A 72089-nucleotide genomic window follows, 5' to 3' on the forward strand; every position below is an offset into this window, starting at 1 on the left:
ACTATCTAGGAAGATGCTCTCCAAAGTGGGAAGATATGATCTTCGGGAGGGGGTCCTGTATAGAAAATCCTTCCTTGGACCATTACTACGCTGCTAGTCCCGGAAAGAGGGGCATCGAATTCTAAATGATATCCACTATGGTGACGCGGGGAATCATAGCGGCATGAGATCACTGGCTGACAAGGCAAAAACGCAAGGATATTACTGGCCGACCATGATACAAGATGCTGCGAGGATGTCCCGACGATGTGAAGAATGTCAGCGCTTCGCGAAAAAAATCCACGCGCCGGCAACAAGGTTAAACTCTATCGATAGCCCGTGGCCATTTGCAAAATGGGGCGTAGACATCGTCGGGCCTTTCATCGAAGGATCAGGGAAGAGACGATTTTTGATAGTAGCCACAGACTACTTCAGTAAATGGGTGGAGGCTAAGGCCTTGGCCAGGATCAGAGACGCGGATGTGTTCACTTTCATATTCCAGAACATCATTTGCAGATTTGGTATACCTGCGGAAATTGTATCTGATAACGGAAAGCAATTACAGGGAAAAAATATAGACATGCTCTTCGACACCTTCAAAATAAGAAAGAACAAGTCCACCCCCTTATACCCTCAAAGCAACGGACAAGCGGAAGCTACCAACAAGACCCTCGCCCTTATACTCAAAAAACAATTAGACGAGCATAAGGGAAGATGGTGCGAACAACTGCACAATGTCTTATGGGCATACAGGACAACACGAAGATCCGCTACCGGGGAATCCCCGTTTCTTCTAACTTATGGAGCTGAAGCAGTCATACCTACGGAAATCCTCATGCCAACCACGAAGACCAAAGCTTGGGAGAAAAACCTCACAACAGATATGATGTTAGAAAGGTTGGACGACTTGGAAGGAAGAAGGGAAGTAGCATTGCAAAAGATGGAAAATTATCAACGAAGACTAGCAAGGGAGTACAACAAAAAGGTAAACCTACGGAATTTTGTAGAGGGACAGTATGTGTTGAGAACAATCCCACGGTATCAGCAAGAAAAGAAATGGGGAAAGTTAGCACCTACATGGGGAGGACCTTTTATGATCCACGACATTGCGGGTAACGGTTCCTACTACCTTCGTAATCTAAAAGGCGAGGTCCTCCGGCATCCTTGGAATGCTAAATGGCTCAAACCATACTTCCCATAGAAGCAACGCAGATTTGAATCTGCTTGGAGTGTACCAGAAGAAGAAGGGAGCCTGACCGCTCCACATGTTTCTATCTCTGGAAGAGGAATTGCAGACCTCAACTTATCAATCAAACAAGCTTTCAAGTTATCAAGTCAGTGGAATCTACCTACAATATTGGGGAAAGTAGTTAATCTACAATCTCTCAGGGCTCCCCCATCAGTGTCCATAAGTGTAGGACCAGGGGGAAGGCACCCAGCAGAAAGAGATACCCAACCAATCTTAAGGCAACGGGTCGACGGAATGGGTGCGTAAATATTTTAATCCCATATCTTAGAACGTTTCCCCGGCCCCCACCGTCTGGGAATCCTCTGGCCCAGGATTCGCCAGCGGGGTGACAGGTCTCAAGACGATCACGAAGGTACCTTCCTTCAGTATCGCACTCAAAAACACTTGAAAACTTTTGTTTTGATTTTTCACAAATACTTAAAATAAAAACAAAACAACATTGTAGGTATATCAGGAAGAGGATTCATTTCATAAAGCGTGATTACAAGAAGTGAAAGGCCAAAGTCAAGGATACACAATCAAAAAATATTCCTTTTACAGGATCATCAGCAAAAAATATCCTTGTTACATGATTACAAAAAGTATAATGATGCCGCGGATCCTACAAAACGCTGCGATCTCTACCTAAGTGGCGGCCCCATCGGCAGGATTATTCCGAAGACTTGACGGGACGCTCCCACCAGAAGAAGGGCCCGAGGAGCTGGGCAAGGCAGAAGGAACGGGACGACGAGGATAGTTCTTCACGAGACCATGTTCATTCCTTAGGCCAAGTTCTATCCTCTCCAGCATCTTGTTCGTCTCCTCAGCCAATTGACAACGAGCCTTGTGTTTAATAACTGTTGTCCGCTGGTGGGCTTGGGATAATAACGAAGATAGCCGATTCACTTCTCCAGAAGCAGCACCAACGGCCTCCTCGCGGGTTGCTGCTAAATTCTTGAAGTGATTGGTATGTTCTTCCTGCTGCGCTAAGGACGATTGAGCCTTTTCAAGTTTTTCATTTGTGACGCGAAGGCGTCCCTCGAGCTCTGAAAAAGATAACACCACGGAGTTAGCGTAGAAAAAAGACAAGGTCACACTCGATGAAATGGGATTATACCTTCGACACAAGCCGAAGCCTCTTCATACTCATTAACAACCGCATCTCGCGCTTCATCAAGATGATCATATTCCGCGGATAATTTCTTATAGTCTAGTTGAAGGTTGGTGAGAGTAAATTGACAGGCATCTAATTCTACCTGCTTCATCGAGTCCATATGACGAAGGTGGTCGACCTCTTTATTTATCTCTGAGACCCCTTTGCTGAGTCTGTACATGCACACTTCGAGATTCCTCTCAGACTCAGCATGACGAGCTACGTCGGAACGAGACGCGGAAAGAGCATTGCTGAGAGCGTAGACTTCAGCACGAGCATCATCCCTTTCTCTGGCAAGACAGAGCATACTATCCTGGACCCCTAAAAGAGGAATGGATCGAGCCATCTGAAATTCTTCTTCCAACCGCTGAATCCTAGACTCCAACAAGGAAGTACGCTCACGGGCTTCCCGCAGACTATCACGGGTCCAAAGCAGTGTGCCATTAAATAAAGCACGATCATGGTTGCACAGATTTTGCATGTCGACCATCTGAACATGCCGCGTGCGCCATACCTCAGCCCGAGCATCCCATTTCTTAGCTTCACTCTTAATTTTCTCAACCAAATCTCTAATACGAGATTTTTGCCGAACTCTTTCATTTCGAAGCCATATCAGCTCGGGGACGCCACCCACTGGAGATAGGGTGGGGAGACTCAGACAGAACAACTAAGAAATAAAAGAATGACGACATACGACGAGGGAAAAGAACCAAACCTGTGAAAGTGGAAACTTGGCTACGAGTTTGCTCTAACTCCGCGCGCACTGCAACAAGTTCTGACCGAAGATCAGCCTCTGCTTCACCCAGCTTTTCTTTCTCCTGAAGGCTTTTCTTTAGCTCTTCAATTTCCACTTCAGCCGCAGATAATTCCTTTTCCCGATGACGAAGCTTAGCCTCGAGCTTCAGAGATTTCGCTTTAAAGAACTGATACAGCACGTGGTTACAATGCTCGCTCCTCATCATCTACACATCAAGATGACAAACATTATTTCACCGAAGCGTATGATCGTCACGTACAAGTGTGTACAAAAATTTACCTCAAGAACACGCTGCTGCGGAAAGCCATATTGATACCCGTCGGCGATAGCCATCATATCGGCAACGGAAGTAGGAGGCTCCGGCACGAGAGTAGCTTCGGGAGCAGTCAACCTTTTTCCCCAGGCTTCAGACACCTGCACCTTTGAAGACATCTCCATCATGCGACGGGTATACGCGGTGGATTCCTTTTCCCCAGCGACCACGGGAGCGGGATGAAAGACAAACAGAAGATTCTTTTCCTTGAACCAATCCATGATGGCGTCCTCACCCTCCGACGTCGGCGACTGAGGAATACTATCGGCGGGCGCGTCAACGACAGATTTTCCTTTCTCTGACTCGACCCCCTCAGCATGCTCCTCCGCGCCTATATGCACAGCAGGCTCCTCCGCACCAACGTCTTCTACAGTAGCATCCCCATTACCATCACCACCAAGAACATCCCAATCATCATTGGGGGAAAGTAAAGAGAAGTCCTCGGGAAAATCGAGGGCTTCGTCAAAGAACTCCCCCGTGGAATACATCCGATCAAAAGAAAATTCTTGAGAAGTGGGAAGGGTATCCGCGACATCACCCGCAGGGACGGAAACATCCCCGATGACAACGTCATCGGCCATCACAACTTTATTCCTTCCTTCATCACCAGCGTGACCAGCGAAGACCTCTTCTCCGACATTGATAAGGGAGGTACCAGTACGTTCCTCCCATCTGTAATCTCGTCTTCAGCAAACTCTTCGTTCACTGGACTAGTAACCTCTTCTTGGGCCTCAACCTCGCCCATCACCGTAGTAGAAGACTGCTTCGGCCTAATCTTTTTCTTCTTCAATACCTGAAACCAACACCACAAAAAGAATTATTTTTCCCGTCTGATGGAAGTTCTAAAAAAGAAGCGCAACTAGAATCTGCGTACCTGAGCAGCTGAGATATTCTTCGGTGGGAGTATAGCACCGGAACCATCCTCCTCGTCTCCCTCTACGACGTCCAGGGCATAAGGAAAATTCATGCCCGCGAAGTTCAGACGCCAGGGGCAGAAATCTCCATAGCGAACAGGAGGAGATTCGCGCGGCTTACTATTCTCGGTAGGCCGCCAACCGCGGGGACCGGGAATCCAACCGTAAGCCCACGGACCCACTATCTCGATAACGGTGGCGTGCCACTCGTAATCATGATCGCGCTTGATACTCTCTCGCGCGGGGAAGAGTTTCCGACGACTGGACGCCTCCGTGCCAGGAACATACTTCAGCTTGGCATCGCTGACCTCATTTAACAGACGAATCTCGCCTCGAGGAGCAGGGAGATTCCGAAGGCTGACACTCCACGGCTTGCGATTCCTACTATTGACGTAATCCCCAAAGGAGTTATTGAAATTCTCAGGAGTATACCATTCCTTCTCCATGGGATTAGGAACGTAACAAGTCATCGACGTTTCCCCCTTACTCCGCAGATAGCATTCCTTCAGGGCGCGGAGATAATTCCCCGATAGTTGGGATACGGAACGGCTATGAGTATTGGTGGAAGAACCCTCACGACTAGCGAGCACGTCGTAGTAGAAGGAATCACCGGATTTGTACAACGGCAGCATCAGACCAGCCTCGAATGCCCCAACCGTCGTTAACAAATGAAACTCATCGAATTCGTACTTGGAGATAAGCTCATACGTAATATCATCCTCAGGGGCATAAAAACGAACCCCGAAGGCTTGAAGCTCATGCTTTTCCTTGAATATTTCAAGATCGATATGCTTGAAGGTTACTTTTTTCCTGCTAACAGAGACACTGCGTATCAAGGGAGCAGCCTCATCCTCCTCGGCGGGGCCGGATGAACTAACGAACGCTTCCGAAGCTTTTCTCTTCACGGGGGGATTCTTTGAAGATTCAACCCTAGGAGCTACGCTCTTCGTATTCTTCCCTTTAAAAGTTGGAGAAGACCGTAGATGATGCTCGGGCACTAACGAACGTAGAGGAGGAATGTCAAAAGCAACAGCGCGGGGCGGAGCCTGCGTACTCCTAGTATCATCACGAGGACAAGCAACTGAGCGATCAAAGACTCTTCGAGAACCAGACGGATTTATCGGGGGAATATCTTCCCTAGAGGACGAGGCTTTCGCTCCAGAAGAAACTCGACTCCGACGAACATCATCTTGAGAATCTCGACGCGGAGGAGATCTCGATAACCCAGAATCAGGAGTCTGATAAGTAGGCCGCGGACGGTCAGACATGACTGCGGAAAGAATAAAATCAAGAACAAGTTATCACCAAAATCAAAAAACACATCCATAGCAATACAACCACGATAACGTAGCAACCCTAAAAGTAGTATACATGCTCAATATTTCACCCTCGAAGTAATGGCTTCCTTAATTTAAGACGAAGAACATGGGAAAACTAGTATGCAAGCATCAGAAGAAGTTCTTCATCACAAACAAGGAACAACAGTAGCAGAAAATTCACAAGTCAACACAGCATAAAACGGTGGAAATAAAGAAAAGGAAAACTTACCGGCAAAAACAGCAGTAGAAGAAACAAACAGGAGAAGCGGGCGTGGTTAATGCTAAGGTGGAGAGAATTTAAGATCACAGGTGCAATGAAGACTGACAAAAAATTCAAAATCACAAGTGCAATGAAGACTGACAGAGAATTTAAGGTCACAGGTTCAATGAAGACAGACAGAAAACTTAAAGGAAGAATGAAAACTGAGAGAGTGTTTAGGAAGAATGAAATTAAATTCTCTTTCTATCCTTAAAATACCCGAAAGAAAGAGAAGGAAATTAAGAGAGGAATGGGAAAACGTGCCCGTTACATAAGCAGTTAATGCACGAATAAAAGACGTGCCCAAATATCTAGGAGAAGTTATTAGGAGTGAGAAGAATATGCGACGATAGTTTTTCTTCAAGGCACCCATTAGTCATTCAATCCCGAAGAAAAGGGGCAAATTGTGTACACATATATCTCACTATCAGACACGTGTATATAAAGAGGTACGTGGAAAGCATGCAGGCCAAAAACATCAAAACATGATGGGTCACGAAACACCAAATAAAGTCCGAGGAGTTACTTTATCTCATCCCCAAAAGAGAAGCCAAGATCAACGGTGGAGAGAAAGTTAGCTGACACGGGCTGACAGGGGCAGAAGACACTTGTCTGACACGAGCAGACCCCTCAACTACCCACATTAAACACTCCGAGCAGTGTACGTGTCGACCAACCTGTGGAACGAGCGAGGATGCCTCTGCGGGATCAAGGGGGAAACGCAGACCTCCGCGCGATGGACGCAAGGACACAAGAAGATAAGGTTCCAACGGTCTTCAGAGATGGGTCCCACGTTCTAACCTTATAAATACCCGATCTCCACCAAGAGGAAGGGGGATCGAAAACATCAGGAAGGAAAGGGGAGAGAGAGAGAGAAATAGCAAAGGTAAGTTAATCCCTGAGAGGAGAGAAACATGTAAACCCCAAAAATCATTCAACTATTCGTGTAACCGTGAAGAACATAGTAGAACAACAAATCCCGTGGATGTAGGCCTTAGTGCTGAACCACGTAAACCATGGTCTTATTTACATTTCAGCACTTTACATTCATTTAGCTCCGCACGTGTTTGCTTATATGTTTTGTTTTCCTTAATACTTATACCCCATGCACAAACGCCACGCCTGGAGTGGTTGGATGAGGCCATGATAAACCCAAAGGTTTTGAGCCAATGAATCAACACCAGGGTACCGTCATCATAATCTCCCTAGATGTTAAAGATTGATTGTGAGCTTTCGGACACGCGCGCGGTTCGTGTGCTCACAAGCTCAAAAACAGATTGTACTTCATCATCATCGTCATCACCACTAACACAATTAGGGTCACATAAGAAAACATCAGGAAGAAAGAAGTTCAAGGAAACTAGACATCCAATTTACAGAGGAGTAAGAGCAAGGAAAAATGATAAATGGGTTTGTGAAGTTAGAGAACCCAATAGCAAATCTAGAATTTGGCTTGGTACACATTCTAGTGCTGAAATTGCAGCTAGAGCTTATGATGTTGCTGCAATAGCTCTGCGAGGAAAATCAGCTCCCTTAAATTTCGAAGATTCATTGTGGTTGTTGCCTCGTGCTAAGTCATCATCTGCTAACGATATTCAATTGGCTGCTGCCGAAGCCGTTCGTGCATTTCCATTCACTAATTCTAAGAAATCTTCATCCGTTGCAAAGAAATCATTTAAATCCGTTACATCTAAATCAGCCAAACAGACGGTTAAAATAGCGGAAGAAGTTTCAGCGACGTTTTTCGATGAAGAGGCGTTGTATTACATGCCAGCTCTGATTGCCAGCATGGCGGAAGGGATGTTGCTTGATCCACCACAAGAGGGTTACTATTACGACGACGAAGTGGAGAGCAACGTGGACAGCAGTTTATGGAGCGACTACTAATCCGCTTAGCCATTTCTTGTGGATGGGATTAAATGGAATTTTGTTTGATATTTAGTCCTTCTACCAATTATTTTTCTTATTTTTTTTTTATTCATTTTTGATTCTTTTGACCATGGAGAAAGATATGTTGTTAAATAATCTCCATAGTGATTTGTTCATCAATCATTATCAGGAAATTAGAATTTGGGAGATATTTTTTTGTTTATAGTATCTACTCATAGTGTTTTCTTTGTTTAATATTCCTTTGCCTAAATTGGCCAATCAATACAATTACCTTATTTCCAAATTTGTTATGCACATTCTGAAGTTCCAGCAAAAGAACAAAGAGGCACAATACTGTGGATCTTTAGCTGTTATTCAAGTTGGAATTGTTTGTTTCCGTGGAAGGATTCTTTGCACAATTTCATTAAGTAAATATCTAGTTTTGGGATAAATTAAAATATGTTATTAAATATGCCGTCTTTTAATTGCCAGCATGGCAGAAGGATGCTTCGTGAAACACTATCAAAAGTTCCTTTTATCTGATAGTGATGTTTTGGACGAAAAGTCTTATTTAATATATCAGTCAATTGTTGCCGGCTGGCGGAAAGGATGCTACTTGATCCACTAGAACCAGGTTTCTTCATGGACGACAGGAATTAGTGGAGGCTTTATTGGATGGTAACTATTATTTTAGTCCTATTCTTATTATCCACAAAAACATAAATCTCCAGATCAATCATTGTCGTCATAATTGGTCATGTTTATAGATATTTTTGCTCGCATCTGTTTTTTATATCCGAATATTCCCTTTTTCTTATGAGTTGACTGAAGTTTTACATTTTTTGTTTCTTTCTAGTCTGTGTTCATTAGATATTATTTGAGTGAGGATCCCAGCTCCAGCTCCAGGCTTCCCATACATTATTATTATTGACTTGCGGTCTCTAATTGTTACCGAGGTTAAATCTTTTGACGTTGATGTTGCTTTTCCATTTGAGGCAAACAATGTGGACATGCACAACCACGTGGCCTCAATCGAAAACAGAAAAATAAATGTCAAAATAAAGTCCAAAAACAATATCAAGAAAATAAAATGGCCGATGTCAATGTAACATGATGATAAAGTTATTGGATGATGATATCAGTGATCTAGTTCGAAACTCCAATCATCAACATATGCTCCATCGATGTTTTATGTTGGTTTTGGACTTTCAAAACTACTTGTTTAGTTATGTATAATGAGATATCCGTGATCTGCCAAGTGTTCACGTGGTGAATAAAAACCTTCTTCCATCGTCATAACCAGATGGCGATTTTTCAGCCATCAGTTGTCACTCTATTTCCAAACATCTCGGTATAGCCTTGAAGGTTTGTTTAGTGAACGTGAGCTACTTCTCAAGGCTCAAAATGTATCAAACGTCACTTAATAGTGAAAGAGAAATTCACCAAAAACATAATATCAGTGTCTCTTTCACCTTGTGCTTGTGGGTACCCTTTCCTCGTACGTACACTTATGTGTCCGCCATTCTCAGTATTTTCATTTGGCTTTTTTTGTTTTGTTTCATTAGTCTTTTGCTTTTAACCCAATCAATATGTTTTCCAATATAATTAGTTTTGAATAGACAAAAGAACCTGTCGTTTTTAGGGGCCATCCCAAAGGATTTAGGGGCCATCAATTTATACCCAGCCAAAGACTCTAGTTAAGGGGTACCCTATATGATATTGAAGTTACATAAATACCCTTATGGTAAAATTGTATAAAAACCAAATCAAAAACAATTCTACTCATTTCAACTCTTCTTCTTCCAGTTTCCTATTATCTTCCGATTGTGGAAGAAAAAAAAAAATTCCGCTCCAAAGTCAAATGGCCCCAATTAGGTAAGAATCTATCATTTTTGGGGTTTATTTCGCTTTAATTCGACGAATCGAGAAAAAATAATTCTAGGGTTTTCGGTTATTTATCCAGATTCGGGCGATATTCATGCTCCTTTACTTCCGAATGTAGTCGTGTTCTTCATTTCTCAAGAACATCGACAGTATTCGGGAGAAATATTTGATGGTTATCGGCCGAATATTGTTGGTCATATCTTCCTGGATACAAACTGGTATTAATCGGTAGTTTAATGAATTTTTTGGCTTTCGAATATATTTAAGTAGATACACAGTATTCGGAAGTACACTCATTACCGAATATATATATATATATATATATATTGAAAAAATCTCAAAATTTCTGATATAGGAAAAATCCCATTTTGGGGCCAGTATTTATTCGGAAGACGATATAATGTTATATACTTCCGATTATTTCAATTTCAAAATTTGAAAAGTATAAGTTTTTCCCAAATTCCGATTTTTGGGCCATCGTACATTCGGTACTTTACAAAACAATTATCCTCCGAATATAGCAAGTTCAAAAAAAACCACGCCTTGGCTCTAGGTGGTTCCAAGGGCCAATCTAGAATGTTAGACAGCCCATATTCGGAAGTTTGGGTAACTAATTATACTTCCGATTATTTCAATTTCAAAATTTGAAAAGTATAAGTTTTTCCCAAATTCCGATTTTTGGGCCATCGTACATTCGGGACTTTACAAAACAATTATCCTCCGAATATAGCAAGTTCAAAACAAACCACGCCTTGGCTCTAGGTGGTTCCAAGGGCCAATATAGAATGTTAGACAACCCATATTCGGAAGTTTGGGTAACTAATTATACTTCCGATTATTTCAATTTCAAAATGTGAAAAGTATAAGTTTTTCCCAAATTCCGATTTTTGGGCCATCGTACATTCGGGACTTTACAAAACAATTATCCTCCGAATAATATAGTCTTGTTTAGAAATACCAACTTAATCGGTAGATAAGAATTTAAGTTTTCCACCGAATGTCTTATTCGGAGGGAATACGTGTATCGTTAACAACCGATTGTAGTGCACCAATGATACGAAACCTCAACGGCCATATTTTCAGAAACCTCAACGGCCATATTTTCAAAAATTAGATCCGTTGGAACTCTAATCTATATAAGGAGGGTAACCCCTCTCAGTTATTATTGAGTAACAAATCTGAATGAAAAACCTTTTCAATGGCAAGTCCATCATCAATCGACAACATACTTCGAAGATGCAAGCGAACAACTACATCAATTGCAGCAAGGGAAGAAGAAATACAAAAAAGGAACAAACAACCCAAAAAAATTAAACCATCGTTAGTGGCAACGGAGGAGGAGGAAGAGGAAATCAAGGCTAAGAAGCGAGGTCAAGAACAATTCCATCATAGAGAAAGATTAAAACAAGTTGAGGAAGAGACCGAATGGATAAAAAATTATTACATTGTGAAAGATCTACCCAAAGAACAGCAGGATGATCATATATTTTGGATTAACGTTTCATTGGGTCCTTTTTCTTGGTAGGTACAAGAAGCCACGCCACAATTATGAACCATCCCATGTTTCTTCAAGGTGCACCATGTTATAAAATTGTGCACCGAGTACAATCGTATTCTTGCTAGGCACAGAGACGACAGGTTTGCGGCACAAGATGCTTATTCCAAGTGGAGAGGAGAGTCGTTTCTACATTTCGAAGCCGCGTTGATTGTTGCATCTCGGACTGGGAAAAAAGAATAACATGTGATGTTTGAGTGCTGTAAATTCAAATTTTTAATATTAATCGGCGGTTTGATAAAATATGGAATTCCCAAATATGATTAATCGTATTGAAGTGTTATAATACTGTTGTTCCGATTACATAGTTTCAAAAAAAATTATAATCATGCCTCGAAAAAAAAACGATCAGACATCGTCATCATCCGAGGGGATCAATTCGAGTAACTCAGCGGGAAAGTTGTTGTCCATAACATGATCCCAATCAACCATGTTGGACTCATATTGTTTCACCCAATCCTTGCAATGGTTCATCGGGAAGTAATCGTGCCACTTACTCAACGGAGGTAACGGACAATCTTTCTTTACTCTTAAACCGATAAAATGCATTTCATTCACAAATGCCATTACGATTCTTCTATCTTTAACCGACTCGTCGTAAGCCGTTCTTGTGGGTGCAAACGTCATACTAAGTCCATACATAGGAGGAACGAAGAAATGTACCACGCAATTCAAAACGTCCGCTAGGAGATATCCAAATTTAGTCATTGTCATCCAATACTTGGATCCGATTGTCTTCAATCCCTTTCGACACTTCAGACGCGCAACTAAGTCTTTAAACTCTTGTTCTTTGTCGTATCTATCTCCCCGCCTCATCATCTCCATATAAAAACCCTTGTCCTTCACTAGTTGTACCGCCATTTTATTTCTTAAATATTGGCATTGGGTGACATCTTCGATATCCGCCTCTCTAAAGTAACCCATTTGTTCCGTAGCAACGTGAAACCCACAATTTCCATCCCCATCAACCTCGTCGGTCGACAAAACAAATGGAATGATAAGTGGAGGGAGTTGTTCCAAATACTCTTTGTATATTGTATATGTGGATCGATTTGGTCTTCCATTAAGATCTCTAGGGCAACGAAGAGTACCTTTGTCCTCTTTTATAGTAAGAATTTCCATTGGTTGTTTTGTTGCGAGGCTTCATTCATTATGCTCCAACACTTATTCGACAACATGGGTTGACCTACTTGAGAAGGCTCTGTAGAGATCTTTGGCCTTACTTGTCGGGTGGTTGGTCCACTTTGATCATTTCTTGGACGACCTCTTTTCTTAGGTTCCGGCTCATCTTCAAATTCGGCTTCCGAACACTCGTGCCTAGACAATATTCTTTTATTAGACAAATACTCCTTCAACTCTTTTCTTTGGATGGTCCTCGACACTTCGGTGTTCGGCCTACCGGTGTTCTTTTGCTTAATAGGTTCATCAACCTCCCTTAAACAAGGGTGAAGGGCTTCCTCCAAATTATGCATCAATATTTGCTTTTTGGTGCCGTTTGATGTAGCGTAACGCTCGGCTATTCGTGCATACAATTCCGACTCGAAGAAAGACGGACCATCAACTACCGGGGTGTTCGGAGTGAAATTTAATTGCTTCCAAAATGGGTGAATATCATCGATGTCAATCACTTCAACATACCTACCCAACTTATGACGACATGGGAGTCCAATACCTATCATATCCTTGCAAACACAAACCGTATTCTCGTCATCATAAGTTTTATATAACTTCAATTGTTTCATCATGCGATTTATTGCCCATCTTGAAACTTTATGAACAACTCCCCTTAGAAGCAATTTTTCCTTAATATGTTCCATCGGGAATTGGTGTACACTAAATTGCATACATTTCCTAATCTTTACGAGATCACGATTGGTGAATTCATGGATTGCTTCTTGGATCGACACAACTCCATTTTGACTACCAATTAGTATTTTCTTTAGTCGACCATGAGACCCCTCCGCAATGCTTGTCGCCTCGTTCTTGAAGTTACGATATTCATATGTCCATGCAAACACAAACCTCTCCTTAATCGTTAACCATTGTGTTTTACAATACTCAACCGGTTTTGGGTAGTCCGTGCTTCATCCTCAAATTTCTTTAAGTTACATTCGTAATTTCCTCGGTCATCGACCAAACGATTTTGTCCCATGCTTTCATGAACATTTTCCAAATTATTCCATCCTCCTTCCACTTTTCTTCAAATAGCCTATCCTCTTCCTTACGTTCTTCCAAGGTTAATTTACTAATGCGCTCATCCTCTTCCTTTGACCTCTTGGTACCCTTCCTTGGTCTTTTAGCTTGGAAATGATGATGGCAATTGGTTTTGAGATTGCATTGAATGTGCCACGTACATTGCAAGTTTTGGGCTTCCGGAAACACTACCGTTATTGCATGCATTAAGGCTTGATCCTTATCCGTTACAATAACCCTTGGAAAATTATCACCGTTATAAATGGACCTCAACGTCTCCAACATCCAAATGAAACTCACATTGTTCTCATGATCCATTAAACCCCATGCAATCGTAAACGTGTTTTTGTCCTAAGTATGGCAAGCAATGTTCAACAACGGCATGTTATACTTGTTTGTATTATAAGTAGCATCTATCAACAAAATTTGATGAAAGCATTGAGCCAATTGGATCATTTCGGGATGTGCCAAGAAAATACGAACCACTATACCATCCTTTTCTTCCCTTCTCAAGGTGTAGCCATGTAACTCCGCTAACCACTCCGATTGTTGCATGACCGTTCTACCATCCCAATCAGTCCTTTTGATCGTAGCTAGGGCCGACTTAATTGTAGACAAAGAAGACAAGTTGTCGGGATCGTCCGCCTTTATTTTACTTAAGATCACACTCGCTTTTTGGATCCGCATAGACCTCACCGTCTGCGTTTGATGTGGTTTTAACTTGGCAACCATTACATGTCCAATTAAATCCAACGGATCATCATGGTTGTGACAACCGTTATCAACTTTATACATTTTATACTCTTTACCTTTAATACCATCGGGCTTATAGAAGACAATCTTAAATGGGCATCCTATCTTCTTGGTATTGCTTCGGTATTTCCTATTCGTCTTCTGTATGTACTTACTATTCTTTCCCTCGTGAATCTTTCGCGTCCCACCTCGCTCACAAATCATTTCAAATCGAGTGTCACTAACATGATTATTTTGAACTACCACGCACATGTTATCTTTTTCCTTGTTCATAAGCCATTCCTTTGCCTCCTTCTTACTTCCAAATGTCTAAACGTGCATAAAACAAAACAAACCTAATAAGCATAACCATTTAACATATAAATTTTGAAAAAAAGAAAAAAGTAGTAATGAGTATACCAAATCGTTTGCATAGTATAGGGAAGTGTCGGGCCTCAAATAGAAGTCATCAACAAACTCTTCAACGGCCTGCATATGAAAGCAACAAATTATTATACAATAATCAGAGGTTATTAAATAAGTCAAACTTCCGAATATTCTATATTCGGAATCCTATCGGTTACCCAAAACACCCGATCTATGCAAATGAATGTACACAGTTTACTGAGTGAAAAAAATGATATAATCGGAGGTAATTAAATAAGTTAAACTTCCGAATACTTTATATTCGGAATCCTATCGGTTACCCAAAACACCCGATTTATGCAAATGAATGTACACAGTTTACTGAGTGCAAAATATGATATAATCGGAAGCTAAAATATATAGTAAACCAGCCGAATATAAATAACCTGTAGATAACTTTAATCGATAAACATCCTATTTTCAAGTTTTCGGAAATTTTATTTTGAGGCCACTGTTATATTCGGCAGTCAAATAATGTTAAACTATTACCGATTGTAAAGGATAAGAATACTGAGTTTTGAAATTTTCTGAGGAATTCGTTTTTGGGGCCATTCGGAGGTAAATAACTCTACATAACTACCGAATGTAGATATTTTTGGAAAACCAGTTTGGGGTTTTTCTCATATTCGGCGGTAAACTAGTATCTTGTAACTACCGAATACACATATTTGGTACTCAGTGTGTTATATTCGTAAGTTTAATCTAGAAATTATCTACCGAATCTGGGTAGTTCATGGCATTCAATGCATGCAATAATCGGTTTTTCTTGTTTACAAAAGCACACAAACGCATGCAAATCGAGTATTTTAGTTTCTTAACACAATACCTGTGTTTTACATGCATCGTTAGCTTCAATATCATGCGATTCTCCATTTTCTTCCATGAAAGGGTCGTCTATGTTTTCCTCTCCACAAAAGTTTGGATCATTCAACATATACCCCAAATTGTCTTCTCTAAACGGTCGTGAACCCTCAACATTTTGTTCTTCGTCATGATTCTCACCTTCTTCTTCGTATCCATCCATTTTTGTAGTGATAAAATGTGTTTTCTATTTTTTTCCTTCACCTTCTTCTCTATAACTCTAACAACTCAAAAATGAAAAAGAAATGGAAAAAATGAAACACAAATCATTCTAATACTGCACCGACTACAATCAGAAGTATGGGAAATATTTTGGCTTCCGATTTCATTCGGAGGGTAACAATGTTATCATATCCTCCGAATATATAAGGGTAATTTCGCCATTACGAATTACGCGAGATAAGGGCTGGCTACATTTTCCCTTTGGGTGACCTTTTTTGTTTTATTGTTGGCCCCTAAACCCTTTTGAGTGGCCCCTAAAAACGCCAGGCAAAAGAAGTCGTCATCAGTTTGTAAGATATTTTCTGCTTTTTAGTTAGAGACTAGATTTTGTGCCCTTGCTATGCACCCGGCATATTCTTTTCATTTTCAGTTGGTGTGCTCGGGGTTCTTGGTACGAGTGGGGTTTCTCCTTGCCCGTGACAATGCGCTTTTTGTTTGGTGTGCGCAGGGCTTGCCAGCCCGACGATGTATTTTTGATTAAGTGTGGTTGGGAAAATACGTTAAATAAGTGAAGAACATGTGAAATTTTGTTTTTAACTTGGTGTGTGCGGGGGAAAATGTAAATGCATTTTTTATTCGGTGTGCACGGGGCTTCATCCGCCCCGTGGCAATGCATTTTCGATTGATGTGCGCGGGGGTTTGTCCCGTCCCGTGATGATATATTTTTGATTTGATGTGTTGGAACAATTGTCGATTTCACACCTGCAAAACAAAGATTAAGACACAAAACAAAGTGACGGATGAGTCACGATCATGTCGCTCTCTTTAGGACGTTTCGTGGCTCTGCCTTGAATTTTGTGCAAGCAGTTCTTTTCCGTCACAACGCCCCCAGGATAAAACAGCCGAGAAAAACTCTTTTTCGATCTCTCAAGCACACAATGAGAAATCGATCACTTTTACTCTCTCTATTCTTGCTCAGTATTTTTGGTCTCTTGATTCTCAGAAAAACAATAGTGTAAAAACTTGTTATTTTCTTTCTGTTCTCAAAACTGTTTTTATAACCAGGCAGTCAATGTAGATCAATGCAGAATAAATTGGATTAATTGCTGCAATTAAAATTCCATTCGAAACAGTCAAAAAACGGGAAAATAAATCATGCCATAATTAGCGCAATTAAAACATAACTAAGTGCAGTAAAAAAACGGTTTGAAAAAATCTTTTAAAAACAGCAAAAATACTTTCCAAATTCAAGAGACCTCCCAAGGCCCCTCAAGGCCCCGCTCCCAGACTAATGTTATATATATATAATAATATATATGCACAATAAGTAGGGGGAGGGATTCGATCCTGATACCTAACCCTCCAGGCCCAAAATGCTTAACCACTGGGCCAAGCTCGAATTGTTGATATAAATGTATAAAAGAATTATTTTAAAACATATATCCCAAGCCGTTCAAGTTTGAAGGACTTCACTTCAGAAGATGGAAACTAAAGTTGTTTTTCTACCTCAAACTAATGAAGTTGCACATGATGGTGACCTCCATCAAACCAGCTGATCCACAAGATGCAGAAGCTGCAGAAAAAGCATCTCCAGCCGCAACAAGTGCAACTCCTCAACCAACTGAAGAACCTGTTGTGACCCAAACTGCTGAAGAAAAACAAAAATCCTATGAAAAATGGATTGATAATGACTTTGATTGTAAAAACTATATTCTGAATGATTTTTCTGACGATCTATATGAATATTACTCCACATTTGATACTGCTAAAGATGTGTGGGATTCCTTACAGAAGAAATATGATACTGAAGAAGACGGATCGAAGAAATATGTTGTAAGCCGCTACCTGAGATATCAAATGGTGGATGAAAAATCAGTCGTTGCTCAGGCTCATGAACTTCAGAAAATAGCTCATGAAATTATGACGGAAGGTATGAAAACTGATGAACAATTTTAAGTATCTGTATTGATTGATAAATTGCCCCCATCTTGGAAAGGTTTTCGTAATGCTTTGCGTCATAAAATTAAGGAATTTTCTCTTGAAAGTTTGATTGTTAAGCTCAGGGTTGAAGAGGAAGCACGGAAACAAGACAGAAAGGAAGAGATTCTCATCGTTTCCAATAATAAGAATCAGACTCAACCGAGTTTGAAACCTAAAAAAAACCGATGAAACCTGACCAGAACCAAAGGAAAGGAAAACCTAATCAAAACAAGAACCCACACCCATCAAGGAAATTTCTCTGATTCTGAGTTCCTTTGTTATACTTGCGGTAAACCAAACCACATGGGTAGGGATTGCAGGAATAACAAAGGAAAGAATAACTCACAAGCTAATGCTGTTGAAAGCGTTATAATTGCCATGGTTTCTGATCCAGAGATTCACATGGTTGGTGGAACCGATGGGTGGTGGATATACAGTGGTGCTTCGCGCCATTGTTGTTTTGATAGGTCCCTATTTAAGAGCTATGCAGAAATCAAGGATAAGAAAGTGTTGTTGGGAGACTCCCATACCACTATTGTGAAAGGTTCTGGTACGGTAGAACTGAAGTTTACCTATGGGAAGACAATTATGCTTAAAGATGTCCTCCACACTCCAGAAATGAGAAAGAATCTTGTTTCCGGCTATCTTCTCAACAAGGCTGGGCTGTATCAAACTATTGGATCTGATGTTTACACAATTACTAAAAACAGAGTGTTTATAGGAAAAGGTTATGCTGTTGATGGAATGTTTAAGCTTAATGTTGAAATGAATAAAATTGCATCTTCTTCTTATATGGTGTGTACTTTTAATGTTTGGCATGCTAGACTTTGTCATGTGAACAGTAGATCAGTAGATACCATGAGAAAGCAAGGTCTTATTCCAAAACTATCCATGCATGATTTTGAAAAATGTGAATCTTGCAGTCAAGCTAAGATAACGAAGAGTTCCCATAAATCTGTTATTAGAAAATCTGAACCATTGGAGTTAGTGCATTCTGATTTGTGTGAATATGAAGGTATATTAACTAGAAATGGAAAGATATATGTTATGAATTTTATTGATGATTATTCTAATTATACCTATGTTTACTTGCTAAGTCATAAGAATGAAGCTATTGAAAAATTTAAGGTTTTTATTGTTGAAGTTGAAAATCAATTTGGTAGGAAAATTAAGAGATTTCGTGGTGATGGAGGAACTGAATATGATTCTAAACCATTCACTGAAATTTATGAATCTTCTGGAATTATACATGAAAAAACTGCTCCGTATAACCATGAAATGAATGGAAAGCTGAAAGAAAGAATCGTACATTTACTACTCTTGTGACTGCATGTTTGCTGAGTTCTGGTGCTGCCCCTCATTGGTGGGGAGAAATTTTGCTAACTGTTTGCTATGTTTTGAATCGTGTGACAAATTCAAAAACTAAAATTTCACCCTATGAACTTTGGAAAAACAGAAAACCAAATGTATCTTATTTTAAAGTATGGGGTTGTTTGGCTTATGTTCGTATTCCTGATCCTAAAAGATCAAAGCTAGCTAGTAAAGCTTATGAATGTGTTTTTGTTGGGTATGCTCAAAACAGTAAAGCTTATAGATTTTTTGATCTAAATAATAAAGTTATTATTGAATCTATTGATGCTGATTTCTTTAAAGATAAATTTCCTTTTAAATCTAGAAATAGTGGGGGTTCTCTACCTAGTACAAGTTCTGATCTTAGAATAGAAGAACCTAGAACTGCAGAGACTAAAGACGCTGAAATTGAACCCAGACGTAGTAAAAGGGCTAGGATTGCGACAGACTATGGTTCTGATTTTGAAGTTTATACCCTAGAGGAAGACCCTTCTAGTCTTAAAGAGGCACTTAATTCTCCTGAATCCGGTTTTTGGCAAGAAGCCATAGATAATGAAATTGACTCCCATAATCTTAATGGAACTTGGCACCTAGCAGATTTACCCCCTGGTTGCAAAGCAATAGGTTATAAATGGGTACTTAAGGAGGTTGAACCCTGATGGTTCAGTAGACAAACACAAAGCTAGGTTGGTAAGGATTTAGACAAAGAGAAGATGTAGATTTCTTTGATACTTATTCTCCCGTTACAAGATTGACTTCTATTCGTGTTTTGATTGTTGTTGCTGATGTGCATAATCTTGTTGTTCATCAAATGGATGTTAAAACAACTTTTTAAATGGTGAATTAGAAGAAGAAATTTACATGGAACAACCTGAAGGTTTTGTTGTTCCTGGTCAAGAACATAAAGTGTATAAGTTAGATAAGTCATTGTATGGTTTGAAACAAGCTCCTAAGAAATGGCATGAAAAATTTGATAATTTGATGATTTCACATGGTTTCAGAATTAATGAAAGTGACAAATGCATATACTATAAGTTTGAAAACAATACATGCATCATGATTTGTTTATATGTGGATGATTTGCTTATTTTTGGTTCAAACTTGTCTGTGGTTGAAGAAACTAAGAATATGCTTAAGTCTAACTTTGAAATGAAAGATTTGGGTGAAGCTAGTGTAATTCTGGGAATTAAGATTACTAGAACTAATGATGGTATTTATTTGGATCAGTCTCATTATATTGAAAAGATTTTAAAGAAGTACAACTATTTTGATTGTAAACCTGTGAGTACTCCTTTTGATGCTAGTGTTAAACTGTTTAAAAATACTGGTGATAGCATTAGACAATCTGAACATGCTAGTATAATTAGTAGTCTTCGTTATGCAACTGATTGTACCAGACCAGACATTGCATATGCAGTGGGGGTTTTTATGCAGGTTTACCAATTGCCCTGGTTTGGAACACTGGAATGCAGTTGAGAGGGTTATGCGGTATCTTAAAAAGACCGTTAACCTAGGATTACACTATAAGAGATTTCCTGCAGTCCTTGAAGGATACTGCGATTCTGATTGGAACTCTCTTTCAGATGACTCCAAGGCCACTGGTGGATATTTGTTTAATATTGCTGGTGGCGCTGTGTCTTGGAAGTCAAAGAAACAGACAATTATGGCTCAATCTACGATGGAGTTTGAATCGATAGCACTAGCAGCAACTAGTGAAGAAGCAGGATGGTTTAGAAACTTGCTTTCTCAAATTCCTGTATGGGATAGACCGATATCAGCTATTATGATCCATTGTGATAGTACCGCGACTATTGCAAAAGTACAGAACTGTTTTTATAACGGTAAGAATCGACAAATGCGTCGAAAGCACATCACAGTTAGAGAGTTTCTCACAACTAGTGTTGTACATGTGGATCATGTTAGGTCGGAAGAGAACTTAGCTGATTCTTTGACGAAAGGATTAGCTAGGGAAAATGTATTATATACCTCTAAAGGCATGGGACTTTTTCCCATTAGAAGTTGAGTCATTTTGTGATGGATACCCACCTAGAAATAGGTTCAAAGGGAATAACGATTCACAAATGATATGGAGATAGAATCATGCACCTCTCCCATGGCATGATATCCTGAAGCGGGTTAAGGTTGAGTTTTTTTTTTTAACTCTTAATGAAGTCTATAGGTCTGTATAGAGTGGGGTACCAAGCTACATGAGTACCTTTGATAGACTCACCTATGTGAATGAGAAAGTGTGGCTGCTTTCTATGAGAACATGGGCAGTTCTCTAAAACATTCATTGAAACTGGAATAAGCACAGGGCCATAATGTGATGGCATTTAAGACTTTACTCTTAGTATAGTTGTGTGTGTGTTAAGTAATTTGTTCCCTCCATAGAGTTCAAAGACATGTGTTCACTCTGTGACAGAGTTCAGAGAATTTAATACTATGTAAAGGTTCAAAATCGAAAGATACCTTTGCTTATGCACATAACTATACGAATCTTGCTCAATGATTTTAAAAATATAAGTGGGAGATTGTTGGGATATATGTTTTAAAATAATTCTTTTATACATTTATATCAACAATTCGATCTTGTCCCAGTGGTTAACCATTTTGGGCCTGGAGGGTTAGGTCTCAGGATCGAATCCCTCCCCCTACTGATTGTGCATATATATTATTATATATATAACATTAATCCGGGAGCGGGGTCTTGGGGCCTTGGGAGGTCTCTTGAATTTGGAAAGTATTTTTGTTGTTTTTAAAAGATTTTTTCAAAACGTTTTTTACTGCACTTAATTATGTTTTAATTGCGCTAATTATGGCATGGTTTATTTGCCCGTTTTTTTTTACTGTTTCGAATGGAATTTTAATTGCAACAATTAATCCAATTTATTCTCCATTGATCTGCATTGACCGCCTGGTTATAAAACAGTTTTGAGAACAGAAAGAAAATAACAAGTTTTTACACTATTGTTTTTCTGAGAATCAAGAGACCAAAAATACTGAGCAAGAATAGAGAGAGTAAAAGTGATCGATTTCTCATTGTGTGTTTGAGAGATCGAAAGAGAGTTTTTCTCGGCTGTTTTATCCTGGGGGCATTGTGACGGAAAAGAACTGCTTGCACAAAATTCAAGGCAGAGCCACGAAACATCCTAAAAAAAGCGACCTGGTCGTGACTCAGCCGTCACTTTGTTTTGTGTCTTAATCTTTGTTTTGCAGGTGTGAAATCGACAATTGTTCCAACATGATGTGCATGGGGTTTCACCAACCCACCCCCAAACTATGGTTAGTCCATGTTCTCGGGTTTTGAGTTATAAGTTAGCCAGGGCTTACCGCCCATGGTTTTATAGTTAGTCGGGTTATATCGGCCATTAGGAAACTGTTAAAGAACTACACAATTAAAAGATTGTACGAACTACACAATTAAACAATTGAACGAATTTCGAAAGGAAATCTAGTTATTTTAGTGCCGGACAAAATTACTGATTTAATATGTTAGCTTTATATTCAGTTGATGTTAATTAGCCTTTGTTCCAGGATTTGGAAACCAACATATAACATACTGTCCGCCAGATGAGAAAAATAAAATATTTTGGGCTGCAAGCCGATTCCAATTTGGGTAGAAGGAAATTGCATAGGGTGCATATGTACGTAGTTAATAACAACTGGGGTTCCGAGTTCCCACACTGGAAAAAATTTATGATCACTTAACGTAACAAATATCCCCAAATGCTGATAGTTTTGAGTAATACGCCGGAGTACATATCCACCCCACTATTCCATCTTATCATTCATTCCAGTTAGTAAATATTCTATTTGTGATCGTCAGGATTTTGTTTATCCACATATGGTAATTTGAGATCACCCAACCGTTCCTTCAAAAATTATTAAGTCTTCAAGATACGTAATATCTTTGTAAGTAATTGGTGCAGAATCTAATTCATCATCTGCAACACCAACGGTATATCTTCATGGTTTTCTGTTGACGCATGTCTATGAAATTACTAATGATGCAGCAAATCCATGTCCTTCTAATCAAATATTCGTCCAAATTCTGACTCCCTCTATCAATCAAGACATCAAGGTCATCATCATATTATATCTGCCAACTGCATTAAGTACAAATTTTTTCTTACAGATACATGGACACTGACAGCCTCGGATAATAAAGATACACTCTACTATGCACTTCAATAATATTAGCTTCTGCAACTGTTCAACAACCAAGCTCAAAGGGAACTACCAATTTTGTGCCTCTTTTAACCTTTTAAATTCCTTGTGTAAAAAGTTGTGTATTGCATCAACGCATATTGTTCTGAACACCAACAATAACAACTAACTTTTATGTTTGAATGTTGTATCATCCTAACAAAATTTGTTGTTAAGACAACTTCACTAAAAATTTCATTATAAAATCTAAGCATGTTTTGCATTTATGTCTGAGCGTGAAGGCTAAGAAAATCACTTCTCTGGCACTAATATTAGCACTAACACGTCTTAACCGAAAAACACAATTTATATTATTCTGTCTTTAACCATTTTCAAAATTATAAACTTTTACTTCCATTGCCAGTAAAGAGAGGATCAACCGTTTATTATTTAATCTTAAAAGAAAAATTAAAAACAAATTTTTTTTGATTATTTGAAAGAAACGTACAGTTTATCAAACTTATAGAGGAAACGTACCACCCTTCGAGTTTTTCGTTGAAACTCTCTGCAACCATGTACAGTTGATGTTCTTTTTAAGTGCTGTTGGTGTGATCTCCATTTGTTGAACCTGTGGCTTGCACATTTTCTCCTACACAATGATGTTGCAATTGTTATTAGTGTTCTTCCCGGAGCTGTAAGGGTAAAATATGTCACACATAGTTATCATGCGAAGTGGTATCATTATAAAGGAGCGAACTAATTTCGCACGTAGCATATCCAAGATGATGGAACCAATGACGTCATGAATTCACGAGTAAAGTGTGAGGTCTGTGCGAAGTTCAAAGAGCATGTGCGAGAAGATCCAATATAAGCGTGCGAGGACGTCGCACGCCAGATCTGAAAATAGGGGTTTTATTAGTTGTCCTCCACTATGTAAAACTCCTATATATAGTACCAACTACCACTATGTTGAGAGAGAGATCTTTTTGGAGAGTTGAGATAGAACTTTAGAAGAGAGAAAATTATTTGCTCCCCAAGTTAGGGTTTATATTCTTTCTTCGTATTGATTTCTAAACTTAATAAAATTCTTCTAAGTGTTCTTCATAATGGTTTCATAGTTTGTTCTATAGATTATCTAAGGGGTGTGATTGTAGGATTTCCTGCAACTTCATTTTGGCGCTAGAATACAGCTCGGAGAAGGGATTACACCTGCTTGTAATAGTCTTAAACTGATTTTTCGAAAAATTCTTATTATTCTTGTTTTTGTGAAAGATTTTGATTGCTTTCGCTGAGTTTCAATCTTTAGGTTCACTGAAAACGCAGTTTTCATTTAGGAAAAGCTTGTGAAAGGTTTTAATTTATAAAACGAATAGGTTGGTTAATTTTTTTTTCGAATTTATAGAGTCATCCTAAAGATCAAGCTCTCTTTAGAAAAGTAAACTTTGCAGATCTGAAAGAAGATTATCCTAGAGATATTTGGAAAAATTATTCATATTTCAGGAACAAACTAATCGAGGCTGTCTGTAGATAAAAGGGGAACAAATTGATGCGAAAAGCAAAGCAAACAAACATGTGTACGCAACATGAAACGAACAAATCCACAAAAGTGATAAAGACCATCGGAGCGAAGAAAGGAACATGCGTCTACAGTGTAATATGATAACAAAATAGGGTGTTGATGTCATGGAATTTAATGCATGGATTACAGGGCAGATCCATAAACGTGATTATGAAGGAAGGAAGATATTAACTGTCGAAAAGATGTCACCCCTGCACAAATGGAAAAAACAGAAGATCATATTCGAAGCGGACGATATACCACAAAGAAGATGGGGGGGAACTGATCCATTGATAGTAACTATACCTGCGCGAAAGGTGGAGAAGGATAAAGATGCGAAAAACTCAGAGGAATGGACGGTCGAAAGAACTTTGATAGATACCGGGAGCTCAGCCGACATCTTGTTTTATCGCACATTCAAGGATATGGGATATACCGACATGGACTTAATGTCATCTACATACAACATCCATGGTTTCAACAAATCAATAAAAAAACCAAAGCGGGAGGTAATTATAAATATGTCGCTAGGAGAGATATAAATACAGGTAACACTGTGCGTAGTGGATGTGGAGTCACCGTACAACATGCTCCTGGAGAGACCATGGTTGCATGGTATAAAAGGCGTAGCATCAACCTTACATCAATGAATTCGTATCCCAATGCCGGGCGGAATAGGAGAAATTGGAGGCGACACAGAAAGAGCAAAAGTCTGTAACCAATTAGATGTTAAGAACTATGAAGAAAGAGCAAAAAGGCGAAAGGATAGATGGAGAAAGGAAAATCAGTTGAAGAAGAAGAATAATTCAGAGTATACATGGTGCGAGCAAAAGAAGGTAAGGGAATACTGAGCGAGATTCCAGATGAAGAAAATGTACCAGCAAATGAGATCAAACATCCATCCCCGTTAGGTGAACCAAAGGCGAACTTCGTTGCAGCCGAACCAACTAAGGAAGTAAATATAGGAACGGAAGAGGATCCTAAACTAATAAGGATAGGAACCGAAATGGGAGCAGAAGAGGAAGAAAAAAAAATCAACCTTCTGAGGAAATATAACAATGTCTTCGCATGGGACATGGACGAAATACCAGGTATAGACTCTGATGTCGCATGTCACGGGTTAGATATCAGGTAGGACGTGCGACCATTCAACCAAAGAATAAGGAAGATAGCAACAACATATCACCCGCAAATTGAAGCTGAGTTTCAGAAGATGTTATACGCAGGGATAATCCGACCAGCCAAGTATCCCGAATGGATAACAAACATGGGGGTGGCGCCAAAAAAGAACAATGGGATAAGGATATGGATCGATTTCAGCGACCTGAACAAAGCTTGTCCAAAGGACAGTTTTTCATTACCGGGTATACCACAGACGGTAGAGGCAACAGGAGGAAATGGAAGGTTGTCACTAATGGATGGGTATAAAGGCTACCGTAAAATACCATTGGCAGAAGAGGACCAAGAACACACAACTTTCTTCGCACCCAGAGGATTATACTGTTACACCAGAATGCCTTTTGGTTTAAAAAATGCAGGTGCTGCATATCAAAGGATGGTGGAAAAGATATTCGCAAAGTGGATCCACAAAACCTTAGAAGTGTACGTGGATGACATGCTAGTAAAGAGCAAGCAGGCCGAAGATCATGTAAACCATTTGGAAGAGATATTTGAGCAAATGCGGCAATATAAGATGAAAATATATCATGCGAAATGCATCTTTGGAGTGGCATCAGGAAAATTCCTAGGATATATTGTATCAAAGGAAGGAATACAGGTAGATCCGGAGAAGGTACAAGCAGTTCGCGACATGCCAACACCAGCAACATTGAAGGATGTGCATAAGTTGAACGGACTATTAGCTTCATTGGGACGATTTATCTCGCGTTCTTCAGATAAATATAAGCAATTCTTCAACATTATAAAGAAGGGAGCCAAATTTGAATGGACAATTGAATGAGAAAAGGCGCTAAAAATCATAAAGGATTATTTAATGAATGTGTGTATTTTGCAGAAAGCTGAACCAGGGGAGGAATTATTATTATACTTAGCTTCAACACCGAATGCATTAAGTGCCGTATTACTTCGCTTATATGGAGGAGTAGAAAAGCCATTTATCACATAAGCAAAACATACAATGCAGCAGAGAAAAATTATGCGAAGATCGAGAGGCTCATCCTCGCGCTGGTTTATGCAACTCAAAAAATTCGCACGTACTTTCAGGCTCATAAGATCAGAGTCCTTACAAAAATTCCAATTGAATTTGTAATGAAGAATTCTAAAATATCTGGAAGAATAGAAAGATGGAATGCACAAGTGGGGCAATTCGAAGTAAAGTATGAGATTTTATCCTCACCAAAATCGCAAGTCATTGCGGATTTCTTAGCAGAGTTCCTCTTGGAGGAAGATGAGGGTGTAGAAGATATGATGGAGGTGGATGAAGATCTACGAAACCCTCAAAATATGTTAAGAGAGAAAAATTCAAAAAGGTGGGAGATATTAGTCGATGGATCTGTAAACGAAGAAGAAAATGTCATAGGAATAGTGATTATCTCACCCTTAGGAGCGAGAATGGCATATTCATTCATACTGGAATTTGCATCCACCAATAACGAAACAGAGTATGAAGGAGTAATACATGCGTTGCGGTTGGCAGTAGAATTAAAATTAGATGATGTCAGAATAACTAGTGACTCACAATTGGTGATTCGCCAAATGCTGGAAATACAACACGAATGAGCCATCACTACAGAAATATAAGCTACTCGCAGAGGAACTATCAGCAAAAATAAAGAACAAAGAATGGAGACACATATGCAGAAAAGACAATAGATTCGCAAATGCTTTAGCATTCCTCGCATCAATGCAGATGGATCCCACCGCTCGATATATAAAGATTACAACACTTTGTGTCCCATCAATCAAAAAAGAAGAAGACGCAGACATAATGATGGTGGAAAGCGAAGAAGGAGAAAAGAATGATAACCAAGAGGATTGGAGATCATAACTTCATTCATACTTGGAGAAGGGAGAAGTACCGAGGAACATATTGGAAGCTCACCAGTTAAAAAGTCGTGCGACAAACTATGAGTTAAGAGAAGGAGTACTTTATCGTAGATCATTCCTCGGGCCCTCTCTCAGATGCTTGACGCAAAAAGAAGGAATGAAAATACTAAAGGAAATACATATAAGGACATCTTCACTTTCATATTTGAGAATATCATTTGCAGATTTGGAATCCCTGTGCAGCTGGTGTCCGACAACGGAAAGCAATTCGAGGGCGAGAACATAGGAACGCTGTTAAATGCCTTCAAAATCCAGATTGGAAAATCAACCCCATTATATCCGCAGAGTAATGGACAAGCAGAGGAAACAAACAAGACGCTCTCGGATACACTAAAGAAGAAGTTGGAGGGGCATAATAAAGGATGGTGCGAGCAAATCCATAATGTATTATGGGTGTATCGAACAACACGGAGGGAAGCAACAAGAATGTCACCAATCTGTTTAACATATGGAGTAGAAGTTGTATTACCAACCGAAGTCATCATACCAAAAACAAAGAAATAAGCTTGGGAAAAGAATTTAAATACAGACTTGATACTGGCAAAATTGGATGACTTGGAGGAAAACAGAGAGGTCGCTTTACAACACATGGAACATTATCACAAGAGACTGGCAAGAGTACAACAAGCGTGTCAAACAAAGGGAATTTCAACCGGGGGAGCTGGTGTTGAGAGAAATACCGTCTTATCAAAAGGGAGGAGATGGAAAACTGGAGAAGAAATGGAATGGACCGTATATAGTAAAGAGAATTGTGGGAAGTGCAGCGTACGACTTAATGGATAAGGACGGAAAGAACACGGGGCGAAAACTTGATCATCCATGGAATAAAATGTATCTCAAAAATTATTATCCATAAGGCATTAGTAAACTGATATGTTTGAAAGAATAAAAAGCAACTTCACAATGTATGTGCGAAGATATGAATAAAAAGGAAAACTTCCCCTTCTTCAAAATGATGATCCATAAAAATATACAAGAAGAAGAACGAGGCAACGATAAGACCTCATGAATAAGACCTCAATAGGGGGCAACAAAATTTAAAACCTCTAACTAGTGAGGCTAGGTATCCAATTGTGGCGTGCACCCTAGTTCGCACTTTTGCAAGAGGAAATATAAATAAGCCCTAACGCGCGTCATAATTGGGGAAAACCTAGTTTTGCATGGCTCGGGAGAAAGCCATACCAACCCTGGAACCTGAGTCATGGATATTGGGGGAGAAATAAAATCCCATCCGGTGGAGACTCCTTAGTCGTAATACTAAGGTACTAAATTCTTTATCATGAAGTGTAGAAACTCGATCAAGGCGCCGGGGTACACGGCTGAGCCAAGGGTGTCGGGAGCGTCTGGAACGTACCTCGCCGCTCTTGGCAAGTTCTGGCTATGATACACTCGGTCCTCAAGAAACCCCACTTAGGGTACGGTATCGTAACCATAAGCCATATCGGCTGAGGAATAAGAGGACGCGAAAAAAACTGATTGTTGCATCACTGGATGGGAAGAGCCCACCGTAACCCGGTAGGGGTACGCTTCCTTGAAAGGGCAATCAGAGGGAATATAAGGACGGCACCCTCCATTAGGGAGCTGAATTGTGTCAAAGACGTAAATATCACAAGGATTTTACTCACGGGAGTAATTAGACTTGTCGTATTGACACATTAATACATCCTGCAGAGGCAATAATACGAAAGATGATAAGGTAGGGTCAATGGGTCGATACGCGAAAACGTAAAGACGTCTTGCGGATCTATCGCATGGCCAAAGTAATATCCTGAGGCAAAGATAAGTCCTATAAACATGAGAGGCTGATTAAGACCTCTACCTAGGGAGGCTCAATAAGACCTCATTATCAAACCCCAAAAGACTTAAGTAAACTCCCATGTGATTTTATTTTTAAAAAAAAAGAGTTTATATTCGCATAAAAACCTTTTCTTTCTTAAGAGGACTGTATTCGCATAAACCATGTTTAATATTCTCATAAACTCTTCTTTCTTAAGTGGACATTTCTTTTTTAGATGATATTTCGCAGAGAAGCAAATGAGATACAATAAATAAGTTATGAAAAAATTATTATATAAAATGCGAATAACAGAGAAAAGTATGGGAATTACAAAAAGAAGGTATTATTCGCATACTTAGAAAATAACTTTGCATAGAAACAAACTTGTTCTTCTTTAAATGTGTAGCAAAAACAGGTAAAATGGAATCCAAACATACAAAAGGGAAACAAAACTAAGGATCATTCTTAGACACTTCTTCAAGCGAGTCAACAACTTCAGTACCATCCTCAGCCTCGGTGGAAGGAATGGTACTTGGAATAGAAGTATTAGTAGGAACTTAAACATGAGGAACAACTTGAGCTTCAACAAAGGGAATAGCTTCATAATTCGACGCATCAGGAAGATCATTACCATCTTCATTCCCCTTGGGCTGATCTTCGGGAAGAGAGATTTTCTCATCACTATCAGGTTGAGGAATGGCCTCATTATCAGAAATATCAAGAGGATACACTTATTCTAGAGGAAGCAAGTTGGCAATGCATATTTCATCTGCGTAAGCTTTAGACTTGAGATGAGATTCGCGTGCGACATCATTCTGAATGTTCTTGACGTAAATCTTCATCAAGTGCTTAAGGTATATGCATCTTCTCTCTGCCCTGTCACGGGAAGCCGAAAGTGTGGAGGAAAGGTTCCTAAGATTCTTGTGAGCGTTAGCCAAGTCAAACCTTAACTTTTGAATAAGGAATTGGTTGGATTTCTTAGAAACTGCAAACACAAATAATACCAAAATCAGCCCAGAAATAACAAAATCACATGAAAGAAACAATATTCAAGGGAAGCTAAAAAACTAACTGAGGTAGTCAGCTTGATGTGACTACCTTCCATCTGGGAAAGAAAATACTGAGACAAGGCGAGACCACTATTTTTCATATTCTCCATATGTTTATCAAAGTCATCACCTATCAAGCCTTCAAGACAGGAGCGAATTTTCTTCTCATCCTGAGCGAGAGAGGCATTTTTCTTCTTTAAGATGTCGTGCGAACTTCCCAATCGAGTGTGTTGTTCGCAAAGTTTATTCATTTCTACAGTCAACTTTATCTTGTTATTCATAATCTTCTTATTTTCCAAGGACACTTTCTTCATATCTCTGTCATATTGGTTCCTCAGAGCGCGATGAGATTTCTCCTACTCGGTACAAGATCGCCTAAGAGCAAGGTATTATTTAATAAAATTCTCCTTCTCACTCGAAAAGGATTGTTTTTCTTCCGTAAGGGTGAGATTTTCCTCTGATATAGTTTTATTCCTTAAGTCAGCAGTATATAACAATCCAGAAAGATTGGATACTTGGGAATTTAGGAAGTCATTCTGGGTACTAAGGACATGATTCTCACTTTTCAAATTATCAATTTGATCAAGTAAATACGAGTGATTATTAATCAATTGATTTAACTGATGCTGCAACTCTTTATTCTTCGCACAAGCATCCTCAGCAGAGTATTGGTACTCAAATATTTCCATGACTCGCTTTTGGTTTATATCTTTATATTCGCACGAGCAGGGGAAAAGGGGGAAAAAATAAATGCGAATGACTACATGCGATAAAACTTAAAGACGGAGCAAAACGTAATAAAGTCATAAAATAACCAAGAAGTATAGAGGCATACCTCTGAGCTCTTGGTTCTTGCTGCGAAGTTTCTCAGCTAAGACTTCTCCAGCTCGAAGATCGGCTTTCAACTTGGCGTTCTGATGAGTAAGCTCTCGAATGATAGAACTGGATTAAGAAAAACCTTCAGCTTGAATAAAGCGGCACCGAGACTCCAGACATTCAAAAGCATCACTAAATGAGGGATCCAGTTGAGCGAATATCTCACTCCTAGCTAATTTATCTGAAGGAGAATCGCCCAATAGCTTAACAAGAGACTCGCACAGGCGAAGTTGAGATGGATCATTAGAAGATGAACGTGCGAGTTGGAAACTATCAAGAAGAGGCCTTGTTCTTGAGCTAACCACATTAGAAGCACATGCTTCAGGCATGATAGTTCTCGCTTGAGCTGAAGCATCTGTGCGAAGAGGAGAAGTGGTCAATACAGTACTTATGGAAGAAATAGTAGTGGCAGTGCTCGAATAAGAGAAGGTAGGATAATCTGCAGGTACGGGAATGGTTGAAGAGGCAGAAATGGGCATATCTTGCATAAATGAAATGACCTCCTGAGCAGAAAAGGTGATGGCCTGAGTAGACGCAACCAAATCTTGAGAAGTGGAAATCATCCCTAAAGGGGAAGAGAGATTCAGAGAAGTGAACGAGATAAGATCCTTAGAGGGATTCTGGACTGCATTATCTATAGAGGTGGAAGATGAAGAACACGCGATAGTGTTCGCTTGAGAAGAAGTAGTAGATGGTGAAGATGTGGTAATATTCGCTTGATCAGAAGCGATTGTATTCACCCGAATGAAAGGGGCAGTCCCACCAGAAGACACCTTTTGTGTGGAACTAGGCTTATTTTTGAAACTATGAAGAACCATGTGAGTATCAATAGCAGGAGGTTGCTTGCCTCTTCTAGGCTTCTTTTATTTCTCTTTCGCGTCATCCTGCGAATAACAATGCAGATAAGAAACAGAGGCAACAATATTGTTTAAAAGAAATAAGGTTTTTCTTACTACCTTGATATGAGAATGCTTTTTCTTGAGAGACTTGTCTTCCTTGGACCTTGAAGAAGAATTAGGTTTTGGAATGATGGAACGAGATCCAGAGGAAGGTTTGATGCAACAGTATCAGTATGGGAATTATCAATAGCATTAGCAGAACAATAATGGAGATGCATGACGAAAAGTAGCAGAACAACAATGGCGGTGATAAATTACAAATAATATCAAAGACAAACCATATACACTGCAGAGAACATAGTAGAAAAGATAAAACAAACCTTTGTAAAGTATCCATGGAGTGCCAACACTAGCAGGAACAAAGAAGATGAAGATTCAGAAGGGACGAAAATTGAAAAAGTTTTGTGAAGAAAAAAGAGTGAAGAAAAGAAAATTCCTCTCCCCAGCAAAGTTTAAATAAGAAAAAAGGTAACCGGTTAAACCAGATGGGATAGGAGACGTGTTGGTAAAAGGTGCAGAGATAGGAACGTGTGAATGGTTATGCTGAAAATCCTGAAGCTTGTCGGTCAAAAAGAATACGAAAAGTTGGTAGGGTGCGGCAAATGCTATGCAAGGACGCGATAAGGTGATTAAGAAGAATTTCTCTCATCGCTCTTTCTAGAACAAAGATCGCTAAGAGAAGAGGCAAAATGTAGGGGTAAAATATCGCACACATAGTTATCATGCGAAGTGCTATCATTATAAAGGAGCGAACTACTTTCACACGTAGCATATCCAAGATGACGGAACCAATGACGTCATGAATTCACGAGTAAAGTATCAGGTCCGTGCTAAGTTCAAAGAGCATGTGCGATAAGATCCAATATAAGCGTGCGAGGACGTCGCACGCCAGATCCGAAAATAGAGGCTTTATTAGCTGTCCTCCACTATGTAAAACTCCTATATATAGTACCAACTACCACTGTGTTGAGAGAGAGATCTTTTTGGAGAGTTGAGATAGAACTTTAGGAGAGAGAAAATTATTTTCTCCCCAAGTTAGGATTTTATCTTCTTTCTTTGTATTGATTTCTAAACTTAATAAAATTCTTCTAAGTGTTCTTCATAATGGTTTCATAGTTTGTTTTATAAATTATCTAAGGGGTGTGGTTGTAGGATTTCCTGCAACTACAGGAACACTGCCACACACAGAGAACCGGCCGCCTTTTTCCATAGGTGACACCCTTAAAGTTTCTCTTTTCTTTCTCTCCCCTTCTTTTCTTTGTAAATTCTTTCCAAGTTGCCAGTTTTTTTGATTTCTTCTCGTCCTGATCACAGTTTGTGTATTATTTTTTTTTGGTTAATAATATACATCTCATTTTCGAGAAAAAAAAGAAAAAAAAAATAATGGCAGTTATATGTTTGTTTATGTTCTTCGAAATAGATAAGTATCTTCTATTGCGTTGCCTTGTGATTGTCGATCCTTGAATTGATGCTAAATTTTCATAGAAGTTTGTTTTTTCACTTGGTTAGTCGTTGCGAAACGTGCTTGAAATGAGTGCACTCATCTACTTGTTTCTTTCTCTTTTGCAAGCAGGTATAGTCTGCAATTTACCATCCTACTTCCCTTCGCCTCCACCCTCTTTCTCATGGCTATCTATTGGTCTTCCAAAGGCATCTACGTTCATGGCAACATGCCACAAATCCATTTCAGAATTCAGATTGGTGTGTATTTTACGTCTCTAATCATCCCGTGGGTACTGCCTCCAATGGTTGTCTCCTACAGAGACTTTTGCATCTTTTTTGGATAACTCTGCATCTTTTCTTGGATAATATCTCCTCTCTCGCAGTCCATATTTAATATAGGACGCAACATGGACGGATTAAAAGTTAAAACTTTTAAGAGGATTGCAGAAGTGCTCATAAATTGATCACGAAGTTGCAACAAACGTTATTGTTCACTGCCCAAATCTGTTGTCATCTTTCGAGAGATTTATCGAGAATAAGTTCGGTTTTCAAAGTGAAGAGTTTCTTTCTCAATGGAAAATATTGTGCGGCGAAGAGTGTAACTCGTAACACTTCAACTGGAAGATATTGTGCGAAAAGTTCCTTTCTCAATGGACACCGAGTTGACAGTCGTATCATTCTAATTTTCTTCTCCGGATCTCCCATATTTATAGATTATAGTGTCCAAATATAACCATAGGGTTGCGTCGTTTGAACTTCGGAGGACTCTGAAACAGAAATGTAACATTTGGAATATAAACAACTTATTGTCCATTAGGATTTCCATGAGAAAGCAACATTTGGAATTAAGATGTATCTCTTGGGAAATTTAGAGTCGGTTAGGATAGCAACCTTTGGAATATGCATCTTTTGGGATGAGTTGGCAATGATGACATGGAAAAATAGGGTGACATGGCTTAACCACAAAGCAGAGTAATTGTGGTGACGCCATGTGTCTTTTTTGGGGTCTCTTATAATAAGGAAAGATATGGTGTTAATGTTCGATAAAAAGATTAAAAAAAAGGTTTATCTAATTTAATTATTGCTTCTAGTGAAAATATAGTTGGTCTTTAATATATCCTCATAATATGACTAGGTTGAATCTTACACATTTCGTATTAATATTTTATGATGTTTGTTTAGGATTAATTAAGATGGTCTGTACATGTATATACAATTACATGTCCTTCTGCTTTCCCTACCGTTCCAAAATAAAAATGTAAAAAATTAGAAAAAAAACTGGTCTGCCGAGAAGGTATTAAAATAAATACGATATTTCAGCCCAAAATATATGCGAATATATATTTTTTGTCTCCTAAAATTACCGAATTTCTCAAAACTAATAATCTCTCTTAAATATTCATCGATCTCTGCTACGTTATTGGTTTTCACTTCAGATAAGTTAATGAAACCCTTCAAATTCTCAAGTGATGCAGATCAACTGAACGGATTTTAAATCCATTCTTTGATTTTCCATCTCATATGTACTAAATTCTTTGGAAAGTGCGATTTAGTGATTTCATATATAATATTTGTGGTGTGTACGTGATCGAGGAGAAAACATGTAAAATTCGTTATGTAACTATGATTCATTGTACATGTTAATTGATTGAAGGGTTTGATTCATAGGAATGTAAATGTTGATTGTGATTCTTTGTACCAAACGTCTTCATATCACCAAGGTCATTTACAAATAATTTTGTGCTTTGATTTGTTTCTTTGTTTCTAGGTATGCTATAGGATTTTGTATTTATAAATTATTTTTCTTTTTGATGCATGATTTAACAAAAAAAAAAAAACTCGTTATCATGGATTTTCTCTATAATTGGATTTTTATGCACAATCCTTCAGTGGCCGGAAAATAACTTAGTTTTTCATTTAATTTTGTGGATTTAATTGAAATTTTCTATTGTTAATTTTGAGAAAATATTTGGTTATTTATTTATTTGTAGATGGAGAATACAATGAAAAAAAATATAATAATGACATAATTAAAGCCAAAAGTCTTAATCATTTTTGTTTAATTGAATTTAATTTTTGTTTATGATCCTAATAATGACAAAACCCAATTAATGTATATTCATAATAATAATTATGACAAAACTCAATTAATGTATATTCATAATGATAATTATGACAAAACCCAATTAATGTATATTCATAATGATTATAGGTTACAACTCTTGTATCCGTCAGATGTCTTTCGCTAAGATGAGACTGGGATGGTCGGATGCAACGTTTGTCTCTCAAAATGTTATCCGACTGTCAAAGATCAAAAACCTCTTCTGTTTTGTATTATGGATTGGTATTGATATCAATAAATGAAAATATTTAGATTTTAAAATAGATTTCCACTTCAGATTAAGCGATATTTATTACATTTTAAACTTGCATATAACATCAAATTACATTTTAATTAATGACAACAATAACATCAAACTACATCAAATCCAGCGACATTATCTCTATAGAGTTCATAACATTCAAAATGCTTAAACTCTCTTCCGGTTTCTTCAGTAAACTTGATCTGAGCGATGGTTTTCTTTAACCAGATAAACAACAAGTTAAGATATTTATTTTGCAGTTGATCAGTGAGGACAAAGGTAAGATACTCACCAGTTGTTCGTTGGATAATCCAGAATTGCTATGGTGAACCATGCACAAAACTTCTGTATAATGTTTGAAATCATTAGCGATGAATGAAAATCTTAGTTCTAGGATCTTACTGTTTCTTATGGTTTCGTTCCGCGACATCCCAAGATGTTCCAATACTCTTTCCCATAAATAATCATTGTTCATTGGTCTCATCATACGATGTAACCAACATCGAACAAGAGTAACATCTTATTCCATTGTAAAGAACGGGAGACGCATTCGAGTGCAGTAAAGATGTGCTTGATATGGACCATCTTTAAGAATATTGAAACACGCTTCGTAAAGAAAAGGTTTACTGTGAGCTTCCTTCTAATTATCAAGAGTTTTTTGGATCACTTCATCTTTAGTTACACCGATGAACTTTTTTCAATCAATTTCCAATAATAGAAAAAGAAATGGCTTGACTACATGCAAGCCTAATAGATTGAAAATGAGCATACAATAGACTACCATCTCGGTTTCCAGGTTTCCCCGTCAGTGAGATGAATATTGTAAAAATGTTTTCTCAGAAAGAACTGTCTTGATAGCGTATACCAACGATTACCCTATGGAAAAAATATGCTTTGCATATAGTTCTATCCTCTTCTTCAGTAAACTTGGGACCACGATTTGTAGTTGACATTTCTGCAGAGTGATAAAGATTAAGAGTTTTAGAAATAAAGAAGAAGATGTGAATTTGGATATGGGAAGAATGAAATTTACAGGGTGAGAAAGAAAATCGAGTTATTGGAAATTTAGTCGTTGGCGGTCAAAGTAAAACCGCGCGGCTTTACCATGACCGCCCGTTTGAATTACCAACTACTATTTATTTATTTTATTATAAATACAACACTAGGTTTGATTCTCAACCAAACCAGCATATTTCTTTCTTAGCCAACAACGTCCACCATGTTTTCTAAAAGCAAAACGAAGAAAATATTATGTGTCGAAAGCAAAAGAGGTTTGTGCATTATGTTTCATGGATAACCACAGTCAATAACATTGGATGTATTCAAAGTGTCCGCGGGAAGGTTGTTCACGCATCATAATGGCGATTGAATCACAAACGGAAAAGCTCAGGTATTTGCGATGTCAATATCCCAAATGTACAGAGGAACCACATAAGTTAGATGATGCTATGAAGATTAAATAAGAAGAAGAAAAGTTTGAAACACTCTGCAAAAACTTCAAGCTTAAATCCAAATTTAAGAAGAATTTATTACACTGCAAGCATTGTCGAGATGGAGATCACGAATACAAACATTGTCCACAGAGAATTAGTTGATGCTCAAAGCCCGGTTGCAGGACTTGTATGCATTTGTGCACTTCTACTAAAGAAGACACATATGGAAGGCATTTCTGGAAATATCCAAGGTGTTTTTTGGTGGGGTGGGATGATTAAAGTTGAAAGACAAATCTATGCACTATGGTATTATGTTATTTAGTTTGGTGTTTATTTTGTGTTATTATGATTATCTAAACCAAACATGTGGATGTCTTTGTATTTGCACCATAAATATCAGAACTAATTTAAACATTTCTTGGATTAAATATTTGCATCATCGATAAAGGAAATACGTTAGATTAAAACATCTACTACATCAGCGTAAATTCTCGTCGGGTGGTGGAATTCGTAGGACGATGTATGGATCGAATCTGTTGAGCCCCCTAAGAATGCTGAAACAAGATTGGAAGTCGAAAGGACGCCCGCCGTGAGATAATGCCCACACCGGTAGTGTTTTTGGTTTCACTTCATTTACAGCTTCACCGTCGATTTTATTTTTGTGATTGTGTACTAGTACAACTACGAATTCCGATACATGACAACTAATAACACTAAAATGATGCGACAATCCGCTAGAATCACGCCCATAAATGTTCCTTATTTCAACGGTGAACATTCTATAAACTTTCTCCCAGAAACACATCGTCGACTCGGCTACAATCCTATGGACAACATCTTGTGTGTGAAAAACAAAGTCTCTACAAATAACTAAATCCTCTTTTTGAGTAAATCGATTACCACGAACTCTGGGAGGCATTTTCGTAGATGATTTGTGAGTGAAAATATTTATATTGTATAGAACGTGTGAATTTAGAGTTGAAATGAGGAGTATTTATAGAATTTAAAATTATAGCCGCTGGATGAAATTAAAGATTTTTCAGCCATCCAGATTTAGCCGTTGGTGGTTTTGGATCACACGCTGGTGGATTCACTTTAGACGCTGACGTTTGAAGGGAAAACTGGCGGTTTTGGATCACACGCTAGCGGTTATGGATCACACGCCAGTGTGGTTGGTGCCGCCGCTCGGTTTTTCGTCAAGCGCGCGTTTAGTTTACTGTCGTACTCAACAAACCTTCAAATTTGTTGGTTTTCCCATCCGTTTATCATGTTTGTTGAGCCCATAGTGGGAGAAAAATGAACAAATTATATGTTTGTCGAGTCCATAGGAACTGCTCTTATCTAAGAAAAACGTTTGAAAACTAATTGGATATAAAACCTTTTTAGATATACCACTCAGTGTGTTCCACGTCTATTTGTTGGCGTGTATTTTCTAGTGAATCCACAAGTTTTGTTATCTCAAGATTGTTTTCAGTGTTAGGTAATCAAAACTATATCTTGATTTCTAGTCTATTAAGTCAAGTCTCTGACTAGGTTAGAATTGTAGTTGAGTATCAGAGATCACCCTTGAAGACTGAAGATCAATGAAGACATTTAGAGAACTTTTGTATCAGGTATGTAAAGACTTTACCATTCTATTTTACTCACTATGCCATCAATCTATATATTTATACTCTGTCGTATGACTTCACTAGATTTACAATGAAGAAGTTTCGAGTCAAGCTTGTCTTGTGAAAAATCTCGAAATATGATTAATTAGCAAATAAGATGTTCAACAGTCCTTAATAATATTAATTTTATGAATTAATTTGTGGATCAACTGAAAATTTCCCATGTAAATGATTGTGTCACTTGGAAATGATTCAAACATCATAAGAGAGAAATATGAACTTACTAATATTTCTACTTAGGGTAGGTTGGCGAACCAGTTCGGAAACCATAGCTATCTGAGTTGCAGAAATACGGGAAGGTTGGAAAACCAGTTCGAATACCGCAAGTTCAGTTGGATATAGTTCATGATCCTGGTTGGAGTACCATGGTGAAATGAATTTTATGTTGGATAAATAGGCTAGAAGTTGGCAAACCCAGTTCACGAACTGCGGTCAACTGAGTTTCGTACTCTAGTAGGTTGACGAAACCGGTTCACGAACTGTAGCACCCTGACTTGTGAACAAGCCCTACGGTTGGTGAACCGTTGTACCAACTGTCCCGGCGATGTTTAGCAGATGCTTAAAGACTTATTATTTTAATAAGTTTAGCATTCCTAAAACTCTCGTAAATAGTTTTAATACTTTATTGATCACTTAAACACTTATGTGTATGTATCATGATTAATTTCTTAGGTGTTTACATGAAAATCAAATAACTTTCAGTTTTTTGGCTAACTTGCCAAACTGAACAATCATTACACACGGTTCAGTAACCGAACCTATGTGTATACTTTTCTACTGTATTTTAAAGACATAAAGTGTTTACTTGATCCTCAAGTTATCTTAGCTTGAATTCTAAGCTAACCCTCGTCTTTGAAAACTATAATTAGAGATCCTCTTTCAAATGGGAAAATCAATGCCTGACATTTTGTGTCCTAGTTGATTCTAGAGTCATCCTCTATTGACATAAGTTCCCTCTGTGGAATATTATTAGATCTACGACTAAAAGACTTCGCTTTGGGCATTCGTGAAGCCATGTCCAACTATCTTTACCTTTATAATTTGTGAATCCCGATCTTGCTTTTTTGTTATCGAGGTTTTCGTAATCTCTTTCAGGAAAGATAGATAATAATCATAAAGTTCTCTTCATTTCAAACTTTGTGATTCCTCAAGATAGATATCTAAAGACTGATCTTAGTTGATCTTTCGAAGATTGTTCTTGAGAGGTGGTTAAAAATCTAGGCTAATTTTCGGGAGTCATAAGTTTCGGATTTGTGAGGCTTGCTAGCTTTGTCTATCACCCCGATCTTTGATCTAAATGAAAATCAAATAGGCTTATATGTTAGAGGCAGATTGGTATCAAAAGTATTAGCTTCGGCTGAAGCAACTCTTAGGATGTAAAGGACGTCAGCTAAGGGAATCAGGTGCGTAGAACCTCACAAGGTTCAAGAGACGTAAGGAGTACGACTGTAACTAAATCGCTTGGAGGGTGGATTCGGTCTCAACTACATTCTAGTCCGAAGTGTGATAGTAGGCTAGTGTCTGTATCGGCTTAAAAAAATGTGGTGTTCAATCTGGACGAGGTCCCGGGGTTTATCTACTATTGCGGTTTCCTCGTTAACAAAATTTTTGGTGTTTTGTGTTTTTCCTTTTCCGCATTATATTGTTTATCTTTATATTTTGATTTACACAGGTTTGTACGTATTTAATCTAAGTAGATACGTTTGTTTAATATTAATCGATTACGAGACTTGTTTCTTGTTGAATTCGTATCTTGAAAGATAGATAACAAGTTTAATCACTAGGCATAATTCTGATTTGGTTATTTGGATACGACTAGACTGATCTTGGATATTCATTTGTGAGATCGTCCACGTACTTTTCTTAACAATCAGGTTCACAGACTCTAAGTCTATATACATACTGATTGAGTAGAGGTTGAGATATAAATGATGTATACATATTTTCAAGGATCATTCAAATGGTCTACTTGTTATTGTATTGAGTTTTGTCTATATAGGTTGTCCAACGAAAAAGTTGGGTGTATTTGATATCCCCTGCAATTTTAGTTATCTTTTGTAAGCAATTTAAGGGGTGAGTTTTGACACCTAAACATCAACCTAGGAGTGCTTGACATATCACAACGCCTACTAGGATCAATCTAGCAGCGCCTTAACACAAGTGGTGCCCGTTGAAACCCCACGATACAGGATGACCGCAGTGGCTAAGTGAGGATAATATCAGTGGAGGGACGGGTCATTGCACCCACTTTGAGGTAATGTAAATTATTATTATAGAAACTTGGGACCTGTGGTTGATCCCTACTTAGAAGCCATTATAGCAAGTCCGATGGTGGAACCCAAGCTATTCCAAACTCCAAAAAAGTTTGACTTTGTTTCTAAATTGGATTTTCAGTTTCTGATCGTCAAATTTGTGATCCATGTGTTGAAGTGTCAAGGAACTTAGATGATGTAACTTTTCTATCATGAAACTTTTTCTTACGCTTGACATCTACACTCTTTCCGAGTTTCAAATGGCTTGACTTCCATCATAAAATTTGCTCTAAGAAACAAAACCTATAATGAGATTAATTGGCATTTATGGAGTGATTATTATACTGTGATACAATTTAGGCCCATATAAATACTGAAAATAATTCCGCCACCTGAAAAAATATCTCAGAGAAAAACCATCCAACAGAAAGAAGAAAAGAAAAAAAAAATCTGCTTTGCACATTCCAAATCCAAATGCTAACCCGCAATCCCACATTTAATTTTCTCGATGGGATTTTTCACTGTTTATTGTCAATGTAAAATCTCTGTATAAGTATTCCCTTTGGACAGACTTTAGCAATTACGAATTACAGCACTATGGTTCCATTACTAGACTCTAGTGACTAGTCAAGCCACTATAAAGATAAGCTACATTTTCCTATTTTTATAAAATACCAAACAAATATACACTAGGAAAATAAGATATTGAACTTTTGTTTTTTAAGCTGACACACAACATCTTTCTTCAAATATCTATTGGACATTTTTGATGACACAACATATTCCCGAATCAAACGTGTCAAATTTCATGGGATGTAAACCTCTAACTAAGATAACTCACTATTTGGCACACTCATGACTCACCCACTCAGTGTCTTACACACCTGTATTCTTACCGTGTGCTTTTCGTTGGACTCGGCACTTTCCTTTTTTATCCCCAAATCTATAAATACCAAACAATCTTCTTTCAAACTCAACCATCTCTTCTTCTCCAACTTCCAACTGAACTGAACACAGTCTACTCTAAAACTTCTTCAATCTCTTTCAAACAAACACTCTTTTACTGCTATGAATTTTGAGGACTCTTACGAGTATTCCTTTTCATCGCCTTCATCCTCGTCATACAGTACAGATATTTTTAGCTCAGAATCAGATTATACATCATCATCATCAGCGTCGTCGCCTTCACTGTTGAAATTGGTGTCACATAAGAAAACATCAGGAAGAAAAATATTTAAAGAAACTAGACATCCAGTTTACAGGGGAGTTAGAGCAAGGAAAAATGATAAATGGGTCTGCGAAGTTAGAGAACCAAACAGCAAATCAAGAATTTGGCTTGGAACCCATTCGAGCGCTGAAATTGCTGCCAGAGCTCATGATGTTGCTGCAATAGCTCTGCGAGGAGAATCGGCTACGTTAAATTTCGAAGATTCATTGTGGTTGTTACCTCGCGCAAAGTCATCATCTGCTAAAGATATTCAATTGGCTGCTGCCGAAGCCGTCCGTGCATTTCCATTCCCTAATTCTAAGAAACCTTCTTCCGTTGCAAAAAAAACATTTAAATCCTTTACATCTAAATCAACCAAACAGACGGTTGAAATAGCAGAAGAAGTTTCAGCGACGTTTTTCGATGAAGAAGCGTTGTATTACATGCCAGCTCTGATTGCCAGCATGGCAGAAGGGATGTTGCTTGATCCACCACAAGAGGGGTACTATTACGAAGACATGGAGAGCAACGTGGACAGCAGTTTATGGAGCGACTACTAATTCATAGTGATAATTTCTTGTGGATGGGATTAAATAGAGTTTTATTTTATATATAATCGTCCTACCATTTATTTTTCTTATTCATTTATTCATTTTTGATTCTTTTGGCCAGCTATGGAGAAAGATATTATAATCTCCAAGTGACTGTTCATCAATCATCATCAGGAAATTAGATTCTTGGGAGATATTTTATTTTTAGTAGTATCTCCTCTCAGTTTTCCTTGTTTAATAGTCCTTTGCCAAAATTGGCTCATCATTAATCAATAAGTTACTTAATTATACATCACTTTATTTTCCAAATTTGTCAAGCACTTTTAAAATAATTTAACAAAAGAAAAAAGAGTCATTCTTCATTAGGGCCACCACAAGCATGAAAATGTGAAGTTTTCTGATCCACAATCTTATTTTGAAAAATATCTGGTTTTCGGATAAAATAAAATATGAAATTAAATATGCCGTCTTCTAATTGCCAGCATGGCAAAGGATGCTACTGGTACACAACGAAAAGTTGCTTTTTTTGGAAAGTAATGTTTGGATAAAAAAAGCCTTGTTAATATAATATGTTGGTCAATTGTTGCCGGGTGGCAAAAGGGATGCTACTTGATTCATTACAAGGAGGTTTCTTTTGGGACGACAGGAATTAGACAAGGCTTTATTGGAATACAACTTTTATAGTAGTCCATTCTTGTTATGCACAAAAATATAAATCTCCATACCTATCTTTGCCATCATTATGCATAATTGGTCATGTTTTATAGATATTTTTGTTGATCTCTTCTCGCTTCTGTTTTTATATTTGAATATTCCCTTCTTTTTATGAATTGACTAAAGTTTTACCTTCTTTATTTCTTTTTAGTTTGTGTTCAATAGATATTATTTGAGTGAGGATCCCATCTCCTCACTTCCCGTATATAGTATTAAGGACTTGTGGTCTCAAATTGTTAGCGAGTTTAAATCTCTTTTGATGTTGATGTTGCTTTTCCTTTTGAGGCAAAAAATGGCTTTACCGTGAAAAGATATGACCATGTACAACCATATGTAGTAATATCACTGTAATATAGTGACAAAGTTATTAGACGATGATATCAATGACTGAGCTCAAACTCGCCAACATTAAAATTTTCATTGATGACAAAAACATAAAAAGATGAAGTGCTTGGGAATTGTCCGGTACCAGACCACCCTCGACTGTCATCAACAACTGTAAAATTGATGTTTTATGTTTGTTTTGATTTTAAAAACTGCTTGTTCATGTATATGAGATATCCATGACGTGCCTAAGAGTTCATGAGGAGTTCAAAAACCAAAATCTTTTTCCATCGGCATAAATGGTGCTTCGTTTCAAAATAATAGACTTGTTGGTGTGAAAAATTTTGCATCCTTTGAGACCGGGGGAGTATATGATTGGATGGCGATTTTTTAGCCATTAGTCGTCACCCTGTTTCCAAATATCTTGGTGTAGCCTAAGGTTTGTTTAGTAATCCAACGGGAGCTAGTTTTTACGGCTAAAAATGTATAGTGAAAGAGAAATTCACCAAAAATATAATATCAGTGTCTCCGTCAGGCCTACTTTTGCCTTGTGCTTGTGGGTACCCTTTCCTCGTGCGTACGCTTATGGGTCCGCCATTATTCATCTGTTTTTTTTTATTTCATTGGTCTTTTGCTTTTAAGCCAATGAATATGTAGTCCCAATATAATAGTTTTGAATAGACAAAAGAAGTCATCATCAGTTTGTAAGATATTTCTGCTGTTTTGTTGAGATATTTCATGCTGTTTTGTTGACGTTTTTGGTAGTTGTTGTATCTAAAGAAAATACAGTGAGCTAGCAGCATCTTGGTAGTTGAGATATTTGTCATCCACGTCCATTTCTTAACGTGTATTTTTCTAGTGACCCAGCTTTGGCCTATTCTCACGAAAATCTATAAAAACCCATGAAATTCCATCTTTTCTTTCAAACTCAACTCTTCCCATTCCTTTCTCTACCTTCCAACTTAAACTCAACTCATTTAACCGCCACTTTTAAGTTTCATCATCTTAAATATGAATTTTGAGCAATACTATAACGAGTATTCAGTTTCATCATCTTCGCAGTCATCCTCAAGTACAGACCAAAATTGTAGCTCAGAATCAAATGAGACTTCATCATCTTCATCGTCTACACGGCAATTAGTATCATCCCATAAGAAAACATCCGGAAGAAAGAAGTTTAAAGAAACTAGACATCCAATTTACAGAGGAGTAAGAGCAAGGAAAAATGATAAATGGGTTTGTGAAGTTAGAGAACCAAACAGTAAATCAAGAATTTGGCTTGGAACTCATTCTAGTGCAGAAATTGCAGCCAGAGCTTATGATGTTGCTGCAATAGCTCTACGAGGAAAATCAGCTCCGTTAAATTTTGAAGATTCATTGTGGTTGTTACCTCGCCCTAAGTCATCATCTGCTAAAGACATTCAAATCGCTGCTGCTGAAGTCGTTCGTGCATTTCCATTCCCTAGTTGTACTAAACCTTCTTCAATTAGAAAGAAATCATTTAAGTCAGTTACATCTAAATCACCGGAAGAGACGGTTGAAGTAGCCGAAAAAGTTTTGGCAACGTTTTTCGATGAAGAAGCGTTGTATAATATGCCAGCACTAATTGCCAGCATGGCAGAAGGGATGCTACTTGATCCACCTGTAGAGGGTTACTATTACGACGACGAAGTGGAGAGCAACGTGGACAGCAGTTTATGGAGTGATTATTAATTCACATAATCATTTTCTTGTGGATGGGATTAAATAGAATTTTATTTTTCTTCTTATTTTTTAATTTGTAGAATTTCGTTTTTGATTCATTTGGCTAGCTATGGAGAAAGATATTATGATCTTCGTAGTGATATTTGTTCATCAATCGTTATCAGGAAGAATAGACTTTTGTGAGAATTTTTTTTGTATAGTATCTCCTCCTTTTTCCTTGTTCACTATTTCCTTCGCCAAAATTGGCCCAGCAATAATTAATTTTTCTGCGATTATACAGAATTCAACAGAAAAAAAAGCAGGTCCCATCATCAGAGTGATAATGCATTTGACACCATGGAGATATTTAATCTGGGTTCAGAGTGTTCAGACCAATTGTTGGATCTTGTCTCAAGATACTCTGTTAGCTCAATTTCGAAATAAAATCCCAAGTTTATTGTGCATCTTTTTAGGTTTCACTGTGATGCAAATATCTAGCTAGCTAGATAGTTTTAGGATGAAAATGATTTGTTTATTAACACGCCCGTCATATATTGCCAGCACGGCGGAAGGGATGCTACTAAATTCACTACTAGACATGGATGAGGTTGTTTAATATGCCGTCACATATTACTAGCATGGCGGAAGGGATGCTCCTCGATCCACTACGGCAGGGTTGCTTTCTAGGGTTGCCTCTGGATGATTTTATTTAATATGCCGTCACTAGTTGCCAGCATGATGAAGGAATGCTACTGCTAAAAGGTTACTTTGGACTAATGACATTTGTGGAGCGGAAATACCAGAGTGACGGTGGCATTATTAATTTATCCCAACTCACAAAGCGGGTGGAACCTATGTCAAAAAAGAAACTTACTATAACCGGTTGGGAAGGGATCACACCCACTACATGGGTCAGGAAACCGCGGAACTGAACCGGTGGTTAGTCTAGCATCTTGTTGGTCATGGACTCAGTGAAGGTTTTATTGGATTATTCCTATTCATCGTTATTGTAGGAAATTTTCCAGTTTTTCCGGCTTGCCACCATGTAGGTCACCCATCTAGAACACTTACAAATATTACGTCGCTGATGAATTGACTTAACTTCTATGTTTTTACATTTCTTTTGTTTGTCTTCACTAGATATTAGTATTAGTGAGTGATGATCCAAGCTCCACGACTCCCATAACTTCTTGTGAACCAAATTTGTTTGCGAGGTTAACGTTGTTTTTGATGTTGACGTTACTTTTCCTTACGAGGCAAATAATGCTTTTACCGTAAAAAGATAGACAATTAGACATGCATGCATAACTACATAGCTAAAACAGAGAAATACATACCAAAATACATACAAATAAATGAAGTGGTCACGATTTTTTTCCAATACTAGACCACTCAATGCTGTTATGAACACAACACAAGCATCAAGCCATCAACAATATCTGCTTCTCCTTTATTAGCAAATGACAGTTAGTAGATGTTTTATGTCAGAAAAGGTTAATATTAGAGAATATATTATACTGCTTTACTTATTTTTATTAAGGAGAATATCTCCTGTCATAATTATTGTAATGAGGAGATAAGCTCCGCCATAACTTTTGTATTCCCAAAAGGGATATTATTGTTTTATATAATAAGAATACTGGTGAATAGAAATCACTAAGAAAGTTATCATCAAATCCAAGATGGTATCAGCCCCCTATGATCCTATTTTCTCTAAATCATTAAAAATCAATGGCGATGGAACAACTAAAGCTCACAGACATTGCTGAGGCATATAGTTCTATGCATCTACAACAACCCGATGATGCTTTCTACATGGATACCGGTGCTACGTCGCACCTCACTGCTGATCCAGGTAATCTACACAACGTTTTAAATTCTAACAATGTACGATCTATCTTAGTTGGCAATGGCAATAGTATTCCAGTTACTGCCAGTGGTACCAAGTTCATAACCCTTCCCTCTCGTACTCTTCAACTCAAAAATACCCTTGTTGTTCCCGATATTATCAAAAACTTAGTTTCTGTTCGTAAGTTCACCACTGATAATCGTGTGTCTGTTGAGTTTGATCCTTCTGGTTTTTCTGTGAAAGATCTGAGTTCGAGGAAAATTATCCTTCGATGTAATAGTTCCGGGGAGCTCTACCCGATCACCAACTCTGTCGTGCCACCACAAATATCATCCCAGTCTTCTCCCATTTCTCTTGCTGTCTTTTCGCCAGATATTTGGCATAGGCGCCTTGGTCATCCCGGCAAGGCTGTTTTAGATGTTCTTCGTACAAATAATTCTATTCATTGTAATAAGAATCAACATTATAAACTTTGTCATTCATGTCAAGTTAGTAAACATGTTAGATTACCATTTTATGAATCAAATTCCATTACTTTTGCACCATTTGATATCATTCACAGTGATTTATGGACCTCTCTTTTACACATAGAGACCGGTTTCCGTTATTATCTTATATTACTGGATGATTTTACCAACTATCTTTGGGTTTATCCACTAAAGTTTAAATCCCAAGTTTATGAAAAGTTCTTGGAATTTCGTTCATTTGTTCAAACTCAATTTGAACGTCAAATTAAATGTTTTCAATGCGGCAGGGGCCGCGAATTTGACAATTCTTCCTTCCATACTTTTGCTCGTAACAATGGTCTTGTTTTTCGTTTCTCTTGCCCCCAAACTTCCTCCCAAAATGGCAAGGCTGAACGCATGATTCGTCGTTTCAACGACATCACTCGCACTCTTATGTCTCACGCTTCCGTTCCCCCTAAATATTGGGTTTATTCTCTTCATATGGCTGTCTATCTCCATAATATTCTACCCACCAAAGTCCTTCATAATCAATAACCTGTGTCTATTCTTTATCAACGCCAACCAACGTATGATCATCTTTGTACATTCGGTTGCCTTTGCTATCCAAATCTCTCCTCCACAACTCCCCACAAACTCGCCCCTCGTTCCACTAGGTGTATCGTTCTTGGTTTTCCTCCTAACCACCGTGGATACCGCTGCTTAGATCTCACCACACACAAAATAATCGTCATGTGACATTTGACGAGAGTGTTTTACCATTTTCTAACCCTCCTCAAAACAACCCCCTGATGACGACGATGTGTCTCCTTCTTTTTTTAACTCCTCCCACAATAATCACTTCTCTTACCCATCCTCTAGTACTGCTCCTACTGTACACCAATCATCTCCTATTCAGCCTACTCCACCTGACATCTACATCCCACCTCATCGTCGCAACACATTATCTACTCCTCCCATCCAAACGTCTTTATTCCCTCCTGCCACTTCCGTCCCCACTAAGTCAGCAGGCCCCATCACCATTTCTTCTTCCCCCAATACGTCAGTTCCCACTCCCACTCCCCAATGTTAGTTTCCACTCCCACCTTCATACCCCACTGAGTCAGCAGCTCCCCTCACCTCTTTTTCTTCTTCTTTTCCCACTGCGTCAGATCCCACTCCAACCATTTCTGCACCATCCAATCATTGCGTACAGCCTACTGACGTTAACCCCTCATCCCCACCAACCACTTCTTCCCCTACAGCAACCACTGTCCCTACACCTTCTTGCATACCTCCAATCACTACTGTTCCTACAGCTCCTTCTCGCCCCACCACTCGCGCCTCCCGTGGCATCTTCCGCCCTGTCCATCGCCTTAATCTTCATGTCCAAACCCTTCTTCATATCTCTCCTCTCCCTCGTTCTCACTTGTATGCTCTTAGAGACATAAACTGGAATGCTGCCATGAAAGATGAGTACAATGCTATGTTGAAAACTAATACTTGGGAACTGGTACCACGACCACGTGATGCTCATGTTATTCGTTCCATGTGGCTCTTTCGTCACAAATATCATGCTGATGGCTCCTTGCAGCGATACAAGGCTCGTCTAGTTGCTAATGGTAAATCTCAGCAGGTTGGGGTTGACTGTTTTGAAACGTTTAGTCCGGTTGTAAAACCAGCTACTATTCGTATCGTTCTTACTATTGCTACTTTGCGTTCTTGTCCCATACATCAGCTAAATGTCAAGAATGCGTTTCTTCATGGTGACTTGACCGATACAGTATATATGCATCAGCCTCCGGGGTTTGTTGATCCTGATCACCCTGATTACGTATGTCGACTACGTAGGTCTCTCTATGGTCTTAAGCAGGCTCCACGAGCGTGGTTTCAGAGGTTTGCCAAATTTATCACTAATTGTGGTTTTCGTGCTAGTGTATGTGATCCCTCCCTCTTCGTTTATCAATCAGGTTCCGAGACGGCATACCTATTATTTTATGTTGATAATATTATTTTAACTGCCTCTACTGATGCTCTCCTATGCCTCTTCATTGATTTGATGAAAAGGGAATTTGCTATGTCTGACCTTGGCCCGTTACATCATTTTTTGGGTATTATTGTTACTCGTTCATCCTCAGGGCTATTTTTGTCTCAGTCGTTATATGCTCAGGACATCATTGCACGTGCGTCCATGACAAAATGCAATCCAGTGGCTACTCTGGTCGACACCAATGCCAAGCTCAGTGCTACCTCTGGCCCTGCACTCACGGACCCCACTTTGTATAGAAGCCTAGCCGGTGCTTTGCAGTACCTCACTTTCCCACGGATAGATATATCCTATGCAGTCCAGTAGGTATGTTTATTCATGCATGATCCTCGAGAGCCTCTCATGCAGGCCCTTAAGAGGATTATTCGCTATCTTCAGGGCACAATTGATCACAGATTATTTCTCTCGGTCTCCGCTATCTCTGGCTTAACAACATACTCTGATGCTGATTGGGCTGGTTGTCCTGATTCACGTCGCTCGACTTCTGGCTTTTGTGTATTTCTTGGAGACAACCTCATCTCTTGGTCATCAAAACGTCAAGCAACAGTTTCTCGATCCAGTGCTGGAGCAGAATACCGGGGGGTAGCAAACGCTGTAGCTGAAACAACATGGATTCGCAACCTTCTTCTAGAGCTCCATCTACCTTTACGACGTGCTACGATCGTGTATTGTGATAATGTAAGTGCGATATATATGTCTGGAGATCCTGTTCAACATCAGCGCACTAAACATGTGGAGATTGACATACACTTTGTTCGTGAACGCGTTCGTATTGGTGATATTCATGTCTTGCACGTCCCGTCTGAAAACCAGTATGCTGACATCTTCACCAAGGGTCTTCCACGAGAGTTATTTGTTCGTTTTCGTTCTAGTATTAGCGTTTGCTCCTCTCCCGCTCAGACTAAGGGGATGTATTAGAGAATATATTATACTGCTTTACTTATTTTTATTAAGGAGAATATCTCTTGTCATAATTATTGTAATGAGGAGATTATCTCCGCCATAACTTTTGTATTCCCAAAAGGGATACTATTGTTTTATATAATAAGAATCCTGGTGAATAAAAATCACTAAGGAAGTTATCATCAAATCCAAGATGCTACAGGAGATATTTTCCTTAATAAAAATAAGTAAAGCAGTATAATATATTCTCTAATAGTTAAACTACCTGCCACTTAATCTAATTCTTATTTAGTCTTTAAGGATTTTGAAAATGTTTCAGTCTGACGGTTAATTGGAAAAGCCCCTCTGCTTCAAATCACCTTAAGAGTTTTTCTTTTCTTTATTGATTTGATCTTTTTTTATCGAGTTGTATTCTATATTTCTTTATCGAACAAAAAAGTAAAGATGTTTTCTGTTTGTTTTGGACTTTAAAAACCTTTTGGGTATGTGAAACCATAATCAGCCAAGAAAGTTCACGTGGAGAACAAGAGTTACAAGACTAAACCTTCCATCGGCTGACCATTAGTTGTCGTTCCGTTTTTTTTTTGATCGGCTAGTTGTCGTTCCTTTTCACGGTTAAAAATCAACCCTCCCGTGAGGTAATTAACCAAAAATATAATATCAGTGTCATTGTCTAGCATACTTTTATCGTGTGCTTGTGGGTACCTAGTACGTACACTTGGTGGGTCTTATTATCATTGATCAGTTTTCCTTTTTTTTCATTGGTCTTTTGCTTTTTAGCCAGTGAATATGTTTTTTCTCAAATTATGGATTTTGATAATTAGTCATCATCGTTTTCTAAGATATTATCTCGAGTGGTGATTGTCATCCAAAGAAAAACAGCAACTTTGTCATAATCAAACCCTATTTTTTTCTATATTTGGTAGTTGAGTTTTTCCCATCTTTGGTACGAGATATTTCTCCTAGCGACCTTAGATAAGTACACATGTAAGCTTCTTATTGAGCAACTAAGGCACTGACGGATACAATCCTCTTTTACATATAGAGTTCTATTAGGAGATACGTAGTGTTTGGACTCAAGATTGTGTCTTGAGCCCTACGTATTCGGTCTGGATTCTGAGACCAACTTGGATAGTTCATGTAGATGGTCTGTTTACGTAAGTAGCAAACTTGAGACCCAAGTAATCGGTCTCAAGTCGGTAGGTCTAGGGTTTGTGTCTTGTAACCCAAGTTTGGTCTTGTATAAGTAAAGACGTGATGAATGAATGAAAAGACAGAGAATTACCAAAACTTAACATGGCATCACGAGCCGGTTAAGAACCAAAAAAAAAAAAAGAAAAAAAAAAACAACGGATGGTGAAACAGAGTCATCCAAAGGGAAAAATATAGAGTGTGATATGCAGAAGAAGAATCCAGTCTACCATTTAGGATCGAGTGATGGTCCAGGTATCATCATCACGCCGATTGTTTTAAAGGGGACTAACTATGATGAATGGGCTAGAGCCATAAGACGATCATTGATAGCTAAAAGGAAGTTTGGTTTTGTTGATGGAACAATCACAAAACCTGAAGATAGTGACCAGTTTGAAGAGTGGATTGTTGTCCAGTCAATGCTTGTTTCATGGATTAGAAACACGTTAGATTCATCAATTAGATCGACCTTGGGAGACTATGATGATGCAAACTTGTTGTGGACACAGTTGAAGAGAAGATACTGTGTTGTAAGCGGAACAAGAATCTGTCAGCTGAAAGCTTCGTTAAGTGAGTGCAAACAAAAGAAAGCAGAAGGTGTAGCTGAGTACTTTGGGAGATTGAACAAGATATGGGATGAGATGGTAACATACATGAAGGTACCTCAGTGCAAGTGTGGTAAGTTCACTTGTAATATCGCATCACAAGTAAGTATGTTGAGAGAAGAAGACTTTCTGCATTATTTTTTGATTGGATTAGACTCTGTGTATATTTCCGTGCGTGAACAACTGTTGGATAGAGACCCGTTGCCATCAACAGATGTAGCATACCAGACAATGGTGAATTCGGAGCGTCTGCGTATAGGGGAAGTAGCTATGTCTACGGAGGTACATGACAATGTGATGGCATTCAGAGTACAATCTGATCAACGTCAACTCAACAATACGTATGATCCTAAAAAGCATTGCAAGTACTGTACCATAGATGGACACTCAGAGGATGGGTGTTTTCAACGTATTGGATACCCAGAATGGTGGGGAGACAGACCTAGAGGCGGAAGAGGATCTGGTCGAGGAGGCAGAACCAATGGTAGAGGGCGTGGTGGCACTAACTTTACCGGTGGTAGAGGTGGTCGAGGACAAGGTGCAGGCAACCAGATTCGAGCATACAACTTTAATATATCAGACACAAGGCAGTCAGGTGGAGCGCCCTCATCAGAAGCGTCAGGTTTGACCGGAGTCACAGCAACACAGCTTCAACAGGTGCTTGAGTTTTTAAACTCAACAAAATCCACGCCTCAGCTCCAAGGTAAGAAGAATAAAACTGTTTGGATTGTAGACACGGGAGCTACAAATCATGTCACATATAAAAGGGATGACATGATAGAGATAAAATATATTAAGGCATGCACTATTGGACTTCCAGATGGGAAGTATGCACTTTCTGAGAAGATAGGAACTGTTATCCTTCCTGGGGGTTTGACACTAGAGAATGTGCTTTATGTGCCTCAGATAACTTGTAACTTAATTTCGGTTACACAACTTATTGATGAGAAAAGATGTATTATCCAATGTACTAACAGTTTATGTCTTATACAGGACCGGTTGACGAGGATGATGATTGGAGTGGCTGAGAGACAAGGTGGACTGTATATTTTCTGTGGTGTGCCTCAAGTTGAAGTTATGGATGTTAGTGGAGATATGTATGAGCTATGGCATCGGCGTATGGGACATCCTTCAGAAAAAGTTTTGCAGAAGTTACAAGGAGTGAGTAGATTAATAAAGAAGAATAATGATGCTTGTGATATTTGTCCACGAGCAAAACATCATAGGAGTAGTTTTGCTAGTAGTCTCAGTAAATCCAGTTGTATTTTTGAGTTGGTTCATATAGATTTATGGGGTCCGTATAAGACTCAGTCATCGTGTGGAGCACATTATTTTTTGACAATAGTAGATGATTTTTCAAGAGGTGTGTGGATTTATTTGCTTCGAAACAAAACTGAAGTTGAACAGACATTTCTTAACTTCATTGCTCTTGTGAAGCGTCAGTTTAATAAAGAAATCAAAATTGTTAGAAGTGATAATGGAACTGAGTTCAATATATTGCATGGATACTTTCGAACTAATGGGATAGTGTTTGAGACATCATGTGTAGGTACACCACAACAGAATGGAAGAGTTGAGAGAAAACATCAACATATAATGAATGTGGCAAGGGATTTGAGATTTCAAGCCAATTTTCCAACAAGGTTTTGGGGGGAATGCGCATTGACGGCTGCGTATTTAATCAATCGTACGCCTACACCTATTTTAGATCATAAAACCCCATATGAACTTTTGTTTGGAAAAAAACCTCCATATCATCAGTTTAAGGTATTCGGATGCCTGTGCTATGTGCATGATCAAAGTAGTAAAGGGGATAAGTTTGCGAGTAGAGGAAGAAGGTGTGTCTTCCTTGGTTATTCGTTTGGTAAAAAGGCATGGCAATTATATGATTTAGACACGAAACAATTTCGGGTGATATGTCAAGTTTTTTGAACATCAATTTTCGTTTAAGACTGATGGTGTATCGAGTAAGATGGCGACTGAGATGATGCAGTTGAGATTTAACGCTTCATCTGCGACTGATATGTAAGGTGTATCGGCTGAGAGGGTTCAGTCCAGTCCTGATGAGTACTGGAGTGAGGATGAAAACGGAGAAGAAGCAATATTAGCTCCTCAAGGTGGAGTTTCAACTGAGACAGACAGCGCTGGTGCTTCAGCCGAGACCGAGGATGCTGGTGCTTCTACTGAGACTGCAGGTGCTGGTGTTTCAGTTGAGTCCGAGGGTATGGGTGAGAGAATACAATACGATGTTCCGAAACAACATGAAGAAAATATTGCTTCTCGCAATGATGTTGTAGTTGAGGGTGACATGGGTAAAGGGAAGCGTCAGAAGATCCCTTCTAGCAGACTAAAAGGATTTGTGACGCACACCATTCGAGAAAATAGTCTACCTCATCCTCATTCTACACAATCATCATCCTCAGGTACGCCTTATCCTTTGACATATTATGTTAGTTGTGATAAATTTTCTGTTGTGCATAAGAAATATCTTGCAGCTATAACAGCTGGGTCTGAACCGCGCAACTTTAAAGAAGCCATGAAGCATCCAGGGTGGAGGAAAGCCATGGAAGCAGAAATCCGAGCTTTGGAAGAACAAGGTACGTGGGAATTGCAAGAATTACCGCCGGGCAAGAGAGCACTAGGGAGTAAATGGATTTACACAGAGAAGTATGATGAAAATGGGAAGTTGGTACGATTAAAAGCACGATTGGTGATCTTTGGGAATCATCAGGTTGAAGGGTTGGATTACAAAGAGACATTTGCACTAGTTGCAAAAATGACAACGGTACGTACTTTTTTAGCTGTCGCAGCAGTTAAACATTGGGAAGTACATCAGATGGATGTACATAATGCATTTCTTCATGGAGACTTGGAGGAAGAGGTGTATATGAAGATACCACCTGGATTTGCCAAAGGTCAGACAAATATGGTGTGTAAAATTAAGAAATCATTATATGGTTTAAGACAGGCTCCTCGTTGTTGGTTTGCCAAACTATCAACAGCATTGAAGAAATATGGTTTTCGGCAAGCATACTCAGACTAATCTCTTTTTACTATGACCAAGGGAGACATGCATCTTAATGTCTTGGTCTATGTAGATGATTTGATTGTTGCAGGGAATAATCTAGTGGAGATTCATAAATTTAAATCATACTTGGGACAATGTTTCAAGATGAAAGATTTGGGAAAATTGAAATACTTTCTCGGCTTGGAGATATCCCGTAGTAAACAGGGTATTTATATATGCCAGCGGAAATATGCATTGGATATTATCATGGAAACGGGTTTATTAGAAGCTAAACCTGTTGAGTTTCCAATGGAGACTAATCATCGTCTTGCTTTGGCGCAGGGAGATTTTTTTGATGATATGGAGAAATATAGAAGACTAATTGGTAGACGGATTTATTTGGCAGTGACTAGACCTGATCTTACATACTCGGTGCATACGCTGTCTCAGTTTATGCAAAAACCGAGAATAGAACATTGGGAAGCTGCACTTCGAGTAGTTAGATACTTGAAAAAGAATCCTGGGGAAGGCATTTTGTTGCGCTCTGATAGAACCCTAAGTTTGCAAGGGTGGTGTGACTCATATTGGGCAAGTTGTTCTTTGACTAGACGTTCATTGACAGGATGGTTTGTTCGTCTAGGGAATTCATCGGTTTCTTGGAAGACAAAGAAGCAACCAACTGTTTCTCGGAGCTCAGCTGAAGTCGAATACAGGTCCATGGCGGCAGCAACATGTGAGTTGAAGTGGTTGAAACAATTACTTGGTGATTTGGGGGTTCGTCATACGCATGGAATGAAGCTCCTGTGTGATAGTCAATCAGCATTATACATTGCTCAGAAATCCAGTCTTTCATGAACGAACAAAACATATAGAGGTGGACTGTCATGTTGTTAGAGATGCTATCGTGAAGAAGATTATATCACCTTCTTACACTCTTACGGCGGTGCAATTGGCAGATATCTTCACCAAATCCTTAGGGAAAGCTCAATTTCAAGGTCTTTTGTCCAAGATGGGCATTTGTGACCTACATGCTCCGTCTTGAGGGGGGTATTAGGAGATACGTAGTGTTTGGACTCAAGACTGTGTCTTGAGCCCTACGTATTCGGTCTGGATTCTGATATCAACTTGGATAGTCCATGTAGATGGTTTGTTTACGTAAGTAGCAAACTTGAGACCCAAATAATCGGTCTCAAATCGGTAGGTTTAGGGTTTGTGTCTTGTAACCCAAGTTTGATCTTGTATAAGTAAAGACGTGATGAATGAATGAATGAAAAGACAGAGAATTACCAAAACTTAAAAAGTTCAGCGTCTTCCACGTCTATTCTTTATTAACGTGTATTTTAAAAGTGACTCAGCCTTTTCTTTTCTTACCCAAATCTATAAGTACCCATGAAATTTGCATCTCTTCTTTCAAACTCAACTTCCTCTACTTCTTTATTTCTCTAGCTTCACAAGTTTCAACTTCAACTGAACTGAACTAAGCAACCAAAAACTATTTCACTACTACTTTACCATATACTGAATTCATTATGGATTCTGAAAACTCGTATGAGTATTTTGTTTCATCACCTTCATCATCGTCATCAAGTACACAAACATTTAGCTCAGGATCATCAGATTATACTTCATCGTCCTCCTCCTCATCTTCACAAGTGTCACATAAGAAAACATCAGGAAGGAAAATATTTAAAGAAACCAGACATCCAATTTACAGAGGAGTAAGAGCAAGGAAAAACAATAAATGGGTTTGTGAAGTTAGAGAACCAGGTAATAGCAAATCAAGAATATGGCTTGGAACTCATCCGAGTGCTGAGATTGCAGCTAGAGCTTACGATGTTGCTGCAATAGCTCTGCGAGGTAAATCGGCTCCGTTAAATTTCGAAGATTCATTATGGTTGTTACCTCGCGCTAAGTCATCATCTGCTAAAGATATTCAATTGGCTGCTGCCGAAGCGGTCCGCGCATTTCAATTGAAGAATGTTTGTATGAAACGTTCTTCATTTACAAAGAAATCATCCAAGTCCATTACATCTAAATTGACCGAACGGCCAGTTGAAATTGCCGGGAAAGTCACTGATATAGCGACGTTTTTTGATGAAGAAGCGTTGTATAATATGCCAGCACTGATTGCCAGCATGGCCGAAGGAATGCTACTAGATCCACCACAAGAGGGTTACTATTACGACGACGTGGAAAATAACGTGGACCTCAGTTTATGGAGCGACTATTTATTGGCATAGTCATTTCTTGTGGATAGGATTAAACAGAGTTTTATTTTTTCTTATATTTTGATCCGTTTCGCTGTGGAGAAAGATATTATGTCTCTATGGTGGTTGGGGAGATATTTTTTTTTGTAGATAGTATCTCCTATTAGATTTTCTTTGTTTAGTTTTGTCATTGCCGAAATTGGCCCATCAATAATCAATGAGTTCTTCATTTATTTTTCTGTGAGACCATTGAAGTATTTATATTTCTCTTTTTTGCAGATTAACTGTTTGATCTTGTTGGTTGGAGAGTTGGCGAAGCATTTCTCAATATATGGTGCATCTTTTAAATTGGTTTTAGAGTGTTATGTAATCTAGGGCCGGCCACCACCACCATAAATTGTTTGTTATATGCCGCATGCCCACATCCACTTTTAGTTGTTTGTCAAATACTCTAGTTTGATTTGTTGAGACAGGAGAAGCATTGTTATCCACATTTTCATTTTGCAAATATCTAGTATGGTGTTGTTTATTATGCCTTCAATTGCCTTCAGAAAAAATAGGCCATCAAAAATTGACAGCACCGCAGAAAGGATACTACTTGATACACAAACATAAGGTTACTTATGTTTGACACGTGGAATGTAGCTTGGCCTACCGCAAAAAGTGTTTCTTAGTTAAGATGAAAGTTCATTTTGTTCCGCTACTAAAATGCTATTTGTAGTTCTTATTGATCAAGAAAAATTCCGTGACAAATCTTAGTGTTGATTTGAAAATTTTGGATTTACTGATTCATAAATTTCACAACTTAGGTGTAGTAGCTGTGTTTTGAAAACCGGTCGAACCGTATAATCGTTGAATTGGTGAACCAGTTGAGAAAATGTTTTGGTTTTTAGTTTTGATCCATGAGCAAAACAAAAGCCATATTATAATTGCTAAACCCGGTGAGCCGGTCGGTCCAATTTGTGAACCAACTAGGATTTTAGCCGATTCATTTGGTTCTCCATCAAAACTTTAAGGGATTTTTGTTCTTGAACTTTTTTAACTCCGTGAAAGCTCCCTAGGTTGGCAAATAAACGTGGCACATAGATATGGACTTCTAGTATCACACGTCACTGGTCAAGGAAAGAGAACAACCCTTATTTTATTCTCTCTCTTTCTCCTTTTGTCTTCTTCTTCCCTATCTCAGATGAAAATAAATATGATAGATTCAAATAAGCTTCTAGCCCTTTAAAATCGAATCTTTTGCTTAAGGATTTGAGAGTTCAAACTTGATAGGTTTTGGTTTTAGGGATATTGTTATCGTTGGGTTTCTTGAAAATTTAAGGAAAAAAAAACACCAAACAGATCTATATTTGAAGTTATGGTTTTAAGGATTAAGAATTATCTCTACCAGGGTATGAATTAGACGGTCTATTCCTTTTAAATCTCTGATTTCCCACTAATAAGCTCACTTCAACTTAACCCCCATTACCAATTTTTTTGCTTTCTTAATAAAACCATCTCGATTTTGCTCTGTCTGTGATTTTCGGATTTGGGTTTATTACTTTTACTCCCAAACTCTTAACACAAAATCTCTGAATTTGTAATTATTTTGATTAAATAAACAGATAATTGAACACCCAACTGACGAGAAAATGAGGTAGTAGAAGAGAAGATGAAGATTAGAAAAGAGGAGCAATTGATGTACCATCCCGTTTGAAGAAAGTATCATCGGAAGGAGAACTGTTAGATTATTTGGCGAAGAAGAAGCAATTGGATTTACACCCATTGATCGGAATCACGGGATTCTGTAAAATCAAACCTACCTTTTTCTACATCATTATTTGTTTTTGAATCATCACATCTGCCTTCTTCTCTGCCATTGTACTGCTGTAAATTCACTCAAGTCTCTTAATCAAACCATTTGATTCTTGTTCTTACAATCAAATGGTTGTTGCATGTACAGTCCGTTCATTATTAACAAATATGGAGGTCTCATCGTGAAACTATGTTCTTTGTTTATATGATTTATTTGTGGGTTTGGAGTTTAATCATATAATTTTCAGTTTATAAGCTGTTTTATGCCCTAGAAAACTGTCATATTCAGATAATTCTTCAAAAATCAAACAATCACACAGTATCAATCACGAAGAATTATTAAAAATCATTGCACTTTGAGCTGTGAAACAGGATAAGAAGATTTCGTTAAGGAAGAAAAGTCTCACAGGCTTGGTAAAGTGAAGAAAACTTTTATTTATTTCTCCCACTTAAGACTGAGACGTGGAATACATATATCCAAATCACCAAGCCAACTCAACATAGCAACTCAGAGTGTGAGTAAGTCACGAGTAAAGCGCGATGCGCCTAGGGCTGCATAACGGGTAGGATGAATATGATATGGCCTATACCCGTCACCCTATTCGTTTATTGGCGGTTAAGAAAATTTTTATCCGCCACCCTACCCATCAAATAATGGATAGGATAAGATACGGTTAAAAAACTGACGGGTAGGATAGGGTTGGCGGGTATGGATATGATATGTGCACCCCTAGATGCGCGTAGTGCGACCGATTTTAAAAGCCACTAATTTTTGTTATTTCATTAAAGTGTCAGAAAACTTCGTAAAGTAGAAGAGAGAAGTTGAACACCAAACCAAGGAAATAGGCTAAAAATCCAATAATTCCTAGTCTGCCGGGGATAAAATCCCGTAGGAAATACCTGTAAGGAAAGATTATATGGGACCCTTGGTGGGGTACAGAGTTGTTTCTACCGGGATTTTCCCCCGATAGAAATTTTATATCAACGTAGCATCACTCCTAAACACAAAACCGCATGATGAAATATCTAAGTCGGAAATAGGGAGAAGTTTAATCTTCCAAGGATTTCTACTTTTGGGATTGTTAATTTTTATTATCTTATAACAATAATCTCTAATTTCATCTAACAATAAGTCTTGGATTTTAACATGAAAATGTTGTTATGATAACTATTCATTTAAAATTCTTTTACCAAAGTAAGGAAAAAAAAAATTTATATAAAAGCACCACTTGAAGAAGAAGGAGCTGCATTTGTCACCTCGAGTTTTTGAACTGCATAAATAATTGAGCTTACAAATTTGACAAAAACTAAATTTAAAAATGAAGAGTAGATATTATGTACAAATATTAGGTCTTAACCCGTACCGTAACGGCACGGGTGTTATACAAAATTCTAGATAATTATGTTAGATTATTTACCGATAATAGTGGAATTCTAGTTAAATCCTCATGAATTTTTAAACGAAGCCCGAAAAAAGGAGCATTCTGACGCTTGAACCAATAGTACTTAACCGTAACCAAGTTTATGCCATTTATGTTATGTCCAAAAAGTAATTCAATTCACCTATGAACTTCCATATTAGGCCACAAAAATTTCTCACCATATAACTAAAAGGTGGTAGAAGTTGGTTGTGAAATTCACTTGTAGACCCTAACGTCTAAATAAGACAGTCCATTGAATGCAATTTAAAATCCTAATATTTTTTCACTATGCATTCTACAACGGAAGATATCGTGATTAATTAATGATTGATTAGTATTACATATTTATACTAATTGTCAAATGCAATTCAAAAGCATAAAAATCTAATACACTAAAAGGATCAATACGCGCGCCTAACCCAAGTAATATCTCTTTGACACAAATTGTTTAATGTATATAATTTCTTGTATGGGAAATTTTGGTTTTGGAACCTGAAATTCACAATTATATGCTCAAAAAAATGGAAAGTTTTACGTGGAAGTAACTTTCTTACTCGGGCTATCGGTTTTACGTTGTAATCAAATCTTTGTGATACTACTATTGAATATACAAATAGTGAATAACATAGAAACTTCATCATGATACTTTGCAAGGTAGAAAATTGGGAAAGAAAATCAAAGCATTTTACAATGGTTTTATGCTAAATCGAAATATCAGTACCTGCGTATAAGTTCACCTTTTTAGTTATATTGTTATTGAACCCAATCAATGTGGTGCTCATGGTTCTTGTCTCTCACAAAATTTTTTTCTCTATTCTTAAAGGTCGATTCCTAAGCTGACCTATCCCTTTCGCATTTCAGATATTGCTTCTCTCATCCAACACAAAATATTTAACATTAATGAGTATGAAGTTGGTATCTATGCTTACTCATGGTTCATGGATTAGAGTTATTCCTTTTTTTTTTTAAAACCATCTCTCCAACAAATAGTATGATCATACTTCGGTATAATGTAGGAGAAATATGTGTAAGAGATACTGTTTTTCTTAAGAATCATACAGAAACCTCGAGCGACTGAAATATATACCGTACATGAAAGGATTGTGATGGATACTTTCTAAAGATCAAGAAATATTTTAATGGCATTGATGGTAATTAGTTGTGTCATATATCATTTTTTTTCTTTGATTCTCATTCCTGTTTTTTATGTTTTCCTAGGTGGACATAATTCAAAATCCATTTCAAAATTGCGGAAAGGACTATACGACACATATTGATTTCCTAAACAAAAGGTAACAATAATTGAATGGGTTGATCATGAGAAATTCATTAGGTTATTAAGAAGACCAATAAAATTGTTACCATTTAGAGCCACACTAAATCTATTCGAGTCTTCCCAATCCCCTGTAGAACCAATAAAATTGATATAATTGGAAGAGTCAATTTATCTTTTAATCTAGAAAACAATCCTGGAGCACCGAATACTGAAATATAGAGGATAGATATGCAAATATAGAATTCAATATCGAAAATAAAAAATTGCAGTGCTTAAAAGCTTGAGCAACCAAATTGAAAAGTGAAAAATAAAAACGCAGTGAAGTTTATCTACAATTATATTATCTTCTCGACTAAGCAATAAGAGCAACTACGAAAGGAAAATATGCAACACTGTGGAACACCGACCTAATTTAATGTTAATTCCTATTCAGAGATATCAGATACCATACCTACTTTGGGTTACACACGCGATCATTTTGTAAACACCAACCAACTTCCAAATTATAGTGCGTAACCAGAATAATCTTTTAAATCTTTCTCTACGTCTCCATCAAGATAAAACTAAAATGATATTTCCACTAAAGTTTAAGCATGATAGAAAGGAAAGATTGTTACTTAAGAAATTCTCACCTTTCTAGACCAAAAAGTTATGAATTTATTGCAACCCAAAATCCAGCGCCCTTCAATAGCCAAATTTTCATAATCTGGCAAATTAAAAACTACAAACACCCTTAATTTTTAACAATGATATTATTCTAATCAATTAGACTATCTTTGGAAATGTATACTTTCAGTTAAATACACAACCAATGAAATTCAATTAAATGATTAAACCCCTAAAATTCATACATGATGCAATGTAAAAAGAAAGTGTTTTCTTAAAAATTGTGATCTCAGAGTAGTTTGATTGGTCAGAAATATATGTTTTGGTGGAAGAAGATTGAACGAACATGGATAGAAGACTGAGCAGAAATATGTTTTTGGAGTTTTCCTCTCTCTCCTTCCCAATTTCATTTCTAATTTTTTCTTATTCAAAAATGGGGAATTAGATTTTGTATGCGAGAGAGAGGAATCAATTGTTCAGTTTTATGGGAAGATAGGTTTGTTATTTTCAGCCCATCAAATCTTCTCCGCTTTGATTTTGACTTTTGAGGTGGGAAGAGGAAAATATCTAATGTATTATTTGTCAATTAAACCGTTTACTCATCGAATCAACCACAAGACCTCTCTTTATCTTGCCTAATTTAGTCAAGCTTCATTTTGTAATACATAACAAAGAAATATGGAGAAGAGATGAACCTAGTGAAGGTATTATTTATGCCGTAACGGTACAACTTAATAATAAGTAATATTTTGTGACTTGATTATGCCGCTCATCTGTACCTATTATATAACGTGATATTCTGTTGTTTTTTTTTAATGCTCATGTATTTTATCCAAATTTATTTTATAATTATGACGATCAACCACATTTTTAACTTTATAAAGTTACCCATTTTGTGGCAAAACGTAACTAACATAATCTACTACCACAAACCACATGCCACCACTCATTTTTCCACCACCAGCTTCGCCCAACTCTCATAGGATGTTGGTCTTACTTTTAATTTTAATCACCAACATCATGTATAAAATTTAGATTGAACAAACTTAAATTGTGCACTAATTTATCCCTTTATATATTTTCTTGTTATATTCTCTTTTATATTGTAATCAATCTTATTTTAACAGTAAAAACAAAGATTTATACGATCAGGTACTAAAGATAGCAAGGGTACTATTTGGGTGATTCAACAGTCATGGTTATTTTTTATTATATGATATGTTAATATCCTTGAAATTTTTGGCTTAGCCAATCGTTCTAAAACGATTACATCTTTCACAATACAATGTTATCCATGTTGTAAAAACACATAACTAATATCGTCGAATACTACTCACGCACATCAACCACCATACAAACCACCCATTGCTACCATTTCGTTCACCAACACAAATGTTACCTCCAACACCACTCGTCCGCATCCACCACTCACTAATACCCGCCACCGTTTCTATTAGAGCACTGCTCGGTTGAACCCACTAGCGTTGGTATGTCAAGTTAGTTTTCAATTTTAGTTGACAAAATGCATTCTTGATTTAGCATACTAAAGACAGTTTCAGACTAGATTAGGTCTAAGAAGTTGAATCGAAGCTATCCTTAAAGGATGAAGATTGAAGATTGAAGACTACAAGAAAAAATCAACAAGTACTTCATTAAAAAAGGTATGTGATTGATTTCATTTGGATTCTTATTCAATTATACCTTTCTAATCTATCAATATATATACTCACTCTATGGAACAATTCCGATGACGGTAAATGTACATGTTTGTATATATACTTGAAGTTATTTGATTCATGACCTTAGAGACAATAACCTTTATCCTTATAAAGAATCTTATGTTATAGTAAATGAGCTTACGAATCCAACGAGCCAAGAATCACCCAATTCCGAGTTATAACAATGAAGTTATGAGTGATTGATTAAAGTTCATTAGTAGGAAACAATCCATGGGATGTTTGTAATAGTTCATGGACTTGGGCCCAATTACGTGACTAAAAGTTATTTTTGGTCAAGTTGGTGATGTTTCCTTGTCTAAGCAAGATGTCTATTAATCCAAACATATTTGATTACCATACTAAAGTTTTTGTGATAACTTTTAATTCCTGCCTAAGTTAGAATGTGATTTATCCACATAAATAAATATTTGCTAATTAATTATTTATGCATAATATTTGTAACTAATATGAGAGTCTTGAAAAAGAAAAATAGTTTTGCTTAGCTTCCAAGCCATTGTTCATTATAAATAAAGGGTTCGTGAGTTTACACGTTTTTCATCCCTTTTGAAAAATAGCCGTAAGCTTTGCAGGTTGTTTCCATGTCTTTTGTTCTTCATGAACAAGAGTGAGATAAAGTCTTTGTATTGGGGATCACAAAGACAAGTTGAATTAAATCTTCGTGATTGATTATACAACTTGTAATCTAGGTTTTTCACCTCTTGTCTATTCTAAGGTTTTCTCTTCTGATATAAAACCATTCAAGAGTTGTTGATCATAAACCCTAGGTTTTGATAGATTTCAGTTTCCGATCGTATACCAACACTTGTTAATCGAAATCGGAGACTAGAAATAAAAACTTCTATTAAGGCATCTCGTAAAATCCTTGAGAAGTTTTAAACAAGATATCTCTAGATTTATTCTAGTTGTTCTTGTTGTAGAGTTATTAGGTTTCTCTTCCTATTTTTGAAGAGTATAATAATCCCTAATCTACAAGTTTGTTTTGATATTACTTTTACCTAGTAATTGTTTTTATCAAAATTAACACAAGATTTCCAAAATATTGATTCATATCTAAAGGGAAATCAAACCGGCGTTTTGTGCAAACAAAATATCGAATCGTATCAATCGTGTTGTGGTATCTTCTAAAAAGAGGCTCGGATTCTGCTAGAAGATTTGTGTGAAGAATTTCTAAAGAGAATCAATATTCTGCTAGGAGTTGTACAAGTGCTGAAGAAGGTATTACATCTAGTCCGAATAGGTAGTAGGAAATTGGTGTAACAACTTATAATCAGTGTGTGTTTATTCTGAACTAGGTCCCGGGGTTTTTATGCATTTGCAGTTTCCTCGTTAACAAAATTCTGTTTTCTGTGTTATTTCTTTTCCGCATTATATTTTATTCATATAATAGAAATATCACAGGTTCTACGTTAAGATCAATCAGTTCTTTTGTCCGGCCTTAGGGTTGTTGAGTGAATTGATTGACACTTGAGCATTGGTCTTTGGTACCGTTCAAGTTAATCCTCTTATATTCAATCAGGCTCGGAAATCCCTATTTGCTGATTGCGGATTGAATCAAGAGATAGAGATATAAAACTCTTTGATATACTTTTTATAGATTGAGTCTAACTATCTAGTTGATTCTCTTGAAAGTATATTGGAGTTTGTCTATTCAGATTGCCAAATGAAATATTGAGTGTGGTTGTTAGACCTCCGCTTTTTCAGTTTCTACCACCCCTACTTATTTCACTACCAAAAATAATTTTTATTCTATATATTATTTATTAATGAAATATGTATTTATTAGATTAATTAAGTGAAATAAAAAATTAACAAACCAATCATTATGAACAATTAATGAGACAACACCAATTAATAAAATAATATATATTTATTAAATTAATTAAAGGAAATAAAAAAATTAATAAACCACTTATTATGAGCAATTAATGAGACAACACCATTTAATGAAACATAATAAAATTAAAGTTGAACAAACCACGGACATTGATTCATATTTTCGTAGACAAACCTGGATCACCACTTACACATGCTAAGTTATCCAAACTGTGCTTTGTATTCTTGATGATAATAATAAGAAAGTGAAGTAACAAAGTATTAGTATTGATTTTTGTTAATGAGATTGCATAAACAAAACATAAACTGTTCCATTAGTGGTTATTTATGTGTTTGTAGGGCTTAACCAGTGCCTTAACTAATATCTACTAATATTATTAGATTAATGATTCATTCGACCTCCTCCACCGCTTCCACAACCTACTATCGCAACTAATATCTATTGATATTGTTTCCGTTTTTATCAAAATTATAGAAATTATTTATTGTTAGAAATACAAATCTATTAATTTAATTAAGAGAAATTTTATAATGAAAAAAATTAATAGATGATTTATTATGAGAAATTAGTGAACAAACATTATTATGAGCAATTAATAAATTATTGAATATCATCAATTAGAGTGGAAAAATTAGTTAGGTATTTATTATATTAATCATTTACTATATTTATTATGTTAGATTTCCATTAATGGGTCATTAAATGTTAGTTTAATGGGAGAGATTACAACCATAGATTTATCAATTGGCAGATGAAATCTTGACCACCACTTACACGTGCGAGATGAGGGTATGGTCAGGAGAACTACATCTGTAGATTTATCTTTTTGAGGACAAATCTGGACCACCACTAGCCCTTAACCCGTGCTGTAACGGCATGGGCCATGATGTTGGTTCATTTTTAATACATCGTATAATTTGTGTCCCGAATACTTATCAACTCTTTATGATTTAATATAGGGTTGTCATAAAAATAGTTGGGATTTTCCTCTCTGTTTTTCTTTTAATATTTTACCGCCGGAGATTTGTTCAAACGAAAGAAATATAATCTTATAACTTGCAGACACTTTTTTATTTAGGTTCATTGCTTATAATGAGATAATGATCTACATGAACATGGAATTTAAATATTTTTTTGGAAATATGTCGTCGGAAGCGCTCATCTCAGTGAAATCAACTAATCAATATCTTGCATAAAAGTCTTCCCATGCTCCTATTTCGCTCCAGCTGACTCATCTATCGTGGTCATGTTGTCGATCCTCCAAATAGGTAGAGACTAGTTTTTTTTTTTTTGCATCGAACGGATGATACAAACTATCCAATGTGACATGATTTTCCTGTAATTTTTCAACACCCATTAGATAACAATGTTTAAAGTGTGCACCCATTACCTTTTCGAAGGGATTGTATATATGTGAACCTCTGCCATTAAATCTTCAAAAAAGTATTGTGCCCAGCAGTTCGTCTTAACGAAGGCTTTGGTAACTTCAAAAGTCTTGGACATTTTGTCACTTCTATATGTTCCTACCTTCGCTTGGAATACAATCTGGCGACACATTACCTCATAAAGATCCTTAAACACATATTGTACTCCATGATCCTATTTCAAATTAATAGGTTGTCATCCTTTACCAAAAGTTGACATCTTCTACGTTGAATATTTATAAAAAAAAATTATGGTATTTTGGATCGTTGCTTCTAAGATTGTAGTTTTCAAAATTGACCTCTTCAAGTCCCACGGCTTTCTAAGTTTATATATCCTGTTTTTTTTTAACATTTTAGTTAGCCATATTATGTTTGTTACTAACTTTAAACTTGATGTCATCTTCTACTGTGAACTTTATGTGATTTCAGAATCGAAATAGTTATACCTCTTTCATTCGTATCAAGTAATCCGTTGTATATCCCCTCAATTCTTCTACAACAATTCATTTCTTTTGCCGTTTCCGTACCATCAGTAGCCATTCTTGTCAAACGCAATTTTTCTAATTTTTGTTGATGTTATGTATTTGCAATGTTCATTTTTATTAAGTAAATAGATTGTGGAAAACCTAAAAAAAAAGAACATAATTATTACATCGGGTCTAAGTTACTATATCCATAATACTCCAGACACTTCTTATGGTGCCTTGTTTCCTCAAATTCCTCGTTGCATTCTAAACAATACATGCAACACCAATCATTTGCGAAGTGAGCTATTTTCGCAAGTGTGGTCAATGTATCCCTTACCTGTAATAATAATAACAACACGTCAATTTTTTTCAAGGCGTCCAGTTGTAAATGGTACGAATCTAATAGATTTGAATTGTACCTCAATCTTAGATATCACCTTCTTCTCACATAACATAGCAATTCAGGAAGGACAAATCTTGACCATTCTTTACATAGGCAGAGTTAGTCAAACTATGTTTTGCAATTGTCTTACGTGGAAATTATTATTAATCCATATTTTAGTCGGCTCCTATCAAAGCCGATCTAATTAGTCCTACAGAAAGTTAATCTTAAATTTTTGACTTTATTTTTTGACCAAATTATTGAAGTATTCTCAGTCATGTTCTGCTTTGTGTGGTCTACCCATCTGTATCTACTATACCTTCTAATCCAGTGAATGAAACCTATACATATTGATCCGTAATTTGATATTGTTGATTTGTAATCAAGAGGTTGCATGATTTGAGAATGTAAAATATAAAAAACATTCTATAAACATCGGAGGCGAAATTTAGAACTATGATTTAAAGTTTTTTATGATGATTTTGATGAACAAACATAATTTTCAAACAAATATTTTAGAATGCAAATACATTTTCCCGGTCAATAAGGTTTTATATTGGGAATTGAGTGAAAGTTGTTGTCTTTGTAGGTAGTTATCGCGAAACAACTCGACATTGATGGTCTTTTAGGAAAAAGAATGTAATAGTACTTGAGAGAGCGATAATGTTATCTTACGCGGGTACACCAATTTCCTTTATATAATACGGATACCGTTTCGGTGATCCAACAGTCATGATCATATTGTCTTATACGTTCCGGTATCATCCTCGAAATATTTGGTTTTTGTCCTTATCAATCGTGCTAAAAACAACCAATTACATCTTTCACAATACAATGTTGCATGTTTTGTGAAGATTTTTTTTTACTCGGTCAATAGAACTCACTAATAAAATAAAAACTATTATTATCCACTACTATTACCAACACCCACCACCATAAAAACCATCCACCGCCACAATTTCTTCCATCAATAGTAATGTTATCGCCTCCACCATTCACAAACACCCGCCACCATTTATACTAACCCTACTTCCACTACCACCATTAGAATTGATATAGTTTTTAGTTAAATTATTTATTCATAACTAGTCATAAAAACCCAAGGTGAGAAAACTTGTAGTACAAAAACCCCATTCAAACGTTGGGATCCATTAAAACTCCATCTCAAACAAAATTGATACAAAAACCCCAAATTTTGAAAATTTGATACAAAAAATCCAAATTTCAAAATTGGTTTCATCAAATTTTATGATGAAATTCTTTGGGGTTTTTGTGTTACTTTTGTTTTGATGGGGTTTTTGTGTTACTTTTGTTTTGATGGGTTTTTTGTGGATGGATACTGACACATTCGGGGTTATAACTCGCAGACCGTTATTTATTAATAAAATTATGTATTTATGTTAGATTATTAAAGGGACATTTATAATAGAAATTTTATTAATCATTATGAACAATCAATGAGACACTAATTAATAAAACATTTAAAAATGGCTAAGTTGAATAAACCTCAGCGGTAAATTTATCTTTTCCAAGGATAAATCCTGACCACTCTTTACATAGACAAATCGATAATAAATAATTTCATATGTTCTGATCTTGATTCGTGTCGTTCGTTTAGTTATTACATAACATGGAAATTCATTACACCAATTTTTTAAAATGGACATGTGTTTTATCGAGTTTATTTTAACATTAGAATGATCAACCACATTTTATACTTTATAATATAACGTCACATATTTTATGGCGTTACGAATTTAGCATAATATGTTTTTGTTCACCCATACCCACCACCACCATAAAACCATATGAATCTATTTTTTTTTATCCACCACCACCTAGTGGCAGAGCCAAGAGTTGACTAACCTGGCTCTAACCCCTTAAATTTTTAATAACTACCTAAAATTTTTAGTTTATTTTATAAATAGTACTTTGTCCATATATATTTATTGTTTAGTACACCAAAGTTTACATGTTTCTTTTTTAAAAAAAAAGTAGGCCTCCTCAATTTCAATTTTTGACTCCACCACTACCACCCACCCCATGTAGGTTGTTGGATGCAATTTTAATTTTCAGTCACAAATGCCATGTATGAGGTTTATATTGAACAAAATGTCTTCAATTACTTAGTTTCATTATTTTTTTTTTCCGTGTATATATTATTTTTTGTATTGCAATCAATTTATTTTAACATTAAAAAATCATGATTTATACGATATAATACCAAAGATAACAGGGTACCATTTGGGTGATCCAACTACGATCATGAAAATATTGTCTTGTATGATATCATCCCTGAAATATATGGTACCTTCAATTATCAAAAGCATTAAACACAACCAACCACATCTTCCACACTACGATGTTATCGATGTTGTAACGACAACATAAATTTAATATTGTCCATCACTACTCACCAGCACTCACCGTCACTACTTCTTCTACCACAAACCAGGGGCGGAGCCAGGATTTTGAGGAAAGGGAGAAAAAATTCTTGGCAAGTTGGATACATGTGAAAAATGGACTTTGTATCCCATTTTACGATAAAAGAACAAAAATAAATATAATTGTGCTTGGCTCCGCCCTTAACCACCACTAATCTTTCGGCCTCCACCTCTTCTACTACTCATTGTCGCCAAAAATGTCTATTGATGTTATTTATCAAAATTACTTATTAATAGAAATAAATATTATAATTAATTAAGAAAATATTTATAATTAAAAAATGATTAGTCATTTATTATGAGCAATTAGTGAAACGCTAGTTAAAGAACACTTTATAATGAATAGATTATTTATTATGTGCAATTAGTGAAACACTAATTAATAAAGAAATTATGATATTTAAGTTGAACAAACCACCACCATTGATTTATCTTTTCTATTAATTCCAACCAAGGTGGAACACTGGTTAGAGGCCACTCTTATGACACAATAGGTCATGAG

General features: G+C 37.4%; 5 protein-coding genes across 5 annotated transcripts; 4 read left to right on the plus strand and 1 right to left on the minus strand.

Annotated features, from left to right (window-relative positions):
• The first annotated feature begins 7131 nt into the window (after nt 1-7131).
• LOC113323996 (dehydration-responsive element-binding protein 1D-like) lies at nt 7132-7809 on the plus strand. The gene has a single exon (XM_026572341.1). The coding sequence runs from the start codon at nt 7132-7134 to the stop codon at nt 7807-7809; it is 678 nt and encodes a 225-aa protein (XP_026428126.1).
• A 23668-nt stretch (nt 7810-31477) lies between these two features.
• Nucleotides 31478-32224, minus strand: LOC113323997 (A-agglutinin anchorage subunit-like). Its single transcript, XM_026572342.1, has one exon. It carries the CDS (start codon nt 32222-32224, stop codon nt 31478-31480), a length of 747 nt encoding a protein of 248 aa, XP_026428127.1.
• Nucleotides 32225-42534: 10310 nt separating this feature from the next.
• On the plus strand, nt 42535-43333 carry LOC113323998 (dehydration-responsive element-binding protein 1D-like). The gene has a single exon (XM_026572343.1). The coding sequence runs from the start codon at nt 42535-42537 to the stop codon at nt 43231-43233; it is 699 nt and encodes a 232-aa protein (XP_026428128.1). The 3' UTR covers nt 43234-43333.
• Nucleotides 43334-45273: 1940 nt separating this feature from the next.
• On the plus strand, nt 45274-45975 carry LOC113323999 (dehydration-responsive element-binding protein 1C-like). Its single transcript, XM_026572344.1, has one exon. The coding sequence runs from the start codon at nt 45274-45276 to the stop codon at nt 45973-45975; it is 702 nt and encodes a 233-aa protein (XP_026428129.1).
• Nucleotides 45976-57519: 11544 nt separating this feature from the next.
• Nucleotides 57520-58230, plus strand: LOC113324000 (dehydration-responsive element-binding protein 1D-like). The gene is made up of 2 exons (XM_026572345.1): nt 57520-57969; nt 58000-58230. Exons 1-2 carry the CDS (start codon nt 57520-57522, stop codon nt 58228-58230), a joined length of 681 nt encoding a protein of 226 aa, XP_026428130.1.
• The last annotated feature ends 13859 nt before the right edge of the window (nt 58231-72089 follow it).

The sequence above is a fragment of the Papaver somniferum genome, chromosome 11 (assembly GCF_003573695.1).
Source record: "Papaver somniferum cultivar HN1 chromosome 11, ASM357369v1, whole genome shotgun sequence".
In the NCBI taxonomy this organism is placed as follows: Eukaryota; Viridiplantae; Streptophyta; class Magnoliopsida; order Ranunculales; family Papaveraceae; genus Papaver; species Papaver somniferum.

Excerpts from the sequence above, each read along its gene's own strand:
- LOC113323998 (XM_026572343.1), top strand. The coding sequence starts at position 42,535 with ATGAATTTTGAGGACTCTTACGAGTATTCCTTTTCATCGCCTTCATCC.
- LOC113323996 (XM_026572341.1), top strand. The coding sequence starts at position 7,132 with ATGTTAAAGATTGATTGTGAGCTTTCGGACACGCGCGCGGTTCGTGTG.
- LOC113324000 (XM_026572345.1), top strand. The coding sequence starts at position 57,520 with ATGGATTCTGAAAACTCGTATGAGTATTTTGTTTCATCACCTTCATCA. Across the intron at positions 57,970-57,999 it reads GCGCATTTCAATTGAAGAAT|AAATCATCCAAGTCCATTAC; the intron begins GTTTGTATGAAA and ends TCATTTACAAAG.
- LOC113323997 (XM_026572342.1), bottom strand. The coding sequence starts at position 32,224 with ATGGTTCTTCATAGTTTCAAAAATAAGCCTAGTTCCACACAAAAGGTG.
- LOC113323999 (XM_026572344.1), top strand. The coding sequence starts at position 45,274 with ATGAATTTTGAGCAATACTATAACGAGTATTCAGTTTCATCATCTTCG.